Below are 72,089 nucleotides of genomic sequence, written 5' to 3' on the forward strand. Positions count from 1 at the left end.
TGGGTCTGTCCTGCTGACATACCCAGGGATGGTGATGGACGAGTCGGGGACATTGGCTGAAAGGTATGATTCTGAGAGTATGGCTGTGTCAGGTTGTTGCTTGACTAGTCTGTGGGACAGCTCTCCCAATTTTGGCACAAGTTCCCAGATATTAGTGAGGAGGACTTTGCAGGGTTGATTGAGCCTTTGTCGTGTCTGATGCCGGGTGGTCTGTCAGGTTTTAGTTTTTTTTAGCGAGATTTTACAATTGAGTGGCTTGCTCGGCCATTTCAGAGGGCAATTCTGAATCAACCACATTGCTGTGTCTGGAGTCACACATAGGCCAGACCGGGTAAGGACGGTAGGTTTCGTTCCCTTAAGGACATTAGTGAACCAGATGGGTTTTTACGACAGTCCAGTAGTTTCATGGCCACCATTACTGATACTAGTTTTTTTTAAATTCCAGATTTTAATTAATTGAATTGAAATTCCCCAGCTGCCGTGGCGGGATTTGAACTCATGACTCCGGATTATTAGTCCAGGCCTCTGGATTACTAGTCCAGTAACATAACCACTATGCTACCATACCCATGTAACCTGTAACCATCCGATACCTGACCCAAGTTGAAGTTCTTCATGTGAGCCTAGGCTGGCTAGTTTACTGTGGGGTGCATCGCAGCCTGATCATACCCTCATCTGATGTCCCTACATACATGTGCAACTTCCAGCAGCAGCCACTCGATAGTAATTAGGGAGTAACTGATTTCCCCCCTTCCTGCTTCAAGAGCATGGAGGCCAGTTGCAGTTCACCACCCCCCATGTCACCCCAACTGAGATCAGTTAACATCAGCATAGTCTGGGGATTGAACCTGGGCCAATTTTGATCTGTACGAATTAGTCCCACACTAAGCCATTGGGGAGCACTGTATTAACATTTATTGCAAAATGCTCAGGCTTCATAGTTAGCCTCATTTTGGGTCCCAGTATTCCTAAAGATCCAAGCTTACCAAGTCACAGTTGGATGACACTAGCCTCTGACATTCCACATATCTCTAATATCTTTCTAATGCTGGGTCCTGCAGCTTCAATGTGCAATAATCAGCTAGGCTGCTGGGAGAATAGGTGCGGGCACAGTGATGATGCCCTTCATGGTCAAATAGCTTGCTAACATGCCACAATTTTGGCTTGCACATGAGGAATGGCCATTTGTGCCAGTTATCATAGAACTGCTGGTACCTATTAACCATGAGCTACCACATTCTGGGGAGAAGTGAGAACATTCAAAGGGGAAAGTTGGAAAGAAAATTGTTGAATTTAAGTCATGCAAAAGCAAACAGTGACAGGTGCCATGTGACTGCCATTGGTCGACAGAGACCAGGTGTATTTGCACAATCCCATTTAAAAATAAATTATCCAACAGTCTCAAAATATTTGTACAAGACTATCCCTTTTAAACATTCCCAGTTAAGAATGGATTCTTCTGGATTTTTATTACCTGTGACAAATTTCCCCTGCAGCCTTTAGTTTGGATAAAATCAGCAAGAAACCAGTGTTATTTCTATTTAGAGGTTAGTAATATAAGGACCCACATTAACCCAAAAGGTGCACTTCAGTGGGGAATGGAATGGGTATTGATTTCATAAATTGTTAAATAAAGTTAGTCCTGAATTCCATTAAATAAAGCGGTGGAATGGCACAATTACTCTTGCCAAGTTATTAACCAAAAATAAAATGTTTCACATGAAGCTGGTAATGGAACTAGCAGGTGGCCAGAAAGAGTCTCTTTAACTAAAGTTCTAGCTTCCTCCCCTTCTTTTGATTAAATTGCTCAGCTGTATGCTAATCGGTTAAAACACGTTTTTAGTTTCCTTGCTGGTGGACTTAATTCAAGCCCGGAATCCTCGCTATTGTGAGGGGAGTTTAGTGCGGGTGGGTAGCAGCATGCCTTGAATACACAGGGACTTGTGCAGCAGTGGAGCAGAAGTTATGCTGTTTTTTTTTCCGTGTCAGTTCTGTGCCCTGAACTCGACAGCTGGTTCTGCAGTGCGTGCGTTCTTTCCCCCTTAAGTATTTGTTTTTTTGGGAGCTGAATCCTTAGCCATCCTACCTTGTCTCCTCTTCTACCCTCCCCCATAAGTGCAAACACAATGGCAGCTGCCTTGAGCTCCTCGGCAGCTGCCTGAAATTAGCTGTTCAAACAGGCAAGTAAGTGGCTCATGACCAGGTGGGCGAGAATGCACCTTGGCTGCAGCTCAAATCCACGTAAAAGTTACTCAATTACCTGCAGTTGAGCCTAAGTGGTTCCAGCGGCCATGTCATTGTATAAACAGGCCTGGTGTTAACTGTGTAAACATGCCTGGTCTGACGGGTAAAGTGAGCAGCTGAGTGGTTCAAAGCCCATGCCAGTGTGGAGATGCCTGAGGTGTTGTACTGCCAGGTGTCACCCCACCCACAGCTAAAGTAAACAGCTTTCTTTTTTTTTAAAAAAGAAAAGTAGCCGAGGAGGGAAAAAAAATAACTGACATCAAAGTCGAATTATCGCAGTGCTCGAGTCGCACACACTTTATCTTATAATATCTCAGCCTTTTATGTTCTTGAAGCTTGTTCGGTTTCTTCTTGAATAAACAAAACTGTTGGGCTTTTTAAAAAAAAAAATCTTGAATGGACTGCTCGTTTATGACTTGCAGTTTGTTCGATGGTTAACGTGCTGGCACTTTTAAGCACTGGCTGTAAGGATATTCCTTGCTGAATGGCTGTGCTTCTTGGTGACAGGCTATGTTACAATGGCCCTTATGTTAAAGGAGCCCAAGGGTCACCTCTCCTCTTTGTCTTCCGTTAGTTGTGGGGCTGGGATGCTGCGGAGCTCTGAACAGGTTGCTATGGAGAGACTGGCAAAACACAGAAAGCAACACAACAGATCTTTGTGGGGAGGTTTGCGTCTCATTGCCCCCCCCACCCCACCCCTTTCACATTTTGAGCTTGTTTGGCTTGTTTAAGCAGCAGTTTGGAATAAACTTTGCATTAATCAGAGCTTTGCTGGTGCTGGATGGTCTGAGAATAAAAGTGAAGGCTGGCAGAGGGGAGGGACAACAGAGCAGGTGGACTTAGTATATTCTTGTCTTCGGGGGAAGGGGGAGTCAGATAGCAAAACTTTGAATCCCTTTGCACAGGTATTCCTTGGGAAAAAGAGTCCACTCTGAACAATGGCGTTTGGATTTCTATACTTTTGTGTAAGTAAGATGTTACTGATGCTCATTTTTATAGAATCCCCTAATGAACATGCAATCCTAACCACTAAATAGGCAAGGGATAAAGAAAATACCCAGACAAATCCTCAATTATCCATTTCCTCATCTCTTCCAATAACACTGAGCCATGGCAATAAAGGCACCTAGAAATAGCCAGGCTCTTGGTAAATAGGTTTGACGTTTACTATTCCTTTTGTTTTACAGACGTACATCTTCACTGATGGAGAAGATGAGGAGCTAAAGAAAAAGACAGGTAAGCCATGGGAACTGATTATGGGGTCGCACAAGATCCTTGTTGTACACCTGTCCCTACATCTGGCAGTAACCCTTGTCTCTCAACCTAATGGGTCCAGTAATGATTAAACCCACATCATTATAGAGTGCCATCTGTTAACTGAGATCAATTAGCAAAGAAGGCCTGGGTGACTGTTTATAAATCTTTCTGCTGTTGGGAGTAATCTTTAATTTTCTGAGACTACAAAGCGAAAGAGGGTGTGGGGTAGGTGATTTTACCTATGTAAATGAACCCACCCTTCAAGTACTGTGCATACTCTTGTAGAGTGTTGTTAAATTGTAGGAAATATATTGATGGTTAGTTCCAGAAATAAGACTGTGGTCATGTAGAGCAGCCTGGATTCTTGTATGATCTCTTGTTTGATAGGATGCTACTATTACAGCCGAAGTGCATGAGTTGATTTGAGTAAGATGAGCGACTTTCAGTAAACAAGCCACTATCTGAGCTCCACCAACTCTTGAAGTCCCTGCAATTTGAGGTTCGAAATGTGACCGTAATTGATAGTTGTCAATGTTTCATAACCACTAGTGCTTGGTCCCTATTCAACTAAATCGTTCCCACTATCCGCCACCTGTTGCATGGGATGCCCTTGAATAAAATCGATTGAGAAGAAAAAGGCTTGTTGCCATGGCGATAATGGCTAACCTGACTCTAGACTGAGAAGGAGCATTTAAGTGATTCAGTGGAAGGAGCCAGTGAGTCCTGACCCACTCCCTTACTGCACGGCTGCAGCTGTCTGCAAATTCAATTGTGTAGTTACCAAAAGCTACAGCTTAAATACTTTTAAGCCCGCTAACCCCGGGTCAGTTTGTGCAGATCTGGGAAATCCTTTAAATGGGGGTGGGGAGAGGGGAGAAAGAACTTAATTGGTGACTGGAGTTTTCACCCTATTATGAGTGAGACAATCCCAAAATATCACTACATTTTCCAATGCTGTTTGATGAGCCAAATTCTCATTGTTTCCAGTGGGATTATTGATTCTGAATGCTGATTCCTGAATTTGTCATTGACTATGAACTTAATGCAGATTTATGGTGTTGGTTTGCATTGTCCTGTAGTTTTTGCCTGTGTTTGCTGAGTATATTGATGCTAATGTGTTCTCTTTCCCAATAGCAGGCCACATGGTCAACACTAACTGCTCAGCTGCTCACAGTCGACAAGCTCTTTCCTGCAAGATGGCAGTGGAATACGACAAGTTTATTGAATCAGGAAAAAAGTAAGTAGCAAGGGGGAGAAAGTCACTTGTAAAACTGAGCAATAGCTCCTCCGCTGGTTTAGTGAATTAAGGCATTATCTACATGTACTAAGCCATACAGATCAGATGGCCCTAGTTTAATCCCCTAAGCTGATCTCAAGTTGGAGGAACAGTTGGAATGCTAAAGTGGCTTCAGCACAGCTGTGCAAAGGGAAGGTGGAAAATAGTCAGCCAGGGTTTTCACTTCTGATTATTGTACACAGACTCCATTATGCAAATATATGGCACTCAAGTGAGAACCAGTTTGGACTGTGATATAGGGCCCTCTGCTGTCTAGAGTTATGTGAAGAATGGCCACTGGCTAGGTACCTTCAGCAAAGGAGTTGGGGGGGGGGGGGGAAGGAAAGGAAAGAAATCAAGAAAAACAACTACAGACAAAATTTGACTGTTAAATGCTGGTTACATTCGAGACAGTTTTGTGATGTAGAATGGAATGAATCTGAGCCCAATCGAACCAAGCTCAGCCATCGTAAAACCTCATAACTCTGGAAATAACTTGATGTTTCGGAACTAAGACATCACTGACTTGTGGGGAGCCACAAGACAGCGCCTGTAGTCTGGTGGAAATGTGCTTTATGTAAATGTTTTCTTTTAATGTTAACGTTGCTCCTCTCCCCCTTCAGTAGAATGTGGTGACGTGCTGGAATATATTTCTATGAATGTGGTCAACCTGTGTGCCCATTCATCTTATGTAAGCCTAGGCAGTGTGTCAGCAGGATATTCAACTGTGAGGGCATCACAGCTCAGATGGATCCTGCCCTCACTTCACTTACTTTCTAGCAGGAATCAACAATCAGGAGCAGGAGCCCTGACTTTTTTTTTTCCCTGTCAACATCTGGGATCCTGATGCCAGTTGTACCTCTATTAAGCCAGCACTGACTAAGCATTGAGCTTGGGATCATCCTGTTCAGTACAGCTCAGTATTACACCAAAAGACTCATTTACCCACTGAGCAATTTGAGGAAGCCAGTTGAGTTTATTGAGGTCGCTTTCTAGAAAATCATGAGGTGTAACATTGATTAGAACAATTTCATCTAACTTCTGCAAATTTAATCCTTTCTGAACAAAAATTGTGGTCTCATGGCAGGACAGTTTGGTTCTAGTTCTATTGCCAGTTCACAGGACGAGGGATGAGAACACGTGCAGACCACAGGGCTTGTCTGACGAGTCAGTGCTTTTTCATCTTCATCTTTAATCTTTTGTGCCATGAACTGATGTTATGGTTTCACATTTCAGATGGTTTTGCCACGTTGATGATGATAATTATGTGAACACCCGCACCCTGGTGAAGCTGCTGGCACAGTACCCGCACACTCAGGACATCTACATTGGGAAACCAAGCCTGGATCGACCCATCGAGGCCACTGAAAGGATCAGTGATAATAAAGTGGTAGGTGTGCGGACATTAATAAAATAAACAACGGAGGAGGTCGATTGTCAGCTGCTTTAATATTTCAAATGCACAGTGAAGCTTTATTGTGGCACAAATGGTGATTTAACTTATTTGCTGGGGTTTCCGAGCAGAGCAAGGATATAAATTTAACTTTTTAAAAGAAGCACTTTTTTCTATAGCACCTTTCACAACCTGAGGATGTCCCAAAGCACTTTACAGCCAATGATGTACTTTTGAAGTGTAGTCACTTTTGTAATGTAGGAAATGTGGCAGCCATCTTTTGCACATGGTCCCACAAACAGCAATAAGATAATGACCATATAATCTGTTTTTTAATTTTGTTGATTGATTGATAAATATGGACCAGGGTATTGGGCAGAACTCCCATGCTCTTCTTCAAAATAGTGCCATGGGATCTTTTACTTTCACCTGTGAGGGCAGAGGGGGCCTTGGTTTAATGTCTCATCTGAAACACAGCACTTCCTCAGTACTACAGTTGAATATCAGCCTAGATTTTGTGCTCAAGTCTCGAGTGGGACTTGAACCCATGACCGCCTAACTCAGAGGCAGGAATACTACCACTGAGCCACAGCTAACACGTAAACATAAGTCTTTGGGGAAGGGGGTTGGCATACTGGGTCATTTCCTACTTTCTGTACTGTGTGCCAGTTGCCACTGTGCTTCCTGCAGGTGACTGGGCAGAGAGGGAACTGAAGAGGATGGCGCTTTTTTTAATGCAGTGAGTGATGTTTCCTTGTTACTTTTCTTGCAGCGTCCAGTGCATTTCTGGTTTGCAACTGGTGGAGCTGGATTCTGCATCAGCCGAGGACTAGCACTGAAGATGAGTCCATGGGCCAGGTAGGTGTAGTGATACCAGCTAGCTAGGTGGCTACAGCTTGCAGATATTTGAGATTTGGGAATTCACATGACATTGTAGTTAAGATTGACCTTTTTTTGACTGGGAGCATTTTGCATATTAAATAAGTTTCCCTTTTTTTTAAAACAAATTGAATACACAACCTGGCAAATGAGAAATCGGCTTCATGCTTGGTGTAATACAGCTTGTATATATTTTGAAAGTTCAAAAGAAAGATTTTAACTGTAGCTATTACACATTTTGGTTTTCAGTCTGGTCAGAAAAAGCTGTAAGGCCTAATCTAATTTTAGTGGCTTTGTTAGATATTATTTAAATTCAAAACCCTTTTCTTTGAACCTGCTGCTTGGGCATGCTGCCTTAACAGAGCGCAGTGTCCAATTTCTGCTTTCTTCCTTTTTCCACAGTGGCGGTCACTTCATGAACACTGCAGAGAAAATCCGTCTGCCTGACGATTGCACCATTGGTTACATCATCGAGGCCGTTCTGGGGGTGAAGTTGATTCGGAGTAACCTGTTCCATTCACACTTGGAGAACCTGCAGCAAGTAATGAGAACTGATATTCCCAACCAGGTAAGCAGCCCGCTCCAGAACTAGCCTAACAGTATGTAATGGAACATGCCCATTCCTCAAGGAGAAATAACAGGTACTTTAATTGTACCGGTCTGTATTCCAGGTTACGTTGAGCTATGGCACATTTGAAAATAAAAGGAATGCCATTAATCTGAAGGGAGGCTTCTCCATTGAGGAGGATCCATCTCGGTAAGTGTGAAATTCTTTCACAATACATTAATCCAGCAGAGCAAAGTTGAGAGTCTGAGTGAGCCTGTTTGTTCAAATTTGTACAGTCTACTCCTGTCACCTCTTCACAGCTTGTTTCTGCTTCATAGAAATATAGAATGTGCTGCATGCAGAAACCAATTCTGAAAAATGTTGTTTTCTATTTACAATTACCCCACTGTAGCACTACTGAATAATAGTATTAAATTGCCCTGTAATCTTATATATAAAGAGATATGTCTACTTTTATCTAATTATTTTAGTGTCCCAATCATCTTTTCTTGCTATGTTTTGTGCTTTGATAATGCTGGTCAGTGGCAGTGCAGGAAGTGATGGGGGAAGTTTTATGCGTCAGTATTCCTGGTGGAAAGGCTCGCTAGCCAGAAGCACATATTGAAAACTTTGTGCACTGCCCATGATTTTCCAGCTTTTAAAATAAATGATCAGAATATTGTGGGCAGTACACACCCAATCTCTGATTTCAGTGTTCCCAATGGGTGAGGTTCCTAGCCATGAAGTGGACTTGTCAGAACTCCCCTGATGTGGGGTCATGTAAAGGTAATTCGCCCCCAAGTAACAACACCTAGCAATTATGAGGTGACTTAGTTGAATGTAGTTCCCTTTGAAACAGCTTGGAGTCGGCAGGGCATCCGTGTGCTGCAACACAACTTATGTAACTCACTTAGAGATTGATGAAGAGGAAACGTGGAGCATCCAGCTCAAGAACAGGAATGATTGGTTGCCTGGCTTCCATTTAGAAAATGATCTGAATACCTAAAGAAGGGGATCCTTTAAACACGTATACTATAATTTTTTAAAAAGTTATTTTCACTGGACAGTCTATAATAAATGGAAAATTAGTGGATTGTCATCTGCTATTCTGTACAATTGAAATTTATACCGTGTAATGTTAATTTGATATGACTGAGATTTCAAAATTTATCTTTTTAAATAGTTTATTTCCAAAACATAATATCTAGTGGACAATACCTGCGATTAACATGATACAACTGCACATTTTTAAAAGCCTTGTTTACAATTAGGAGAGGCGATAGAACGGAAAGTGATGTATTTAACAGAACAGACTTCCATTGAAGTTGGTTGGGGGCAGGGGTGAATCTGGCCAGACATTGACACTGGAGTAACCCTTTAGTGGAGTGGGCTGCACATAGTGAGTTCAACAAAATTATTCCAGGATACAATTAATCTACAATTATTTTGCAACACAAGTCACAACTGTACCAGAATTTTGGGAAACGCCCTGCCCAGTGGTCACGAGCCAAAAAAATAAGTAAGAGAAGAAACCAAATACTAGTGCTGTGATAAGAACTTTGGCTAGTTTTGCTGAGTGTGCAATTGATCGTGATAACTCTGGTGCGACAGTAAATTGTGTCCACAACTCATTCTTTAAAATCAGTGATAGGTTCTTACAGCAGCACAAGGGGATAAATGAACAAGAGTCAACTACAAACCTTACTCCACATCTTACAAAACTCAGCATTGTACTAGATCTTCAGTAAATACCAGTGACTAACGTAAAGTGGAAATAATTCTAATACATTGGCTACAATTGGCTAAGTAACGAAGCAGAGAATAGTGGTGAATGGTTGTTTTTCGGACTGGAGGGAGGTGTACAGTGGTGTTTCCCAGAGGTCAGTACCAGGACCACTGCTTTTCTTGATATATATTAATGACTTGGACTTGGGAGTACAGGGCACAATTTCAAAATTTGCAGATGACACAAAACTTGAAAGTGTAATGAACAGTGAGGAGGATAGTGATAGACTTCAAGAGGCGGTGAAATGGACGGACACGTGGCAGATGAAATTTAACACCGAAAAATACAAAGTGATACATTTCGGTAGGAAGAATGAGGAGAGACAACATTAACTAGAGGGCACAGTTCTAAAAGGGGTACAGGAACAGGGAGATCTGGGGGTATATGTGCACAAATTGTTGAAAGTGGCAGGGCAGGTTGAGAAAGTGGTTAAAAAAGCATACAGGATCCTGGGCTTTATAAATAGAGGCATAGAGTACAAAAACAAGGAAATCATGATGAACCTTTATAAAACACTGGTTCAACCACAGCTGGAATATTGTATCCAGTTCTGGGCACCTCACTTTAGGAAAGATGTGAAGGCTTTAGAGAGGGTGCAGAAAAGATTTACTAGAATGATTCCAGGGATGAGGGACTTCAGTTATGTGGATAGACTGGAGAAGCAGGGTTTGTTCTCCTTGGAACAGAGAAGGTTGAGAGGAGATTTGAGAGGTATTCAAAATCAGAGAAACTGTTCCCATTGGCGGAAGGGTCAAGAACCAGAGGACATAAATTTAAGGTGATTGGCAAAAGAACCAAAGGCGACATGAGGAAAGACTTTTTTATGCAGCGAGTGGTTATGATCTGGAATGCACTGCCCGAGGGGGTGGTGGAGGCAGATTCAATCGTGGCTTTCAAAAGGGAACTGGATAAGTACTTGAAAGGAAAAAATTTGCAGGGATAGGGCGGGGGAGTGGGACTAGCTGGACTGTCCTTGCAGGCACGGACTCGATGGGCTGAATAGCTTCCTTCCGTGATGTAACCTTTCTATGAATCTATACAGGTAATTTTACTTTGAGCTACAGGAAGTTTTTATCTTCTATACAACTAATCTCTTTTTTGTTCTCTCTAGGTTTCGCTCAATTCATTGTCTCCTGTATCCTGATACCCCATGGTGTCCCCGCAATGTTACTTATTAACCTCTAACCTCGTCCCATGTAACCCCCGGTATCTGAAGGGGATGTGGGGACCACTGTATGTCTGGCTGTGAAGCTCTTGTGTAGCTGCATTAATGCACATTGCTGGGTCGTAAGGCTGCTGTGCGGCCTGGATGTAATGATAGTCTCCCTCCTGTTCGCAGTCTTGTATGGAACAGAGCCATGCTTTGAATCCGAGCAGAACAGGAAGTGGCAGAAGGCAAACAGACATCACAAAGGATGAGTGATTGTGTGTGTCGTGTAATTATTTTTCCCCAAGTGTGAAATTGAAAATGTTGCTGATGTATCGGCGAATCTTTTAGAATGTAAATGACTCCTCGAGCCAGCTTTAAACACTCACTGCTTTTCTTTTTGACATTTAGATCATGCATTAGGAGAAAGTCAGTAGACGAAAGCTGCTCTGTGTTGAACCATAAATACAGATGCTATGTAATGTTTCAAAGGTTCAATTTCAACTAAAAAAAAAATAGGACTGAACATGTTTGAAGAATGTAGAATAATTTCCAACTTCTTAAGTTTGGAAAATTATTAGTGCCTCAACACCATTCGAGACGCCAAATGGGATTAAAGGTAATTGAGATTTCCTGAAAGGATTCCTTTCCTTTTACATCTGTGCTCAACGTATTGTGAATATCACTAGAAAAGCTTGTGTTCAAGGCTGGCTGCTGGAGGCTCTTAGACACAGCCTCATTATTACTGAGGCCTGTCTGTATGCGAAAGCACTTTTCCTCCAGTTAAAATCCTATGGTTATTAATGGCACAGAAAGAAGCTGGCTACTCTTGAGACACTTCTGGGATTAATTTGGAAAATGTGCTGCACTAATAGTTAATGGAAGACCAGCTGATGAAAAATACTGTTTGATTCATTCTATTGATTGTAATTTTTGGTATTTCAAACTGACATTTGAAAATCTCACTTCATTTCCAAACAGTGTTACAAACCGAAGTCCACTTCTATACCTTTTGACTTATTTGAATGTTTTTAAAAAAGTTTTGTAATAAGGCCACTTATTTACAAATTCCCAAGGAGTATTTTGCCTCGATTGACAGTTCAGGAAGATTTCAAAAGCCTAGTTTAAGAAAAGATATTTTTGAGACATTTCTTGTAAAATATGTTGACATCATTTTAACATTTTTAAATAAAAAAAACTCAATGTTTTCCTTTTTAACCCCCCCCCCCCACCTGAAATCTGAAAGGCTGCTGATGTGAGGATCAGGTGGACTTCATGTATCCACTGGGCTGCATTATATGTACCACCGGCTAAATTGACTGGGCTATTTGACCTTGGGGAGGTATCACAGCTGATCTCCATCCTATCTTCATTTTATGTCCATGTACTTATACTACTTGGTCACTGGCTAGAGATCAGAATTGGAAACCCTGACTACCTTTCTCCACCTTAATCTGAGGTCATTGAGATTACTTGTAGCATGCCTCCTCCTGGCTGAGATCAGCTCACTCAGCACAGATTAGAGATCAAACCTGGGAGTTTCCTGGTCTGGATGGCTCAGTTCCACAATGGATGATGTGTCTACCACTGAGTCATGGAAGAGCTTCTTAACATTTTCTTAACGTCTTCTTTTAACATAAAAGGCATCGTCTTTCTAACCCTTTTATTCGTCCTCTAACAACTTATAGTTGTGTGAATCCGTCTTCCTTCCTGATTTCAGAGTAAAGGAGGGAATGAAAGGCCTAAAAATTATCCCGTCAAGTGTGTAGCACTTAGAGCAGCAGGTGTCAGTCATGTTATGCTCTAACGGTGACCCATACTGGGTTATTTGTATTGTATATATTTATCTGGACAGTATTTACTGTTCTTTTGTATTGCTGTATATTTGGAATGGTTGCTTGATATTCAGAAATCTTTCTGATCTGTAAAAACGTGATGTTTGAATTCTTAGATTTAATTGCTTCTCTTATTTATATTCCAGTATCTGGAAACAAAATACTGTAAAGCACTGTAAATATAATCACTGATACTCAGGGATGGAACCTGAATCGTTAGTGAAAGCCGATGGGTACCCATCCTTTCCTTTCTAATAAAGGATTTATTGCTTGAAAAATAAAACCCTGTTGACTAATTTCTTATACTCATGGGGAGGGTCTCTGGAGGACATAGAGGCCTTGACCACTAGTGCATTTGGATCTGCTCCGAGGTTATGTTGAGGGCTGTAAAGTATAATTCTAGAGCACCTGCAGAGTCTGTCCTCTGTGTGCACCTGGCAAGTTCAAGCAGCAAGATCCCATGTCCAGAAATGGAGTAAGTAGTAATGTCCTTAAAGCCTTGCTGAATAGAACTGTGATATTATTCAAGGTCCAAGATCTGCAGTTTGCAGTGTCACTGCTCATACCTGGAGCGGATTATTAAATGTCAAATCATAGGTTACAACATGGAAAGAGGCCATTCGGCCCATCGAGTCCTCACTGGCTCTATGCAAAGCAATCCAGCTAATCCCACTCCCCTGCCCTTTCCCTGTAGCCCTGCAAATTTTTTCCTTTCAAGTACTTATCCAATTCCCTTTTGAAGGCCATGATTGAATCTGCCTCCACCACCCCCTTGGGCATGCATCCAGATCCTAACCACTGTGTAAAAAAAAATGTTTTTCCTCATGTCACCTTTGGTTTGGTTCTTCTGCCAATCACCTTAAATCTATGTCCTCTGGTTCTTGACCCTTCCACCAATGGGAACAGTTTCTCTCTATCTACTCTGTCTCGACCCTTCATGATTTTGAATACCTCTATCAAATCTCCTCGCAACCGTCTCTGTTCCAAGGAGAACAATCCCAGCTTCAGTCTATCCACGTAACTAAAGTCCCTCATCCTTGGAATCGTATGTGACTGGACTTGTGTCAGTAGAACTGGACATTCCATACCATTGCTGTGATTATATTGAAAAATCATTTTGCTTAGCAGCAAAGGAATTTGAGTTTTTGGTCAATGCAATTATATTGATGCAGATGTTAGTCATCAGATAGAGGTAGAAGTACCAGAACACTTTCCTGACCAGACAGTCTCAAGTTTGGAGGGTTTTTAAACTAGACTTTTATTGAGCTGAGGCATAATAAATTTCAGTAATGCTCTTTGGGCAGATCTTAAATACTACACCTCAAGCTGGCAAATCATAATTGAAGAGAATTGCATAGAGCTCCTCCTACTGGTTCCACAATAGTTCAGTATTTCAACCTATATCAATATTAAACACCTATGCTCAAACTCGCACCACTTTCTATGATCTATTGGGGAGGGAAAGATAACTGCGTCAATCAACATATTGCATTCCATGGTGGTAGAGTGGAGCCTGCTGCTCAGAGCAGTGCTACCAGCAATTGTCAATTCCTGGCGATACACAGTGCATTCCTGTTTTTTAAATTCTATTTTGCACTTGCATTTTAAAAAAATATATATACTTGCTGCATTTTAGTTCCTTATTGTTTTTCTTCAAGTAACTCCTTCCCCCATCCAATGCATTATTCCCTGGTTCAAAATCAGCAAGCGATCGGTTCCTGTTCTGTGACTAGTTGTTTAGAAGTGTGCTGGAGTGGCCCAGTTTATTTAGCCTCTGCTTTGTCCTCTGGGGAAGTAGCAACCTTATGATCTGGCTAGAATCAGGAATTGACTGAGTTGTCTGCAGGTTTACATCCTTATCCTCAATTGAAAATAATATTTGAATAGTGGAGTGTACTTGCCATTTAGCTCCAATTGTGTGATGTTCCATGTATAGTCTTTTGTCTACCTGTTTTTAAACAATCATAAGGATAGCCAACTGCACCTGGTATTCCCAGGTGGTCTCCCATCCAAGTACTAACTGAGCCTAACTCTGCTTAGAGTCCCAGATCAAACTGGATCAGGTGCTTTCAGAGCAGTGTGGAAGTCAGTGGTCTTTTGTCTGCAGGCTGTGAAGTTATATGTATTTAAACATTTTGTTACTCAAATATTTATTCGAACAAACTTGAGTTTTGAATTGAATGACCACCTTGTGAAGCTTGCAAAAGGGGAAGGAAATGCAGATTAAATCAGCCATCTGTTGAAAACTGCCACAAATTTGGGCCTTTACTTATAATATTCACTTTGCAACTAAGTCCAATTGAAATGATTTCTCCAAATAAAACCTTGCTCTGGAAATTTTACACATACCACTTAATGACTTGATAACTAATTAAGAACCAGCTGGTTGGATGAAAAACGTTAAGTGGCGGGTGACACGCTATGTTGGACACCCAGCCCTTTCCATTGAGTAACAGGATGTGGGCTTGCTCTTGCAATCTCTGTGGTAAGTTCCTGAGCTCAGGCACAATGCTGAGCAAAAATCAGATGCTTCAGCCACAGGCAAGGAGGAGAAAAATAGTCAGAGATCTAGTCAGTCACGTCCCAAAAACTGGTTTCAGAGTGACAGACCAAGAACCTGAGGGTGAAGTAGAAAGACAAAGGAGAAAAATATATACTTTTTTTAAAGTTTGAATCTCTGCCAGAAGTGTGCACTGAATATTGGGTTTGCCCTTAACACTGCAGATAGTTAGTTGACCCTCGTTGATGTCCACTTGGATGAGTTGCTGGAAGTTCTCGGCCCCTGTGAAGTCATATCCCAGCAGAGAATCAACAACTTCAGGAAGGAATGGAGAAAAAGATAAATCTTTTTAAAAAGGGGTGGGTGGTCTTCTATTAAATTCCATGCCCGTAATGGATAGTGATGCTGCTATTGTCATTTAATAAGACTAGTCTATGGGCTAATTGCTGTACAGTTCAACTTTATTTCCTTTCTCCCATGTAAAATGTGTATGGAAGATCAAAGAAGTGGATATCCTACAGAACATAGATTAGAAGATAACCTCCATGTTTCACTCTTCCCTGAGGGAAATCCTCTATTTGTTTAAGAATAGTTTAAACTGATTTAAGTGTGCACTGAACCCAAACTACTGTGTATTTTTGGCTGGGGTCTGTACATTCCTATTAATAGTTCTAGAAATGATTGCAAGTAGGTAGGGAACAGCTGCTCACAGTAACTGATATCACTGCGCTGTTTAGGGCTTGGTTTTAAATTGAAATGATGTGTCCAGCTGTTCATCTCTTAATATATAATTTATAGAAGCAAACAAGAGCTCAATCAATAAAACATAAGAATCCTGCCTTTCCAGGTGCAAAAATGAAAACAAAAACATTTACTTCAATAAATCCACTTTTTTTTTGACAGTGTTGAAAAGTCAAACAGAAACAATTAGATTGGCTTTGCTTGCCCACTGTTATCCATTGGCAGGAGCAATGGTGAAGTCCATGATGGCAAAAAACGATGGGCATCAGTCCAACTGTGTCATGCTGAAACAGTCTTTACCGGGCTTATCTGCATTATGGACCCTCATTGTTTTTTTTGGAGAATTATATCATGTAAAAACCTGTATGTCCACAGCACATGCTGCGCATGTATAGGCTTTTAAAAAAAACTTTTAGCAATTTTACAGACAACTAATGAGGGGATATGTGACTGAACTCTGAAGTGTATGTTATGAGCACTGAGGTACAAAGGACTCTAAGCAATAGTTCCTCTTTTTTTTCTTATTTTCCATCATTGCAACACTTCAAAAATACTTTATTGGTTGTGAAACGCTTTGTGACGTCATAAGGTTCATAGAATCTTACAGTAGAGAAGGAGGCCATTCGGCCAATTGTGCTTGTGCTAACTCTTTGAAAGAGCTATCCAGTTAGTCCCACTCCCCTGCTCTTTCCTCATAGCCCTGCACTTTTTCACTTTTCAAGTATATATCTTGTTTTCAGACTGGAGGGAAGTATACAGTGGTGTTCCCCAGGGGTCAGTATTAGGACCACTGCTCTTTTTGATATATATTAATGACCTGGACTTGGGTATAGAGGGTATAATTTCAAAATTTGCAGATGAAACAAAACTTGGAAATGTAGTAAACAATGAGGAGGATAGTAACAGACTTCAGGAGGACATAGACAGACTGGTGAAATGGGCAGACACGTGGCAGATGAAATATAACGCAGAAAAGTGTGAAGTGATACGTTTTGGTAGGAAGGATGAGGAGAGGCAATATAAATTAAATGGTACAATTTTAAAGGGGGTGCAGGAACAGAGACCTGTGGATGCACATACACAAATCTTTGAAGGTGGCAGGACAAGTTGAGACGGCTGGTAGATTGCTAACCATTTATTACTGGGCTGGCAGTGTAGTGGCAGCCATAGGTTAATGTGCTGTGGAAAATGACCCAGTCAGAGAGAATCATGCTTTTGGGGGTCGAATAATGGCAATGAAGGCCAGAAAATTAGGGATAAAAATACTATGGGCTCTTTCTGACCTCACTCTCAGCCTTCTCCGCCCTAAGTGGATGCTGCCATTTCCAAATGAGCGAGCTCAGCTACAATCCTAATAAACTAACGAGTAGGGAGTTAGAATTCTGCATAAAATGGAACATTCTAGATGACTTACATTGTAGGCTTGGTGTGCTGTGGATTTCTGCTGAAGTATTCTCAGGAACTTTACAAGATTTTAGTATATTCTGGCATGAAGCATAAATATGCCATTAAAAGGAAACCTCTCTTTAACACGGGTGCGGAAATGTTAAAACAGACCCAGCAAAGTTAAACAATCAGAGCCCTGTTAATGTATTCAACTGCAGCAAAGTAAAGCAGAATTGATGCTGGTGACTTTTGAGCGTAAATAATTTCCATTCAATTTCTTGTTGAAGCACACTGTAAATTGGTAAAAGAAAATTCCGGCATCTGTGTATCTGTGAGGTGATAAATTTAGGCTCTGGACACCGGAGTTTACTTTTTGTACAATGCAGTCCAGTGTGTGTGCATAGTGAATCCAGGATTTTTTTTTATTTGGAGATTTACGTTTCAATACAGAATAAAATATCTTAACGGATTCAGACTCCCAGTAGTTCTATTGAGTAGAAGCAGTTACCAAGGTGATGGAGAAAGAAAGTTGAAAAAAAGGGGATGAATGGTTCTTTTTTCCCCCCTTGTTTTGTATTCTTCACAGTTAGATTTGTCTGAAAAAGAATTATCCGTGTGTAAGTAAGCAGGACACGGTGGCAGAATACGTCTGTGACGTCCATAACTATTAGGATCCCTCCCCAGGAAAGGCTGTACTCAGACGTTCCATCCCACCCTGGCTCCAGTGGTCACTCAGTGTTCAAAGGAAGTGTTCCACCCTGACCCCATAGGGGATCACACTGAGGACATGGATATTAGCACAGGAGGAGTATGCTATCAGAAGTTGGAACAAAAATCTATGACTAGAAGGAAAAGACATCTCTTTATATAAGCTTGAATTCGCACAACATGTAAAATGAAGGCAATATTAAAGAGAAAGGCTTGTATTCTGATGCCAGTGTCTTCATCAAGAAAACTAAATGGGCAACCTAATGTCACCAAAGCAGAATGCCACAGAATTGTGGGATATGGCTTTGTGCTGTGCACAGTTCCACAGAGAGCGGATTAAGACTCTTGGCTGGGTTATGGGAAGGACATGCTGAGGGAAGCCAAGGCACATCTCCACAGGGAGGCAGAAAAATAAAGCAGGCTGCTGAGTCTTGGGCGTCTCAGTTGTGGAGTGGCGGAAATCTCAAAGTCTGCCTTTCCTTTTGGCCAGGTAATGATGAATCTAAAAGGAATCTTTTTTTTTAAATGTACAGGAGGATGTACATTGAGTGCTTCCTTTATTTTTATTATGCAGCCATTGAAATATCTTTTTTGTGTTGCGTTCTGGGAACAAAGAGCACATCAAAGTTCAATAAGAACTTCAACACAGTGACTCTAAATAATTTATCATGTGACAAGCAAAAGTGAACTTCAGACTGAATTCCACAACAGCTAGGAACAACAGCTGTACTCAGAGCTTCTTAATAGCACATTGACGTGCTGGAGGAAATAATGTGGCTCATAGATACTTAGAAAAGGATATTATCTATAATATATAATTGTTTCTCAAATTATATAGCCTTCTAACAAAAAGCCTAGAAATTACATTTGGAGACAATAGTGGATGGACAGTTAATATGTTTATATAACATTCCATTGTCCACTATTTTGGCAGAATAAGAACAATAAACGGATTAACACCTACATTAAAATAGTGAACAGAAGAAAGTCATATGAACAAATTAAGCATTGTCTGATAATATACCCAATAGTAATTTCTAGGCTACAACTCCGTGAACAAAGTACTTAGAATGAACCTTCTACAATCTGAAAATGAAACCTATTAACAGTGGATTACTTGTGAATATGATCCAAACCAGTCATTAAAAGTTCTTAACTAGATTATACAGTATCAACCTGCAGAATACTATATAACCAGCAGCTTTAAAGAAAACTGTCTGGAATCTTTAACCAGTTTCCTTTGTGTTTGTGTTTCATGACTTTAAGTACTGTTTATTGAGAATGTATGTTTGAGTTTTGCTTTTATTGTCCAACTGATAAGAGAGAAGGGATTAGAGAAGGAACGAAAGTGACTGATTCACTTTACATGGCGTTGAACCTAATGTGAAATCAAAGTTACAACAGATTGTACTTCTTTTCTGCGCTGCTAATTTTCAATGGTAGGAGAGCGCAGACAGGAGCATTGGTTCTCTCATATATAACGTGAAAAATATTCCACAAAACTTAAAACTTCCCAGGTTGTCAAATGGATTGGCTGTTATACAGCACTTGGTGTTAGAGGGCCTCCTGGTGACAGTCTCATAACTCTTGGCTTTAGCTTTCTTCCCACATTCACATCAATGTAAACGTAGCAGTATAACAGTACCCCAAGTTGCATAGTGCTCACTGATAGCTAAAGTTACCAGGGATGAATTTCTTTACCATTTCTTAACTTTCTTAACCAGTACATTTCTGGCCCAACGAGGAAGGAGGCATTGCTGAAATTGGTTCTGGGGAATGAGGCGGGCCAAGTGAAACAAGTGTCAGTGTCACATTTAGGAAGCAGCGATCATAATATCATAAGATTTAGAATAGCTATGGAAAAAGACAAGGACCACTCTAAAGTAAAAATACTCAATTGGAGGAGGGCGAATTTAAATGGAATGAGAACAGATCTGGCCCGGGTAAATTGGAATCGTAGATTGGCAGGCAGAGCTATAATTGAACAGTGGGCGGCCTTTAAAGAGGAGATTGTTCGGGTACAATCTAGGCACATTCCCACAAGGCAGAAAGGTAGGGCAACTAAAGCCAGAGCTCCCTGGATGACAAAAGAGAGTAAGTGAGTAAGATGAAACCAAAAAGGGCATATGACAGATGTCAGGTGACAGAAGTGAGAACCAGTCAGAGGGGAAGTGAAAAAGGAAATAAGAGGGGCAAAGAGAGAGTATGAGAATAGACTGGCGGCCAACATAAAAGGGAATCCAAAAGTCTTCTACAGGCATGTAAACAGTAAACGGATAGTAAGAGAAGGAGTGGGGCCGATTAGCGACCATATAGGAGATCTACTCATGGAGGCAGAGGGGATGGCCGAGGTACTAAATGAGTACTTTGCATCTGTCTATACCAAGGAAAGAGGTGCTGCCAGAGTCTCAGTAAAGAAAGATATAGTTGAGATAGTGGATAGGCTAAAAATTGATAAAGAGGAGGTACTTGAAAGGCTGGCTGTTTTTAAAGTAGATAAGTCACCCGGTCCAGATGGGGTGCATCCTAGGTTGCTGAGGGAAGTAAGGATGGAAATTGCGGAAATACTGGCCATAATCTTCCAAACATCCGTTGATACGGGGGTAGTGCCAGAGTGCTGGAGAATTGCCAATGTTGCACCCTTGTTCAAAAAAGGGTGTAAGGATAAACCCAGCAACTACAGGCCAGTCAGTTTAACCTCAGTTGTGGGGAAACTTTTAGAAACGATAATCCGGGACAGAATTAACAGTCACTTGGACGAGTGTGGATTGATTAAGGAAAGCCAGCATGGATTTGTTAAAGGCAAATCACGTTTAACTAACCTGATAGAGTTTTTTGATGAGGTAACAGAGAGGGTCGATGAGGACAATGCAGTTGATGTTGTGTATATGGACTTTCAAAAGACGTTTGCTAAAGTGCCACATGGTAGGCTTATCATCAAGATTGCGGCCCATGGAATAAAGGGGGCAGTAGCAACATGGATACAGAATTGGCTAAGGGACAGGAAACAGTGTAGTGGTGAACGGTTGTTCTTCAGACTGGAGAGAGGTGTACAGTGGTGTTCCCGAGGGGTCAGTGCTGGGACCAGTACTTTTCTTGATATATATTAATGACTTGAACTTGGGTGTACAGGACACAATTTCAAAATTTGCAGATGACACAAAACTTGAAAGGGGGGAGGAGGATAGTGATAGACTTTAAGAGGGTACAGACAGGCTGGTGGCATGGGCGGACACGTGGCAGATGAAATTTAACGTAGAAAAATGCGAAGTGATACATTTCGGTAGGAAGAATGAGGAGAGGCAATGTAAACTAGAGGGCACAACTCTAAAAAGGGTACAGGAACAGAGAAATCTGGGGGTATATGTGCACAAATCGTTGAAGGTGGCAGGGCAGCTTGAGAAAGTAGTTAAAAAAAACGGGATTCTGGGCTTTATAAATAGAAGCATTGAGTATAAAAGTATGGAAGTCATGATGAACCTTTATAAAAACTGGTTCGGAAACCACTGGAGCATTATGTCCAGTTCTGGGCACTGCACTTTAGGAAAGATGTGAAGGCTTTAGAGACGGTGCAGAAGAGATTTACTAGAATGATTTCAGGGATGAGGGGCTTTAGTTATGTGGATAGACTGGAGAAGCTGGGGCTGTTCTCCTTGGAACAGAGATGGTTGCGAGGAGATTTGATAGAAGTGTTCAAAATCATGAAGGGTCTGGACAGTGTAGATGGAGAGAAACTGTTCCCATTGGCAGAAGGGTCAAGAACCAGAGGACATAGATTTAAGGTGATTGGCAAAAGAACCAAAGGTGACATGAGGAGAAACTTTTTTACACAGCGAGTGGTTAGGATCTGGAATGCACTGCCCGAGGGGGTGGTGGAGGCAGATTCAATCATGGCCTTCAAAAGGGAATTGGATAAGTACTTGAAAGGAAACAATTTGCAGGGCTACGGGGATAGGGCGGGGGTGTGGGATAGAGCCAGCATGGACTCAATGGGCCGAATGACCTCCTTCTGTGCTGTAACCTTTCTATGATTTTATGATTCTATGATTTTACCATGGTATACTAACCATTCAGGAATGGGATAAGAAATATTTTTGGTGAGGAATTTCGGATGGAACCCACTTCCGCCTAATTTCCACCTTTGAAACGTTTCTACTGAGTTTCCTTTGTCCTTCTGGAGCCCTTCCGCGATTAGCCTGCTGAGTCGCTACCGGCCTAATTTGCATATTTGAAAGTGCGAGTCAGTGGTGAAGCAGTTCCGAGTTTCCTTCACTGAAGTTATAAAGAGCCTCAAAATGTTAAGTCAAATTTCCTCAATGTGAAATCAAGTAATAGATTTCACCCTCACTATGAAGCCAACTCAAAGGATGCCCTCCAATATGAGGTCAAGTTAAATAGTGCCCCTTAATGCAAAATCCAGTTATTGAATGCCCTTTCAATGTGAAGTCAATTTACACTGTGCCCCCTCTATGTGAAGTCCAGTTATAGATTGCCCCCCTCAATGTGAACTCAAATTACACAACAACAACAACTTGCATTTATATAGCACCGTAAACATAGAAAAACATCCCAAGATGCTTCACAGGGGCATAATCAGTCAGTGTGCCTTCAATATGAAGTCAAGTAACACAAAGAAGTTACAACACGGAAACAGGACATTCGGCCCATCCAGTCCGTGTCGGTATTTACCAATCATGCGAGCAAATAGTTCTAATCACATTTACCCACCCTGTACCTACATCCCTTCAACATTCACTTTTCCAATCTAATCTTGGATGTTGATATAGTTTCCACCTCAACCATTAGCCCTGGAAGTGAATTCCACAACTCTTTGTGAAGAAGTTTCTCCTGCCCTCTGTTCTAAATCTTTTACAATTAATCTTGTATCAATGGCCCTTTATTCTTGACCCCTCAACTACTGGAAACAGTCTGCCCCATCCTTTCATAATTTACAAACTTTCATTGTATCACCCCATAATCTGCGTCGTTCTAACGAAAAAAGACTCACTTCTTCAAGTCTTTCTTTGTATTTGTATTTCCATTATAGTTTTCCCCCTTCAATGTAACTTCAAGTTACACAGTGCCTCCTTAATGTGAAGTCAAGCTACACAGTGTTTATCCAATACAAAGTCAAGTTGCATGATGTCCATTTAATATAAAGTTCACACCCCAGTATGAAACTCCAGCGTGAAACTGCACAGCTCGATTTTCTTTCCTCTGGCCAGTTTCCTTCCCCTTTCTCCTGAAGGCAATGATTGACTCATGTTGGATACAGTTCTGCATGTGTGGAAGACTTGAGATACCTTGCCCACATGAATCTATACAGAAAGAGGTATCACAGTGAACCTGATCACCCAGCATTGGCACATTCCAGCAGGGGCCACTTGGCAGTGATTAAGAGCAGGAGCCCTAACCAATTTTCCCCTGCTTCCTGCCAACTTAGTTGACATCAGCTGACTCAGTACAGGCCAGGAATCAAACCAGGTATCTTATGGTATTTACGTCTCTGTTACACACTGCTTTTACTAACTTAACCATTAGGGGTGATGTGGAGATGCCGGTGATGGACTGGGGTTGACAAATGTAAAGAATCTTACAACACCAGGTTATAGTCCAACAATTTTATTTGAAAATCACAAGCTTTCGGAGATTATCTCCTTCGTCAGGTGAGTGTGGGACTCCTTGAACGTTTCGCATTTATAGTCAGAGAACAATACCTGGTGATTACAGATAATCTTTCCAACTGCCCGTTGTCAAGGCAATCAAAGCGTTCAGACAGAGAGGTGTTACCCACAGGACCACCGAATATACAAACGGCCAGAACACAAGACAGAGAGAGAGAGGGAGAAACATCCGAAAGGAAGAGAAAGACAGAGAATGACCCGTTGTATTAAAAACAGATCACCTTTATTCGCTGGTGGGGTTACGTGTAGCGTGACATGAACCCAAGATCCTGGTTGAGGCCGTCCTCATGGGTGCGGAACTTGGCTATCAATTTCTGCTCAACGATTTTGCGTTGTCGTGTGTCTCGAAGGCCGCCTTGGAGAACGCTTACCCGAAGATCGGTGGCTGAATGTCCTTGACTGCTGAAGTGTTCCCCGACTGGGAGGGAACCCTCCTGTTTGGCGATTGTTGCGCGGTGTCCATTCATCTATTGTCGCAGTGTCTGCATGGTCTCGCCAATGTACCATGCTCCGGGGCATCCTTTCCTGCAACGGATGAGGTAGACAACGTTGGCCGAGTCACAGGAGTATGAACCATGTACCTGGTGGGTGGTGTCCTCTCGTGTGATGGTGGTATCCGTGTCGATGATCTGGCATGTCTTACAGAGGTTGCCGTGGCAGGGTTGTGTGGTGTCGTGGATGCTGTTCTCCTGAAAGCTGAGTAATTTGCTGCGAACGATGGTCTGTTTGAGGTTGGGTGGCTGTTTGAAGGCGAGTAGTGGAGGTGTGGGGATGGCCGTAGCGAGGTGTTCGTCGTCATTGATGACATGTTGAAGGCTGCGGAGAACATGGTGTAGTTTCTCCGCTCCGGGGAAGTACTGGACGACGAAGGGTACTCTGTTGGTTGCGTTCCGTGTTAGCCTTCTGAGGAGGTCTATGCGATTTTTCGCTGTGGCCCGTCGGAACTGTCGATCGACGAGTCGAGCGTCATATCCCGTTCTTACGAGGGCGTCTTTCAGCGTCTGTAGGTGTCCATCGCATTCCTCCTCATCTGAGCAGACCCTGTGTATTCGCAGGGCCTGTCCATAGGGGATGGCCTCTTTGACGTGGTTAGGGTGGGAGCTGGAAAAGTGGAGCATCGTGAGGTTGTCCGTGGGCTTGCGGTAGAGTGAGGTGCTGAGGTGCCCGTCTTTGATGGAGATTCGTGTGTCCAAGAAAGAAACCGATTCTGAGGAGTAGTCCATGGTGAGCTTGATGGTGGGATGGAACTTGTTGATGTTATCGTGTAGTCTCTTCAGTGACTCCTCGCTGTGGGTCCATAGAAAGAAAATGTCGTCGATGTATCTGGTTTATAGCATTGGTTGGAGGTCCTGTGCAGTGAAGAAGTCGTGCTCGAACTTGTGCATGAAAATGTTGGCGTATTGGGGTGCGAATTTGGTCCCCATGGCTGTTCCGTGTGTTTGGGTAAAGAACTGGTTATCGAAGGTGAAGACATTGTGATCCAGGATGAAGCGGATGAGTTGTAGGATGGCGTCTGGAGATTGGCTGTTGTTGGTGTTGAGTATTGATGCTGTCGCAGCAATGCCGTCATCGTGGGGGATACTGGTGTAGAGTGCCGAGACGTCCATCGTGGTGAGAAGTGTTCCTGGTTCAACTGATCCGTGGGTACTGAGTTTTTGTAGGAAGTCTGTAGTGTCGCGACAGAAGCTGGGGGTTCCCTGTACAATGGGTTTCAGGATGCCCTCGACGTACCCAAACACACGGAACAGCCATGGGGACCAAATTCGCACCCCAATACGCCAACATTTTCATGCACAAGTTCGAGCACGACTTCTTCACTGCACAGGACCTCCAACCAACGCTATACACCAGATACATCGACAACATTTTCTTTCTATGGACCCACGGCGAAGAATCACTGAAGACACTACACGATAACATCAACAAGTTCCATCCCACCATCATGCTCACCATGGACTACTCCTCAGAATCGGTTTCTTTCTTGGACACACGAATCTCCATCAAAGACGGGCACCTCAGCACCTCACTCTACCGCAAGCCCACGGACAACCTCACGATGCTCCACTTTTCCAGCTTCCACCCTAACCACGTCAAAGAGGCCATCCCCTATGGACAGGCCCTGCGAATACACAGGATCTGCTCAGATGAGGAGGAACGCGATGGACACCTACAGACGCTGAAAGTCGCCCTCGTAAGAACGGGATATGACGCTCGACTCGTCGATCGACAGTTCCGACGGGCCACAGTGAAAAATCACATAGACCTCCTCAGAAGACTAACACGGGACGCAACCAACAGAGTACCCTTCGTCGTCCAGTACTTCCCCGGAGCGGAGAAACTATGCCATGTTCTCCGCAGCCTTCAACATGTCATCGATGACGACGAACACCTCGCTAAGGCCATCCCCACACCTCCACTACTCGCCTTCAAACAGCCACCCAACCTCAAACAGACCATCGTTCGCAGCAAATTACCCAGCTTTCAGGAGAACAGCATCCACGACACCACACAACCCTGCCACGGCAACCTCTGTAAGACATGCCAGATCATCGACACGGATACCACCATCACACGAGAGGACACCACCCACCAGGTACATGGTTCATACTCCTGTGACTCGGCCAACGTTGTCTACCTCATACGTTGCAGGAAAGGATGCCCCGGAGCATGGTACATTGGCGAGACCATGCAGACACTGCGACAACAGATGAGCGGACACCTGCAACAATCGCCAGACAGGAGGGTTCCCTCCCAGTCGGGGAACACTTCAGCAGTCAAGGACATTCAGCCACCGATCTTCGGGTAAGCGTTCTCCAAGGCGGCCTTCGAGACACACGACAACACAAAATCGTCGAGCAGAAATTGATAGCCAAGTTCCGCACCCATGAGGACGGCCTCAACTGGGATCTTGGGTTCATGTCACGCAACACGTAACCCCACCAGCAAATAAAGGTTATCTGTTTTTAATACAACGGGTCATTCTCTGTCTTTCTCTTCCTTTCGGATGTTTCTCCCTCTCTCTCTGTCTTGTGTTCTGGCCGTTTGTATATTCGGTGGTCCTGTAGGTAACACCTCTCTGTCTGAACACTTTGATTGCCTTGACAACGGGCAGTTGGAAAGATTATCTGTAATCACCAGGTGTTGTTCTCTGACTATAAATGCGAAACGTTCAAGGAGTCCCACACTCACCTGACGAAAGGGATAATCTCCGAAAGCTTGTGATTTTCAAATAAAATTGTTGGACTATAACCTGGTGTTGTAAGATTCTTTACATTAACCATTAGGGGGACCAGACAGCTGCCATTTTGATATGAAATAGTAGTGAAGATTTTGATAAGAAGCTGCACAGTGTACACATCGATAGGCAGTTACACAATGTACACACTGATATCAATTTGCACAGGATGCACTACAGTAGAAAGTTACACAGTACTTTCTATTGTCTCACAGTACTTGGAAATGACTGCAATTGGGAGTCACATTATGCACCCTCTGATATAAAGTCACACCAGTACAATGTACACAATCTTACTCTAAGATGAAACCGATTGTCACTGAGAACTTACACAATGCTATTCCTGTGCACAGTCCAAATTATAAAGTTGTGTTAGGAGGCCCCTTGTTCTCTAGTAGCATTGTAAACTATCATGTAATACATTACACAGCACTGTGTGGTCGAAGACTGTGATTACTCTTCACACTGCCACCATCTAGTGGTCCATGTAGGTCAAAAACATATCACAACAATACTACAAAGTCAGAATTTGTATTATGTCCCACAAAAGCTTAAATATACAGGAGCTGAAATACTGCAGCTCTTCTATAACACTGCCGGGATAACAATCCCATGTTCGACACCAGATATTTTTATGGCCTCTCTGAGTGAAATTACCAAGCTAATACATAATTGTGGGCAGTTTTCTGCTGTGGGTTCATATCCACTGGGGACTGGGATGTAACTGGCCAAGCTATTTTTTTAGTCATCAGGGTCTAGACTTTCATTTACATCTGTTTGGGCTGGAACCAGCTCCAGGTCCCAGAGGTGAAAGGGGTACATTCCAATAATCCAGTCCCACATCAATAAACATTGAAAAAATCTCTGAAATTCTGCCACATTTCTCCAACTCATAAGACTTTGATCAGTCCGCTGCAGCATTTATATTGAGTATTAGTCCCTGTTGTGCAAACTAAACAGAGGTAGGACAAGGAATAGCAACTTAAGTGTCACCCTAAAACAATAAAAATCAACAAGACATCCCAACTCCTGCATTCAATGTTCTGACCAATGAAACCAAGCATGCTGAATGCCTTCTTCACCAACCTATCCACCTGTGACTCCACTTTCAAGGAGCTATGAATCTGTACTCCTAGATCTCTTTGTTCTATAACTCTCCCCAACGCCCTACCATTAACGGAGTAGGTCCTGGCCCGATTCGATCTACCAAAATGCATCACCTCACATTTATCTAAATTAAACTCCATCTGCCATTCATCGGCCCACTGGCCCAATTTATCATGATAAGTATTATCCTAATCTACAGAATGTGACGTTTTGCTCGATACTAAACTAAAGTTGTTAGAGGGTATTCTGAGGGACAGGATCTACAGGCATTTGGAGAGGCAGGGACTGATTAGGAACAGTCAGCATGGTTTTGTGAGAGGAAAATCATGTCTCACGAATTTGATTGAGTTTTTTGAAGGGGTAACCAAGAAGATAGATGAGGGCTGTGCAGTAGACGTGGTCTACATGGACTTCAGCAAAGCATTTGACAAGGTACCGCATGGTAGGTTGTTACATAAGGTTAAATCTCATGGGATCCAAGGTGAGGTAGCCAATTGGATACAAAATTGGCTTGACGACAGAAGACAGAGGGTGGTTGTAGAGGGTTGTTTTTCAAACTGGATGCCTGTGTCCAGCGGTGTGCCTCAGGGATCGGTGCTGGGTCCGCTGTTATTTGTTATTTATATTAATGATTTGGATGAGAATTTAGGAGGCATGGTTAGTAAGTTTGCAGATGACACCAAGATTGGTGGCATTGTGGACAGTGAAGAAGGTTATCTAGGATTGCAACGGGATCTTGATAAATTGGGCCAGTGGGCCGATGAATGGCAGATGGAGTTTAATTTAGATAAATGTGAGGTGATGCATTTTGGTAGATCGAATCGGGCCAGGACCTACTCTGTTAATGGTAGGGCGTTGGGGAGAGTTATAGAACAAAGAGATCTAGGAGTACAGATTCATAGCTCCTTGAAAGTGGAGTCACAGGTGGATAGGGTGGTGAAGAAGGCATTCAGCATGCTTGGTTTCATTGGTCAGAACATTGAATGCAGGAGTTGGGATGTCTTGTTGAAGTTGTACAGGGCATTGGTGAGGCCACACTTGGAATACTGTGTACAGTTCTGGTCACCCTATTATAGAAAGGATATTATTAAACTAGAAAGAGTGCAGAAAAGATTTACTAGGATGCTACCGGGACTTGATGGTTTGACTTACAGGGAGAGGTTAGACAGACTGGGACTTTTTTCCCTGGAGAGTAGGAGGTTAAGGGGTGATCTTATAGAAGTCTATAAAATAATGAGGGGCATAGATAAGGTAGATAGTCAAAATCTTTTCCCAAAGGTAGGGGAGTCTATAACGAGGGGGCATAGATTTAAGGTGAGAGGGGAGAGATACAAAAGGGTCCAGAGGGGCAATTTTTTCACTCAAAGGGTGGTGAGTGTCTGGAACGAGCTGCCAGAGGCAGTAGTAGAGGCGGGTACAATTTTGTCTTTTAAAAAGCATTTGGACAGTTACATGGGTAAGATGGGTATCGAGGGATATGAGCCAAGTGCAGGCAATTGGGACTAGCTTAGTGGTATAAACTGGGCGACATGGACATGTTGGGCCGAAGGGCCTGTTTCCATGTTGTAACTTCTATGATTCTATGATTCTATGATTTATATTGCAGCATTGCCACCGATGGTAATCTCAACATCAGTGGAGCCACTGCGCCATGAAAGGATTAGCATTACCACTGCCAGAGGAGAGGACAAGTGGCGTTCGGCTGCTCCTAGAAGAGGAGCATAGGGTACGGTAGCATAGTGGTTATGTTACTGGACTAGTAATCCAGAGGCCTGGACTAATAATCCAGAATCATGAGTTCAAATCTCTGCCATGGCAGCTGGGGAATTTCAATTAATTAAATAAAATCTGGAATTAAAATACTAGTATCAGTAATGGTGGCCATGAAACTACTGGATTGTTGTAAAAACCCATCTGATTCACTAATGCCCTTTAGGGAAGGAAACCTGCCGTCCTTACCCGGTCTGGCCTATATGTGACTCCAGACCCACAGCAATGTGGTTGATTCTTAATTGCCCTCTGAAATGGCCGAGCAAGCCACTCAGTTGTAAAATCTCGCTTAAAAAAGTCATAATAAGAATAAAACTGGACGGACCACTAGGCACCAGACATGACAAAGGCAAACCAAACCCAATCGAACCTGCAAAGTCCTCCTCACTAACAGCTGGAGATTTGTGCCAAAATTGGGAGAGCTGTCCCACAGACTAGTCAAGCAACAGCCTGACATAGCCATACTCACAGAATCATACCTTTCAGCCAATGTCCCAGACTCTTCCATCACCATCCCTGGGTATGTCCTGTCCCACCGGCAGGACAGACCCACCAGAGGTGGCGGTACAGTGATATACAGTCAGGAGGGAGTGGCCCTGGGAGTCCTCAACATTGACTCTGGACCCCATGAAATCTCATGGCATCAGGTCAAACATGGGCAAGGAAACCTCCTGCTGATTACAACTACTGCCCTCCCTCAGCTGCTGAATCAGTCCTCCTCCATGTTGAACATCATTTGGAGGAAGCACTGAGGGTAGCAAGGGCACAGAATGTACTCTGGGTGGGGGACTTCAATGTCCATCACCAGGAGGGGCTCGGTAGCACCACTACTGGCCGAATCCTGAAGGACATAACTGCCAGACTGGGCCTGCGGCAGGTGGTGAGCGAACCAACACGAGGGAAAAACTTACTTGACCTCGTCCTCACCAATCTACCTGTCGCAAATGCATCTGTCCATGACCACCGCACAGTCCTCGTGGAGACGAAGTCTCGTCTTCGCACTGAGGACACCATCCAATGTGTTGTGTGGCACTACCACCGTGCTAAATGGGATAGATTCAGAACAGACTAGCAGCTCAAAACTGGGCATCCATGAGGCACTGTGGGCCATCAGCAGCAGCAGAATTGTATTCGAAGCACAATCTGTAACCTCATGGCCCGGCATATTCCTCACTCTACCATTACCAACAAGCCAGGGGATCAACCCTGGTTCAATGAGGAGTGCGGAAAAGCATGCCAGGAGCAGCACCAGGCGTACCTAAAAATGAGGTGCCAAACTGGTGAAGCTGCAACTCAGGACTACATGCATGTTAACAGTGGAAGCAACATGCTATAGACAGAGCTAAGCGATTCCACAACCAACGGATCAGATCAAAGCTCTGCAGTCCTGCCACATCCAGTCGTGAATGGTGGTGGACAATTAAACAACTAACGGGAGGAGGAGGCTCTGCAAACATCCCCATCCTCAATGATGGTGGAGTCCAGCATATGTGTGCAAAAGACAAGGCTGAAGCGTTTGCAACCATCTTCAGCCAGAAGTGCCGAGTGGATGATCCATCTCGGCCTCCTCCCGATATCCCCACCATCACAGAAGCCAGTCTTCGGCCAATTCGATTCACTCCACGTGATATCAAGAAACGGCTGAGTGCACTGGATACAGCAAAGGCTATGGGCCCCGACAACATCCCGGCTGTAGTGCTGAAGACTTGTGCTCCAGAACTAGCTGCGCCTCTAGCCAAGCTGTTCCAGTACAGTTACAACACTGGCATCTACCCGACAATGTGGAAAATTGCCCAGGTATGTCCTGTCCACAAAAAGCAGGACAAATCCAATCCGGCCAATTACCACCCCATCAGTCCACTCTCAATCATCAGCAAAGTGATGGAAGGTGTCGTCGACAGTGCTATCAAGCGGCACTTACTCACCAATAACCTGCTCACCGATGCTCAGTTTGGATTCCGCCAGGACCACTCGGCTCCAGACCTCATTACAGCCTTGGTCCAAACATGGACAAAAGAGCTGAATTCCAGAGGTGAGGTGTGAGTGACTGCACTTGACATCAAGGCAGCATTTGACCGAGTGTGGCACCAAGGAGCCCCAGTAAAATTGAAGTCAATGAGAATCAGGGGGAAAGCTCTCCAGTGGCTGGAGTCATACCTAGCACAAAGGAAGATGGTCGTGGTTGTTGGAGGCCAATCATCTCAGCCCCAGGGCATTGCTGCAGGAGTTCCTCAGGGCAGTGTCCCAGGCCCAACCATCTTCAGCTGCTTCATCAATGACCTTCCCTCCATCATAAGGTCAGAAATGGGGATGTTCGCTGATGATTACACAGTGTTCAGTTCCATTCACAACCTCTCAGATAATGAAGCAGTCCGTGCCCACATGCAGCAAGACCTAGACAACATCCAGGCTTGGGCTCATAAGTGGCAAGTAACATTCGTGCCACACAAGTGCCAGGCAATGACCATCTCCAACAAGAGAAAGTCTAATCACCTCCCCTTGACATTCAACAGCATTACCATCGCCGAATCCCCCACCATCAACATCCTGGGGGGTCACCATTGACCAGAAACTGGACCAGCCATATAATTACTGTGGCTGCAAGAGCAGGTCAGAGGCTGGGTATTCTGCGGCGAGTGACTCACCTCCTGACTCCCCAAAGCCTTTCCACCATCTACAAGGCACAAGTCAGGAGTGTGATGGAATACTCCCCACTTGCCTGGATGAGTGCAGCTCCAACAACACTCAAGAAGCTCGACACTATCCAGGATAAAGCAGCCCGCTTGATTGGCACCTCATCCACCACCCTAAACATTCACTCCCTTCACCACCGGCGCACAGTGGCTGCAGTGTGTACCATCCACAGGATGCACTGCAGCAACTCGCCAAGGCTTCTTCGACAGCACCTCCCAAACCCACTACCTCTACCACCTGGAAGGACAAGAGCAGCAGGCACATGGGAACAACACCACCTGCATGTTCCCCTCCCAAGTCACACACCATCCCAATTTGGAAATATATCGCCGTTCCTTCATTGTCGCTGGGTCAAAATCCTGGAACTCCCTTCCTAACAGCACTGTGGGAGAACCTTCACCACACGGACTGCAGCGGTTCAAGAAGGCGGCTCACCACCACCTTCTCAAGGGCAATTAGGGATGGGCAATAAATGCCGGCCTCGCCAGCGACACCCACATCCCATGAACGAATAAAAAAAACAATGGCACCAACTGCCATTTTTTGTGTGGCGCCTAGCCAGCGGTGTAAGGCAAGGGGTTAAAACCTACTGGACCTTTGGACAATATACCTCGCTAAGGAAAGGGTTAACGTTGCCCCTTTGGAACAGTTGAACAGAACCAATTGAAAACAACATGCAGAGGTTTCTTTGGTTTGCAAGATTAGATTGATAAGAAAGGAAGGGAGTACCATGGGAAACCATGAAATCACATTCCACAGAACTGATATCAGAAAAAATAGCTAAAAATCTACTGAAGCAGACATTGTAAAGCCACGCAAAGCTATGAGAGACAGGTCATCATGGCAACACTGATAATGAGGGGCCTTTCACATTCCGTGGATTCTGGAAAACACAGGGAACCATTGCACCTAGTTTCAAGCGAGATAACTGTCAATCATTAAAGCCTAGTCATGGTCCGAGGCCTGGCAACATTGGGTGATTGGCCAAAATGACATTATCCCTAACTCATCGACGTCCCAAACGGCAAAAACAAATTAAAAGAAGACATCAGGGCGGAAATGGTACTGCAGTCAGGTGGCAGCCTAACGAAGCTGGCCTACGGGAGGGACGTCCAACAACAAGACTTCGAAAGCTCCGAAAGACTTGGTCAATCTTAGTGGGCCTAGAAGCAGAAATCCTTGGTATTAAGGTGATAGGTATTACTTGATTTGCTTGCTGCCTGTTTAAGTGTGGAGGACGGTTGTGTGCATTACTTGATTTGCTTGCTGCTGGTGTGAATTATCACATCATTAAGTAATCACTTTTGATTCACAAAACTACTGTGAGTGGAGACTTTCTTTGTCTGACTATTTGTCCAGGTTTAAGAACCACTGGAAAAGTAGGCAAATTTCCTACATAAATTGACTGTGCATGCCATTGATCCTGCAGAATTCCCTCCTGCATGTTATTTCCAAAGTAAAGGCTGCCCTAGCATATAGAATCATAGAATCATAGTAAGGTCACAGCATGGAAGGAGGCCATTCAGCCCATCAAGTCTGCGCTGACTCTATGCAAGAGCAATCCAGCTAGTCCCACTCCCCCGTCCTATCCCCATAGCCTTGCAAATTTTTTCCTTGCAAGTACTTGTCCAGTTCCCTTTTGAAAGGCCATGATTGAATCTGCCTCCACCACCCCCTCGGGCAGTGCATTCCAGATCATAACCACTTACTGTGTAAAAAAGTTTTTTCTCATGTCACCTTTGGTTCATTTGCCAATCACCTTAAATCTATGTCCTCTGGTTCATAACCCTTCCACCAATGGGAACAGTTTCTCTCTCTCTACTCTGTCTGGACCTTTCATGATTTTGAATACCTCTATCAAATCTCCTCGCAACCATCTCTGTTCCAAGGAGAACAACCCCAGCTTCTCCTGTCTATCCACTTAACTAAATAACCTACTTTAAAATGTAGATATCCTACAATCTAAATGGGACCTTTGACTGTCTGTTTAAACCTTGATCCAAGTTAAGTGAGGATGGATTTTCATCGGAACAGGAGTAGGCCATTGACCCCCTCCAGCCAATTTATTAGATCATGGCTGATCTGCACCTCAACTCCATTTTATCCGCCTTATCACTTGATACCCTGATAAAAATATGATAAAAATCTATTGATCTCAGTCTTAAAATCTCAGTTGACCCCCAGCATCCACAGCCTTTTAGGGGAGAGAGTTCCAGATTTCCACTAAACTTTGTGTGAGAAAATGCCTCCTAACTGACCTAGCTCTAATTTTCAGATTATTGCCCCTTGTTCTAGATTCCCCCACCAGAGGAAATAGTTTCTCTGTATCTGCCCTATTTTCGATAGAATATTTCCATTGGAAATGCAAAGTGTTATTTTCCAAATAAATTTCTCAAAAACCAGAGACTAAGGCCCCAATATTAGCGGGGAGATGGAATGGCAGCAGGGGACGATTGGGCGTGTGAGTAACCCGCCCAATAAAATCTGTCCGTTTCCCACGTGATCGCGGGTAAATTGGAGCCACTTAACGTGGCTTCCGGGTTTGCCGTCCGAAAGCTGCGCAGCGGGCGGACTGCGCACCCGCATCACAGGCTGTCAGCTGGAGGAGCTCTATTTAAAGGGGCAGTCCTCCAATGGCTGCTCCTGGAGTAAACACCCACAGACCACAATGGAGCAGACCAGGGGCAAGGCTGCTCCCAGATTTAACGATGCCTCACTCCAGGTCCTACTGGATGGGGTGAGGAGGAGGAGGGATGTGTTCTTCCCGGCGGGCGGGAGGAAGTGGCCTGCCTCTGCTACCAAGAAGGCCTGGCTTGAGGTGGCAGAGGAGGTCAGCAGCAGCAGCAACATCTCCCACACCTGGGTCCAGTGCAGGAAGCGCTTCAATGACCTAACTAGGTCAGTCAAAGTGAGTACACTTACTCATTCTCCTACACTCCGCCTTCCACATCACCGCCCCCACCCCACAACTCATTCTGCACTGCCAACACTCCTCTATCACATCACTCCTCACACCCACTTAACGCTCATCCTCAGTTTACCTGCACTTCCTCAGCACTTCCTCACCCCCCCAGTACTCACCCCACCACTATCACTCAACCCAATCTTCATACAATCTCATGGCTCTGTCTCATACTCACCCTCTGATGCATCTCTTTCACGATCAGCCTCTCCCAAACCAATGCATTCATCGGTTGGCCACGTCACCATCCCTCACTCACGCGTCTGTACCTCCTCCCCTTATAGGAGAAGAGAGCCCAGAATGCACGGGAGAGGGCGAGGACCGGAGGGGGCCGCAACATCTGGACGTGCTCACAGACGGGGAGCAGGAGGCGCTGGAGCTGAGCCGCACCCTCGAGTGCCTGTCCGTCGGGGACACCGAGACTGCCACCCGACAAACGTCTGGTGACAGAACTTTAACATTCAGCACTCACAATAGCAAATGATGTTAACATGCCTTGCCATCTTCAGCACCTCAACATCTGTCATCATGCTTAACATTGCCTTCTGTTCTCTTACAGGGCCTTCAGCGACTGCCGTGACGGCGGAGGGCAATTCCTCCGAGGACCTGCCGGCCTCTGAGGGGGCACCGTCACATCTGAGCGAGCCTTCCACCAGCGCAGATACTCACACCTCGGTGGGTCCCCGTCCTCAGTTAGTTGGGGTCGCACATGGTGAGTTACCACACACAAGTGAGCACGGGCAGACACTGGTGGCAGGGGCAGCTGTGGAGAGTCTGCCACGGTGGGGGCACTTCTCTCCAGGCTCTGCTCAGCTGGACACAGATGCTGAACCCTGGGGGCCATCCATGAAAAGGAGAATGATTGAGGGGCAGCAGCATATTTGCGAGGTGCTGGAACAGGTGTCAGGCGCACTCTCCACAATCGCGCAGAGGATGGAGGAGTCCAACTCCTGCATGAGTGGAATGGTCGCACAGGTATGGGAGGGAATCTCTGAGATACTGTCACAGGGACATGAGGGCATCTCTGAGACAGTGTCATGGGTAAGTGCAGGAATGCCTGCAATAGAGGGAAGGCTAGCCTCTATGGAGCTTCATGGGCAGTGTCCTAGGCCCAACCATCTTCAGCTGCTTCATCAATGGCCTTCCCTCCATCATAAGGTCAGAAATGGGGATGTTCACTGATGATTGCACAGTGTTCAGTTCCATTCGCAACCCCTCAAATAATGAAGCAGTCTGTGCCCGCATGCAACAAGACCTGGACAACATCCAGGCTTGGGCTCATAAGTGGCAAGTAATATTCGCGCCAGACAAATGCCAGGCAATGACCATCTCTAACAAGAGAGAATCTAACCACCTCCCCTTGACATTCAACGGCATTACCATCGCCGAATCCCCCACAATCAACATGCTGGGGGTCACCATTGACCAGAAATGGGGATGTTCACTGATGATTGCACAGTGTTCAGTTCCATTCACAACCCCTCAGATAATGGGAACCTGAGCGGGGAGTCAGAAGGGAGTAAAGTTGAAAGCAGCAAGAGAGGGGAAGACCCAGGGGAAATCTACAATTCAAATAGTACAAACAGTTGTTCAAGAACAAGTGAAAGGGAAAAGCATAGAGCAGCGGAAAGAAAGTGTACTTTAGGCACGACAGATAAAATAAAAACTAGAAGGCTTAAGGCGATTAACCCAGCATCAAAGCTGTGGCAGGGGGTTGGGAACCTGAGCAGGGAGACAGAGGAAAGCGTGTCAGGAAGGGACAGAAGGTATGGAGTAAAAGGTAAAGTGTTAAAAAAGGAAAAAGCAGGAACGAAGTGTCACAAAACATATTTGAAAGTTCTTTATCTGAATGCACGTAGCATTCGTAACAAAATGGACGAGTTAACAGCACAAATAACTACGTATGGGTATGATCTTGTGGCCATTACAGAAACATGGCTGCAGGGTGACAACAACTGGGAATTAAATATGCCAGGGTATTTAACAATCAGGAAGTACAGGCAGGAAGGAAGGGGAGGTGGGGTGGCTATGTTAATAAAGGAAGGAATCACTGTAATACAGAGAAATGATATTGGGACAAAGGATCAGGATAATGAAATAGTTTGGATAGAGATAAGGAATAATAAGGGGAAAAAAACACTAGTGGGCGTAGTATATAGGCCTCCTAATAGTTGCAACTCTGCTGGAAGAAGTATTGATCAGGAAATAGTCGGGGCATGTAATAAGGGAACAGCTATAATTATGGGGGATTTTAATTATCATATTAACTGGACAAATCAAATTGGGCAGGGCAGCCTTGAGGAAGAGTTTATTGAGTGTATTAGGGATGGATTTCTTGAGCAGTATGTAACTGATCCTACAAGGGGGCAAGCAACCTTGGACCTGGTCCTGTGTAATGAGCCAGGATTAATTAATAATGTCTTAGTTAAGGATCCCCTTGGAATCAGTGACCATAACATGGTTACATTCCATATCCAATTAGAGGGTGAGAAGGTTGGTTCTCAAACAAGCGTACTGAGCTTGAATAAAGGAGACTATGATGGTATGAGAGCGGAATTGATTAAAGTAGACTGGGAAAATAGGTTAAAGGGTAAGACGGTACATGAGCAGTGGTGTTCATTCAAGGAGTTACTTTACAACTTTCAAAAAATATATATTCCACTGAGGAAAAAAGGGTGTAAAAGAAATGACAGCCATCCGTGGCTAAGTAAAGAAATTAAGGATAGTATCCGACTAAAAACAAGGACATATAAGGTAGCCAAACTTAATGGGAGGATAGAAGATTGGTAAGTCTTCAAAAGACAGCAAAAAGTAACTCAAGAATTGATTAAGAAAGGGAAGATAGATTATGAAAATAAATTAGCAAAAAATATAAAAACAGATAGCAAGAGTTTCTACAGTTATGTAAAAAGAAAAAGGGTGGCTAAGGCAAACGTAGGTCCCTTAGAGGATGAGACCGGGAAATTAATGGTGGGAAACTTGGAGATGGCAAAAATGCTGAACAAATATTTTGTTTCAGTCTTTACGGTAGAGGACACTAAGAATATCCCAACACTGGACAAACGGGGGGCTCTAGGTGGGGAGGAGCTAAATATGATTAAAATCACTAAGGAATTGGTACTCAGTAAATTAATGGGACACAAGGCGGATAAATCCCCTGGACCTGGTGGCTTACATCCTAGGGTCTTGAGGGAAGTGGCAGTAGGGATTGTGGATGCTTTGGTAATAATTTTCCAAAATTCTCTGGACTCAACAAAGGTCCCGGCAGATTGAAAAACTGCTAATGTAACACCCTTATTTAAAAAGGGTAGTAGGCAGAAGGCTGGAAATTATAGACCAGTTAGCCTAACATCTGTGGTGGGTAAAATTTTGGAGTCTATTATTAAGGAGACAGTAGCAGAACATTTGGATAAACATAATTTAATAGGACAAAGTCAGCATGGCTTTACGAAGGGGAAGTCATGACTGACAAATTTGCTTGAGTTCTTTGAGGATATAACGTACAGGGTGGATAAAGGGGAACCAGTGGACATAGTGTATTTAGACTTCCAGAAGGCATTCGACAAGGTGCCACATAAAAGATTATTGCTCAAGATAAAGAATCACTGGATTGGGGGTAATATTCTAGCATGGGTGGAGGATTGGTTATCGAACAGGAAGCAGAGAGTTGGGATAAATGGTTCATTCTCGGACTGGCAACCTGTAGCCAGTGGTGTTCCGCAGGGGTCGGTGCTGGGTCCCCAACTCTTTACAATCTATATTAACGATTTGGAGGAAGGGACCGAGTGTAACATATCAAAGTTTGCAGATGATACAAAGATGGGAGGGAAAGTAGAGAGTGAGGAGGACATAAAAAACCTACAAGGGGATATAGACAGGCCGGGTGAGTGGGCGGAGATTTGGCAGATGCAATACAATGTTGGAAAATGTGAGGTTATGCACTTTGGCAGGAAAAATCAGAGAGCAAGTTATTATCTTAATGGCGAGAAACTGGAAAGTACTGCAGTACAAAGGGATCTGGGGGTCCTAGTGCAAGAAAATCAAAAAGTTAGTATGCAGGTGCAGCAGGTGATCAAGAAGGCCAACGGAATGTTGGCTTTTATTGCTAGGGGCATAGAATATAAAAACAGGGAGGTATTGCTGCAGTTATATAAGGTATTGGTGAGACCGCACCTGGAATACTGCATACAGTTTTGGTGTCCATACTTAAGAAAAGACATATGGCTCTCGAGGCAGTACAAAGAAGGTTCACTCGGTTAATCCCGGGGATGAGGGGGCGGACATATGAGGAGAGGTTGAGTAGATTGGGACTCTACTCACTGGAGTTCAGAAGAATGAGAGGTGATCTTATTGAAACATATAAGATTGTGAAGGGGCTTGATCGGGTGGATGCGGTAAGGATGTTCCCAATGATGGGTGAAGCTAGAGCTAGGGGGCATAATCTTAGAAAAAGGGGCTGCTCTTTCAAAACTCTGGAACTCCCTACCTAACAGCACTGTGGGAGAACCTTCACCACACGGACTGCAGCGGTTCAAGAAGGCGGCTCACCACCACCTTCTCAAGGGCAATTAGGGATGGGCAATAAATGCCGGCCTTGCCAGCGACGCCCACATCCCATGAATTAATTTTAAAAAAGCACGGCTCACAAATGAGTCCATTCAGGCCTTGACAACAGCCGTTTGGACTTAGGGTGAACAACATTCTGCTGCCGCAAACAGGCGGGCAGATGCACTAGCACTGGCCTTACAAGGCTTCCCACAATTCCTCCAAACTGTAGTCCAGCAGAGTGGTATGAGTGGTGTGGGCCTGGCCCGGGGAGGGATGATGGTGAAAGGGGACATGGAAGTGGGGACGCCACTCAAAGTACCCCCCACGTCTCACCCGTTGCCCCCCTCTCAACCAGTACCCGCAATGCTGCCTCCCCTCCGGGTGGCTGAGTCTGCCCCTGCACAGGTGCAGGTGGAACAGTCCTTGGGGGGGCCCTCATTGGCACCAAAACCAAGAGGGCGTAGTCCCAATGCATCTAATCTGTCAGGGCATGAACAAGAGCAACCTGCCACGACCTCTGCTGCAGCCACAGGGGAAGCACCACGTAGAAGTAGTCGGAAGCGAAAGGCGAAGGTTTTGTAAACATAAAGGGAATGCACAAGGGTGTTTGACGGTTGGTCATGTTTTTTATTTATATTTGCTTTTTGTTAAACTCGCATTAAATATTATTATTGTCACCACGACTGCCACGTCTTGGCCATTCTTGACTGTGTTGTTACAAGGCCCTTTCATGAGGTTCACCGTGAACACCCACATTTGATGCCACCCATTGGGTCACCCTACAGTGGGTGTAGGTGTAGTGGCAGAACTGTTTTATACAGGGCATATGTTGGGGGAGGTTTGGTGCTGGTGTGGGTGCTGCTCTATCCAGATGATGAGGACTGGACTCTTCACATTATCTGATGTTAGGAGAAGCGTTCACATATCAGTGACTCCCTGACCTCACGAGCAGCCAGGTGCACCACTGTTCTGCCCTTGGGTTGCTCCTGCTCCCCCTCCTCCTCCGCCTCCTCCGCCTCCTTCTCCTCAATGCAGGTGGCAGATGTGGATGGGGCCTCCTCAAGCATCATCTCTCTCTGTTGTGCCTTGTTGTGCAGGGCACAACACAGGACTAAAATGTGTCCCACTCTGTCTGGTGAGTATTGAATCTCTCCTCCAGAACGATCAAGGCACCTGAAGCTCATCTTGAGCAGCCCCATAACATGCTCAATTGTCGACCTGGTAGCGATGTGGCTCGGTGGTGGGGTTCCCTCAGAGCCACGTGTGCAGGGGGTATCCCTTGTCCCCGAGGAGCCAGCCCTTAAGGGTGTTCAGTGTGTGGAAGAGGGGCGGGATGTTGGATTCCCGGAGGATGAAGGAATTGTGGCAGTTGCCAGGGAATCTGGCGCACACGTGAAGGAATCTCTTGCGGTGGTCACAGATGAGCTGAGTGTTGATGGAGTGATAGCTTTTCCTGTTGATGAACAGTCCTGGCTCGTGTGGAGGTGCTCAGATTGCTATATGGTTACAATCGATTACACCCTGCACCCGTGGGAAGCCAGCCACAGCGTGGAATCCCACTGCCCTCTCCGCCTGGCTGAGGTCGTCCATGGGGAAATTGACGTAGTGCGAGGCCCTGTGAAACAAGCCGTCGGTGACCTGCCTTATGCACTTGTGTGCAGACGACTGAGAGACCCCAGCGATGTCCCCGGTGGCACCCTGGAATAATCCGGAGGTGAAGAAGTTGAGGGCAGTGTTGACTTTGACAGCAACAGGTAAGAAGATGCTACTCGGCCCAGCCGGGAGCAGCTCTGCATGAAGGAGGCTGCAGATATCCGCGACTACCTGGCAACTGACTGAGCCTCCGTATGCACTGCTCCTCAGAGAGGTCCAGGAAGCTGAGCCTCGGTCTGTAGACCCTGTCATGAGGGTAGTGCCTCCTGCAGTGTCGCTGTCTCTGTTGTTGCCCTCCTTGCTCTTGTACAGGTCCCTGTGGCGCAGCACTGTGTTGTGGAGCTCCACGTGGCGAGGCTGGTGATGTTGCTCGTCCTCGGATGAAGTGATGAATGCAGCCATGGCACCCCCCCCATCCTGACTGTGTGAGTTTGAGGGGGTCCGCAAAGTAGTTTGCACAGCAGAGTTCTGGGTGGAAAGTAAGAATTTCGGGTGAAAAGACAAAGGTGTTGCAGTCAAAACTTTTTCTGAAGTGACAGAGTGCCCTGCTGCAATAAATGAGGTTTTCCCCCCACCTGTCAAATAATCCTTTGCATCTCCCACTGGCTGCTGGCTGAAACACGTCTGCTCCAACAGGGAGTGTTTCCCACAGATCCGGATTTTTGCAATTTTCGGAGCCCCCCCCCGCCCTCAATGCACCCATTCAGTCATCCGAAAATCGGCCCCTAAAGATTTAAATCATGCTTACTGAGGCTCATTAGATCTGAGTGTGTCAGAATGTATTGAAATACTACAGATACGAGAAACAAGAATCAAAAGGGAATATTTCATTCTATATAAAAGAAATAGTTATTTTTGATTCATTGGATTTTTTTTTCAACGAATACAATTAAAGTTCCAGTACTTTCCAATACAGATTCTCAGGGTGCTCCAATGTGTGATGGACCACAGGGCATTATTCTTGCATTGACTGTGGAGCCACATCTGTTGCTCTTGTTATAATTAGATGTGCCTGGTCAGTGAGGTTATGAAGGAATTGAATGTTAGATATTACTGGCAATGAAATGGGAACATTTGGAGGAAAATATTATACTTGGATAAGGGTTATGATGAAGGTTATCCAGTGAAATTCTATATAATGGGAAAAATATGGAGTGATCGGGGATGCTTGGGTCAGAATGATGTTTGAATCTTATTTTTATTTGTGCAGTGATTTCTCAATCCTCCTCACCCTTCCAAATTGGCTCCTGACATTCACCGTTCCTTTGTGGATTCTGAAATTGGGAGTCCCGCAATCCACTACCATAAGGGACTTTCACCCGTCCAATGCTGACCACATCAGAAATTCCCGGGTCAGCTGATTTCAATATTGCTGGGTGGGACAAAGATACAAATCCCACAAAAACTACAAGGCCTAGAATATGTGGGAGGCACTGAGGAAGCATTTAAGGGCACAACATGCTTCGTTTAAAGCTGGACTGCTCTTAAAGCAGAACCAATATGAACCCAATCTGAAGAAAGGATCATAAAGGAACTAGGAAGAAGAGAGCCTCAAACTTCTCGGAGAGTGATGTAAACATTATTCTAACTGCAATTAGGCATGGAGGGCTGGGATGGAATGGTGGCAGTGGGTGGCAAACAAACTAACAATATAGCAGCCAGGGCAACATGGAAGAAGGTGGAAAAGTAAGTGAGTGACATTTCCCTAATCGCCAGGACCCCTCTCCAATGCACAGCAGAAGTGTTTTAGCTGCAAGCTGTTGTTAATGTATATTTTGGACATTTCAGACAGTAGACCTATATTTACCCGAAAAGTTCATTCACAAATCCAAGGGAATTGCCCTGGGCAATAAATGATCAGGAGTGACACCTGCACATGGAGGGATTCAATTCTATTAATATAGGTTCCTGCAATGCAGGCATGGCCATTGAAGCCTCACTATTTCGGTAGGAATTCCTTAAGTGAAATGATGAGAATTCTTAAATAATTGTCAAATTAAGCAGTGTGTGGCTTGCAATAACATGCATTCTATTGTCATGCAGGAAAAACGTTGTGCACAATTCCTGAGGACAGGCTACAGCAAGTGGGATAGTAGGAGGAGAAGGTGAAACAAATCCTGGGCACTCACTCAACTAATGATACAGGGGATGGAGACATGGGAGAGTCTGCACCCACAGATGATTTGTGCTGACCAAGTACAAATGGTCAAAGACCAGAAATGGTTTCTCTTTTTTGAGGCTAATCCTCTGAAGAGACCCTAACATGAGCCAAACAGGAAGGAAAAAGTGGACAGCAGGAAACTCATTACATTTCTCATTCTTATCTCCACAGAAGCTAGAAGCAAGAAAGATTCTGCAGAGAGATTGAAGAAACAAGTAACAGACCCTTCAACATTTGGTACTGCCAGCAGAAATTGGCCGACTCCATCATGAACCCTAATACTTGCACTCACCAGCCCAGACATGTTAACTCGGGATGAAATAGAGAGTCAAGATGAGAAGGTGACATTAGGTGATTAATAAATCACAAGGTAGCCAAGTACATTTGATGACTCAGGGACATTTGATGAAAACCATCAAAAAGTGACAAGAACCACAAATATTTACTCGATTTGAAGATAAAATCTTAAGCCATTAAAGAAAGAAGGTTTATCTCACTGATAAAAGTACATTGAATGAAATCAAGCAAAAAGTGACAAAAGCAAAAAATTTTACTGAATTTGAAGATAAAATTTAAGCCATTTAAGAAAAAAGCTTCATCGCATTGAAATAAGTGCATTTGAAGAAAACCTTCAAAAAGAGACAAGAAAGACGAAAATTTACTGGATTTCACGATAAAATCTTAAGCCATTAAAGAAAAAAGCTTTATCTCCCTGAAATAAGAACATTTCTTGAAAACAAGCAAAAAGTGACAAGAACCATGAAAATTTACTGGATTTGAAGATAAAAACTTATGCCATTCAACAAATAAGCATTATCGCATTGAAATAAGTACATTGGATGAAAACAAGCAAAAAGTGACATGAACCACGAAAGTTTACTGGATTTGAAGATAAAAAGTTAAGCCATGAAAGAAAAAAGCTTCACCGCACTGAAATAAGTCCATTTGTTGAAAACAAGCAGAAAGTGATAAGGACCACGAAAATTTACTCGATTTGAAGATAAAATCTTAAGCCATTAAAGAAAAAACTTTATCTTACTGAAATAAGTAAATTAATTGAAAACAAAGAAAAAGTGACAAGAACTACAAAAATTTCCTGGATTTGAAGATAAAAAGTGAAGCCATTAAACAGAAAAGCTTTATCTCATTGAAATAAATACATTGGATGAAAACAAGGAAAAAGTGACAAAAGCAAACAAATTTACTGGATTTCAAGATAAAATTTAAGCCATTTAAGGAAAAAGCTTTATCTCACTCAAATAAGTGCATTTGATGAAAACCATGAAAAAGACACAAGAGGATGAAAATTTACTGGATTTAGCGATAAAATCTTAAGCCATTCAACAAAAAAGCTTTATCTCACTGCAATAAAAACATTTGATGAAAACCATCCAAAAGTGACAAGAATCACGAAAATTTACTGGATTTGAAGATAAAAAGTTAAGCCATTAAAGAAAAAAGCTTTATCTCAATGAAATAAGTACAGTTGTTGCTAGCAAGCAAAAAGTGACACGAACCACGAAAATTTACTCGATTTGAAGATAAAATATTAACTCATTTAAGAAAAAAGCTTTATCTCACTGAAATAAGTACAGTTGTTGAAATCAAGCTAAAAGTGACACGAACCTCAAAAATTTATTGGTTTGACAATAAAATCTTAAGCCGTTATACAAAAAAGCTTTATCTCACTGAAATAAGAACATTTGTTAAGAACCATCAAAAAGTGTCAAGAACCAAGAAAATTTCCTAGATTTGAAGATAAAATCTTAAACCATTAAACAAAAAACCTCTATCTCACTGAAATAATTACATTGGATGAAAACAAGCAAAAAGTGACAAGAACCATGAAAATTTGATTCATTTGCAACTAAAATCTTAAGCCATTCAACAAAAAAGCTTTATCTCACTGAAATAAGAACATTTGGTGAAAACCATCAAAAAGTGACAAGAACCATGAAAATGAAGAGAAAATCTTAAGCAATTTAATATAAAAGCATTATCTCACTGAAATAATTACATTGGATGAAAATAAGCAAAAAGTGACAAGAACCACAAAAATTTATTGGTTTTGACGATAAAATCTTAGGCCCTTAAAAAAAAACTTTCTCTAACTGAAATAAGTAGATTTGATGAAAACCATCAAACAGTGATATGAACCACGAAAGTTAATTGGATTTGAAGAGAAAAAGTTAAGAAATTAAAGAAAAAAGCTTTATATCACAGAGATAAGTAGATTTGTTGTAAATCAGCTCAAAATGATAAGAGCCACGAAAATTTACTTGATTTGAAGATAAAATCATTACTTTACATCACTACAAAAGTACATTTGATGAAAACAAGCAAAAAGTGACAAAACGAAGACAATTTACTGGATTTGAACAAAAAAATCTTAAGCCATTAAAGAAAAAAGCTTTATCTCACTGAAATAAGTACATTTGTTGAAAACAAGCAAAAAGTGATAAGAACCACGAACATTTACTTGATTTGAAGATAAAATCTTAAGAATTAAAGATAAAAGGTTTATCTCACTGAAATAAGTACATTGAATGAAAGCAAGGAAAAGGAGACTAAAGCAAAATTTTACTGGATTTGAAGATAAAATTTAAGCCATTTAAGAAAATAATTTCATCTCACTGAAATAAGTGCATTTGATGAAAACCATCAAAAAGTGACAAGAACCACGAAAATTGACTGGATTTGAAGATAAATAGTTAAGCCATGAAAGAAAAAAGCTTTATCTGGTAAGTGGGAGGCTTTCAAAAGTGTGTTAACCAGGGTTCAGGGTAAGCACATTCCTTATAAAGTGAAGGGCAAGGCTGGTAGAAGTAGGGAACCTTGGATGACTCGGGAGATTGAGGCCCTAGTCAAAAAGAAGAAGGAGGCATATGACATGCATAGGCAGCTGGGATCAAGTGGATCCCTTGAAGAGTATAGTGATTGCCGGAGTAGAGTTAAGAGAGAAATCAGGAGGGCAAAAAGGGGACATGAGATTGCTTTGGCAGATAAGGCAAAGGAGAATCCAAAGAGCTTCTACAAATACATAAAGGGCAAAAGAGTAACTAAGGAGAGAGTAGGGTCTCTTAAGGATCAACAAGGTCATCTATGTGCGGAACCACAAGAGATGGGTGAGATCCTAAATGAATATTTCACATCAGTATTTACGGTTGAGAAAGGCATGGATATTAGGGAACTTGGGGAAATAAATAGTGATGTCTTGAGGAGTGTACATATTACAGAGAGGGAGGTGCTGGAAGTTTTAACGCGCATCAAGGTAGATAAATCTCCGGGACCTGATGAAATGTATCCCAGGACATTATGGGAGGTTAGGGAGGAAATTGCGGGTCCCCCAGCAGAGATATTTGAATCATCAACAGCTACAGGTGAGGTGCCTGAAGATTGGAGGGTAGCAAATGTTGTGCCTTTGTTTAAGAAGGGCGGCAGGGAAAGGCCTGGGAACTACAGACCGGTGAGCCTGACATCTGTAGTGGGTACGTTGTTAGAGGGTATTCTGAGAGACAGGATCTACAGGCATTTGGAGAGGCAGGGACTGATTAGGAACAGTCAGCATGGTTTTGTGAGAGGAAAATCATGTCTCACGAATTTGATTGAGTTTTTTGAAGGGGTAACCAAGAAGATAGATGAGGGCTGTGCAGTAGACGTGGTCTAAATGGACTTTAGCAAAGCCTTTGACAAGGTGCCGCGTGGTAGCTTGTTACATAAGGTTAAATCTCACGGGATCCAAGGTGAGGTAGCCAATTGGATACAAAATTGGATTGACGACAGAAGACAGAGGGTGGTTGTGGAGGGTTGTTTTTCAAACTGGAGGCCTGTGACCAGTGGTGTGCCTCAGGGATCGGTGCTGGGTCCGCTGTTATTTGTTATTTATATTAATGATTTGGATGCGAATTTAGGAGGCATGGTTAGTAAGTTTGCAGATGACACCAAGATTGGTGGCATTGTGGACAGTGAAGAAGGTTATCTAGGATTGCAAAGGGATCTTGATAAATTGGGCCAGTGGGCCGATGAATGGCAGATGGAGTTTAATTTAGATAAATGTGAGGTGATGCATTTTGGTAGATCGAATCGGGCCAGGACCTACTCCGTTAATGGTAGGGCAGTGGGGAGAGTTATAGAACAAAGAGATCTAGGAGTACAGGTTCATAGCTCCTTGAAAGTGGAGTCACAGGTGGATAGGGTGGTGAAGAAGGCATTCAGCACGCTTGGTTTCATTGGTCAGAACATTGAATACAGGAGTTGGGATGTCTTGTTGAAGTTGTACAAGACATTAGTAAGGCCACACTTGGAATACTGTGTACAGTTTTGGTCACCCTATTATAGAAAGGATATTATTAAACTAGAAAGAGTGCAGAAAAGATTTACTAGGATGCTACCGGGACTTGATGGTTTGACTTATAGGGAGAGGTTGGATAGACTGAGACTTTTTTCCCTGGAGAGTAGGAGGTTAAGGGGTGATCTTATAGAAGTCTATAAAATAATGAGGGGCATAGATAAGGTCGAGAGTCAAAATCTTTTCCCAAAGGTGGGGGAGTCTATAACGAGGGGCATAGATTTAAGGTGAGAGGGGAGAGATACAAAAGGGTCCAGAAGGGCAATTTTTTCACTCAAAGGGTGGTGAGTGTCTGGAACGAGCTGCCAGAGGCAGTAGTAGAGGCGGGGACAATTTTGTCTTTTAAAAAGCATTTGGACAGTTACATGGGTAAGATGGATATAGAGGGATATGGGCCAAGTGCAGGCAATTGGGACTAGCTTAATGGTATAAACTGGGCGACATGGACATGTTGGGCCGAAGGGCCTGTTTCCATGTTGTAAACTTCTATGATTCTATGATTCTAAATAAGTACATTTGTTGCTAACAAGCAAAAGTGACAAGAACCACAAAAATTCATTCATTTAAGAAAAAAGCTTTATCTCACTGAAATAAGTGCATTTGATGAAAACCATCAACAAGTGAAAAGAATCACGAAAATTTACTGGATGGACGAAAAAAGTTAAGCCATTAAAGAAAATAGCATTATCTCACTGAAACAAGTACATGTGTTGAAAACAAGTAAAAAGTGACAAGAACCAGGAAAATTTACTCGATTTGAAGATAAAATCTTAAGCCATTAAACCAAAAACTTTACAAGTAGATTTGATGAAAACAAGCAAAAATGCCATTCAACAAAAAAGCTTTATCGCATTGAAATAAGTACATTGGATGAAAACTATCAAAAAGTGACAAGAACCTTGAAAATGTATTCTATTTGAAGATAAAATCTTAAGCAATTTAATATAAAATCATTATCTTACTGAAATAATTATGTTGGATGAAAACAAGCAAAAAGTGACGAGAACCACGTAAATTTAATTCATTTTCAGCTAAAATCTTAAGGCATTTAAGAAAAAAGCTTTATCTCACTGAAATAAGTATATTGGATAAAAACCATCAAAAAGTGACAAGAACCACAAAAATTAACTCGATATGAAGATAAAATCTTAAGGCATTAAACAAAAAAGCTTGATCTCACTGAAGTAAGTACATTGGATCAAAACAAGCAAAAAGTGACAAGAACAATGGATATGTCTCGTATTTGAAGATAAAATATTGAGCCATTTTAGAAAAAAGCTTTATCTCACTGAAATAAGTGCATTTGATGAAAACCATCAAGTAGTGAAAAGAAAAACAAAAATTTACTCGATTTGACGAAAAAAATTAAGCCATTTAAGAAAAAAGCTTCATCTCACTGAAATAAGTACGTGTTGAAAACATGCAAAAAATGAGAATAACCACAAAAATTTACTCGATTTGTAGATAAAACCTTAAGCCATTAAACCAAAAACGTTATCTCACTTAGGTAAGTACATTTGATGAAAACAAGTAAAATGTGTCAAGAACCACGAAAATTTACTGAATTTGAAGATAATAAGTTAAGCCATTAAGCAAAAAACCTCTATCTCACTAAAATAAGTACGTGTTGAAAACAAGCAAAAAGTGACAAGAACCATGAAAATTTACTCAATTTGAAGATAATATCTGAAGCCATTAAAGAAAAAAAGCTTTATCTCACTGCAATAAGTACATTTGATGAAAACAAGCAAAAAATGACAAGAACCACGGAAATGTATTGTATCTGAAGATAAAATCTTAAGCCATTTAAGAAAAAAAGCTTAACCTCCATGAAATAAGCATTTTCCTTGAAAACAAGCAAAAAGTGACAAGAAGCACAAACATTTGCTCTCTTTGAAGATAAAATCTTAAGCCATTAAACAAAAAAGCTTTATCTCATTGAAATAAGTACATTGGACGAAAAAACAAGAAGGGACAAGAATCACAGCAATTTACTGGATTTGAAGAGAAAAAGTTAAGCCATTAAAGAAAAAAGCGTTATCTCACTGAAATATGTACATTGAATGAAAAAAAGCTAAAAGTGACAAAACCAAGAAAATTTACTCGACTTGATGATAAAACCTGAAGCCATTTAAGAAAAAAACTTTATCTCCCTGAAATAAGTAGGTTTGTTGAAAACCAGCAAGAACCACGAAAATCTGCTCGATTTGAAGATAAAACCTTAAGCCATTAAAGAAAAAAGTTTTAGCTCACTGCAATAAGTACATTTAATGAAAACCATCAAAAAGTGACAAGAACCATGAAAATTTACTGGATTTGAAGATAAAAAGATAAGCCATTAAACAAAAAAGCTTTATCGCATCGAAATAGGTACATTTGATGCAAACAAGCAAAAAGTGACAAGAACCACGAAAATGTATTGTTTTGGTAGATAATCTCTTAAGCCATTTAAGAAAAAAGCTTTATCTCACTGAAATAAGTACATTTGATGAAAACAAGCAAAAAGTGACAAGAACCACGAAAATTTACTGGATTTGAGAGTAAAAAGTTAAGCCATTAAAAAAATTATCTCACTGAAATAAGTACATTGGATGAAAACAAGCAAAAAGGGACAACAATCAAAAACAATTATTGGATTTAAAGAGAAAAAGTTAAGCCATTAAAGATGGCTTTGAAATAAGTACATTTGTTGAAAACAAGCAAAATGTGACAGAGAACCACGAAAATGTGCTCGATTTGAAGGTAAAATCTTAAGCAATAAAAAAACCCTTTATCTCACTACAATGAATACAATTGATGAAAACCATCAAAAAGTGACAAGAACCAAGAAAATTTATTGGATTTGAAGATAAAAAGTTAAGCCATGATTTTCACCAAGTGCACTTATTTCAGTCTAATAAAGCTTTTTTCATAAACAGCTCAATGTTGTATCTTTAAAACCAATACATTTTCATGGTTCTTGTCACTTCTTGCTTGTTTTCATCAAATATACTTATTGCAGTGAGATAAAGCTTTTCTCTTTAATGGCTTAAGATTTTATGTTCAAATCTAGTAAATTTCATGGTTCTTGATACTTTTTGCTTGTTTTCATCCAATGTACCTATTTCAATGAGATAAAGCTTTTTTGTTTAATGGCTTAACTTTTTATTTTCAAATCCAATAAATTTTCTTGGTTCTTGTCACTTTTTGATGGTTTTCATCAAATGTATTTATTGCAGTGAGATGAAAACCATCAAAAAGTGACAAGAACCACAAAAATTTACCGGATTTAAAGATAAAAAGTTAAGCCATTGTTTTCACCAAATTTCAGTCTGATAAAGCTTTTTCCATAAACACCGTAAGCTTGTATCTTTAAAACCAATAAATTTTCATGGTTCTTGTCACTTCTTGCTTGTTTTCATCAAATATACTTATTGCAGTGAGATAAAGCTTTTCGCTTTAATGGCTTAAGATTTTATGTTCAAATCTAGTAAATTTCATGGTTCTTGATACTTTTTGATGGTTTTCATCAAATTTACTTATTGCAATGAGATAAAGCTTTTTTCTTTAATGGCTTAAGATTTTTATCTTCAAATCGAGGAAATTTACATGACTCTTTTCCCTTTTTGATGGTTTTCATCAAATGCACTTGAGATGAAGCTTTTTTCTTAAATGGCTTAAGATTTTTCTTCAAATCCAGTAAATTTTCTTGGTTCTTCTCACTTTTTGCTTGTTTTCAACAAATGTACATATTTCAGTGAGATAAAGCTTTTTTCTTTAATGTCTCAACGTTTTATCTTCAAATCCAGTCAATTTACATGGTTAGTCATAGAGTCATAGAGTCATAGAGTTATACAGCACGGATAGAGGCCCTTCGGCCCATCGTGTCCGCGCCGGCCATCAGCCCTGTCTACTCTAATCCCATATTCCAGCATTTGGTCCGTAGCCTTGTATGCTATGGCATTTCAAGTGCTCATCCAAATGCTTCTTGAATGTTGTGAGGGTTCCTGCCTCCACAACCCTTTCAGACAGTGAGTTCCAGACTCCAACCACCCTCTGGGTGAAAAAGTTCTTTCTCAAATCCCCTCTAAACCTCCCGCCTTTTACCTTGAATCTATGTCCCCTTGTTATAGAACCCTCAACGAAGGGAAAGAGCTCCTTAGTATCCACCCTATCTGTGCCCCTCATAATTTTGTACACCTCAATCATGTCCCCCCTCAGCCTCCTCTGCTCCAAGGAAAACAAACCCAATCTTCCCAGTCTCTCTTCATAGCTGAAGCGCTCCAGCCCTGGTAACATCCTGGTGAATCTCCTCTGCACCCTCTCCAATGCGATCACATCCTTCCTGTAGTGTGGCGACCAGAACTGCACACAGTACTCCAGCTGTGGCCTAACCAGTGTTTTATACAGCTCCATCATAACCTCCTTGCTCTTATATTCGATGCCTCGGCTAATAAAGGCAAGTATCCCATATGCCTTCTTTACCACCTTATCTACCTGTTCCGCCGCCTTCAGGGATCTGTGAACTTGCACACCAAGATCCCTCTGACCCTCTGTCTTGCCTAGGGTCCTCCCATTTTGTCACATTTTGCTTGTTTTCATCAAATGTACTCATTTCAGTGAGATATAGCTTTTTTGTTGAATGGCTTAAGAATTTTTCACTTATTTCAAATACTTCAAATACTATACATTTTCATGGTTCTTGTCACTTTTTGCTTGTCTTCATTCAATTTACTTATTTCACTGAGATAAACCTTTTTCGTTGAATTGCTTCAGATTTTATCTTCAAATCGAATAAATTTTTGTGGTTATTGTCATTTTTTGCTTGTTTTCAACAAATGTACTTATTTCAGTGAGATAAAGCTTTTTTCTTTAATGGCTTAACTTTTTATCTTCAAATCCAGTAAATTTTCCTCATTTTGTCACTTTTTGCTTGTTTTCATCAAATATACTTGTTTCAGTGAGATAAAGATTTTTTTCTTTAATGGCTTAACTTTTTACTTTCAAATCCAGTCAATTTTCGTGGTTCTTGTCTCTTTTTGATAGTTTTAATCAAATGCACTTATTTCAGTGAGATAAAGCTTTTTACTTAAATGGCTCAAGATTTTATCTTCAAATCTAGTAAATTTTCGTGGTTCTTGTCACTTTTTGCTTGTTTTCATCAAATCTACTTATTTCAGTGAGATAAAGCATTTTTCTTAAATGGTTTAAGAGATTATCTACCAATACAATACATTTTTGTGGTTCTTGTCACTTTTTGCTTGTTTGCATCAAATGTACCTATTTCGATGCGATAAAGCTTTTTTGTTTAATGGCTTATCTTTTTATCTTCAAATCCAGTAAATTTTCATGGTTCTTGTCACTTTTTGATGGTTTTCATTAAATGTACTTATTGCAGTGATCTAAAACTTTTTTCTTTCATGGCTTAAGATTTTATCTTCAAATCGAGCAGATTTTCGTGGTTCTTGTCGCTTTTTACTTGTTTTCATCAAATATACTTAAAGCTGTTTTGGTTAATGGCATAACTTTGAGTCGTCAAATCCAGTAATTTTTCCTGTTTGTTGTCATTTTTGCTTGTTTTTAACAAATGTACTTATTTCAATGAGATAAAGCTTTTTACTTTAACGATTTAACTTTTTATCTTCAAATCCAGTAAATTTTTGTGGTTCTTGTCACTTTTTGCTTGTTTTCATCCAATGTACTTATTTCAGGACGATAAAGCTTTTTTGTTGCATGGCTTAAGAATTTTTCACCAAATCCAGTAAATTTTCATTTTTCTTGTCTCTTTTTGATTGTCTTCATCAAATGCGCTTATTTCAGTGTGATAAAGCTATTTTCTTAAATGGCTTAATAATTTATCTTCAAATACAATACATTTTCGTGGTTGTTGTAACTTTTTGCTTGTTTTCTTCCAATGTACTTTTTTTTCAATGAGATAAAGCTTTTTTTGTTTCATCTCATAACTTTTTGTCTTCAAATCCAGTAAATTTTCAGGGTTCTTGTCACTTTTTGCTTGTTTTCATCAAATTTACTTATTTCTGGAAGATAAAGCTTTTTTGTTGAATGGCTTAAGATTTTTTCACCAAATCCAGTAAATTTTCAATTTCTTGTCCATTTTTGATGGTCTTCATCAAATGTGCTTATTTCATTGAGATAAAGCTTTTTTCTTCAATGGCTTAAGATTTTATCCTCAAAGCAAGTAAATTTTCGTCTTTCTTGTCATTTTTTGCTTGTTTTCATCCAATGTACTTATTTCAGTGAGATCAGTGAGATTCAGTGTTTTTTTTTGTGGCATAACATTTTATCTTCAAATTCAGTAAATTTTCATGGTTCTTGTCAGTCCTTGCTTGTTTTCATCAAATGTACTTCTTTCAGTGAGGCAAAGCTTTTTTTAAAATGGCTTAATATTTTATCTTCAAATCGAGTAGATTTTCGTGGTTCTTGTCATTTTTGATTGTTTTCAACAAATGTGCTTATTTCAGTGAGATAAATCTTTTCTCTTTAATGGCTTAACTTGTTATCTTCAAATCCAGTAAATCTTCGTGGTTCTTGTCAATTTTTGCTGGTTTTCATCAAATTTACTTAGTTCAGTGAGAGAAAGTTTTTCTCTTGAATGGCTTAAGATTTTATCTTCAAATGCAGTACATTTTCGTGGTTCTTGTCACTTTTTGCTTGTTTTCATCCAATGTCCTTATTTCAATGAGATAAAGCTTTTTTGTTTAATGACATCACTTTTTATCTTCAAATCCAGTAAATTTTCGTGGGTTCTTGTAAGTGTTGTTAATCCTTTGCAGTGCTGAACTCCAGCTGAAATCGGTCTTATAAGTTTGTATGGATTGGTCCCCCTGCGGTGTCCGTGTAGTTAATCCCGAGTAGTGCCGAACTGGAGAGGACATCGTTCAGAGATGTCTGTAAGGACTGGGCCCTAACTAGCATCACTGTAGCTAATCCTGAGCAGTGCTCTCCTCTAGCTGGTATCGTTGGAGATGATTGTATGGCCTGGGCCCTCTCCTATAACAGTATACTTCATCCGGAGCACTGACGAACTCTAGCTGACATTGGTCGGAGATTACTGTATGGACTGGAACCTCTCCAGTGTCGGTGTAGTTAATCCCGAGCAGCACCAAATTCGAGCTGACATTGGCAGAGATGACTCTAAGGACAAGGGCAGCAGGCACATGTGAACAATTCCAGCTGCACGTTCCCCTCCAAGTCACACCCCATCCTGACTTGGAAATATATCGCCGTTCCTTCATCATCGCTGGGTCAAAATCCTGGAACTCCCTTCCTAACAGCACTGTGGGAGAACCTTCACCACACGGACTGCAGCGGTTCAAGAAGGCGGCTCACCACCACCTTCTCGAGGGCAATTAGGGATGGGCAATAAATGCTGGCCTTGCCAGTGACGCCCACATCCCATGTTATTTATATGGACTTCCAGAAGGCATTTGATAAGGTCCCACATAAGAGACTGTTAGCTAAGATAGAAGCCCATGGAATCGAGGGAAAAGTACGGACTTGGTTGGGAAGTTGGCTGAGCGAAAGGCGACAGAGAGTAGGGATAATGGGAAGGTACTCACATTGGCAGGATGTGACTAGTGGAGTCCCAAAGGGATCTGTCTTGGGGCCTCAATTATTCACAATATTTATTAACGACTTAGATGAAGGCATAGAAAGTCTCATATCTAAGTTTACCGATGACACAAAGATTGGTGGCATTGTAAGCAGTGTAGATGAAAACATAAAATTACAAAGCGATATTGATAGATTAGGTGAATGGGCAAAACTGTGACAAATGGAATTCAATGTAGACAAAAAAGGATAGAACAGGGTACTTTCCAAATGGTAAAAAGTTAAAAACAGTGGATGTCCAAAGGGACTTATGCGGTTCAGGTACATAGATCATTGAAGTGTCATGAACAGGTGCAGAAAATAATCAATAAGGCTAATGGAATGCTGGCCTTTATATCTAGAGGACTAGAGTACAAGGGGGCAGAAGTTATGCTGCAGCTATACAAAACCCTGGTTAGACTGCACCTGGAGTACTGTGAGCAGTTCTGGGCACCACACCTTCAGAAGGACATATTGGGCATCATTTTAGCAACCGCTATCGGGTGCGTTCCTGGCGGGGGGGGGGGGGGCCCCGAAAATCGTGAAATCCCGGAGTGGGACCAGAGCCCGCCTCGAACCCGCGCACTTCTGGCTTCCCTGCTGACGCGCCGGCCCCGCTGGTGGGAATCCCGCAGGCAATTAAAGCCAGCGGGGTTCCACTTGAAGGTATTTATTTTGCTTGTTCAGGTCATTAACTGACCTGATTAAGGGATTATGTGAGGAGGGGTGGGATTTTAGAGCAAACTGGGACTGTTTCCCACACTGGGGGAAACACTCCCAGTTCAAATGATCCTGTTGCAGCCGTCAGCCTGTGGCAGCTGCAAAGGTCCATTTGACAGGTGGGGGGGTGGGGGGTGGGGGAGACCCTCACTCATTGCAGGAGGCCACTCTGTCACTTGGGACAAAGTTTGGCCTCCACCACCCTCCTCCTGACAGTCAAAGTCACCAACTTGCACACTTACCCCGGTGTCCAGAGACATGAACCTACCTTGCGGACCCCCTCAGATGTACATCTTCCGGATGGGGGCCGCCGTAGCTGCAGTCATGACCTCCTCAGAGGACGAACAGCATCACCAGCCTCGCCATCCACGCCGTCCACCTCTGACACGTGGAGCTCCACAACACAGTGCTGTGACACATCCACCTGTACAGCAGGAGGGAGGGCAACCGCAGAGAGAGATGCGTCGCAGAGGGCACTACCCTCGCCACACGTTCCACAGACCGAGGCTCAGCCTCCTGGACCTCTCTGAGCAGCAGTGCACACGGAGGCTCAGAGTCACTCGACATGTAGTCGTGGACATCTGCAGCCTCCTTCATGCCAAGCTGCTCCTGGCTGGCCCGAACACCATCTTCTTACCTGTCGCTGTCAAAGTCACCACTGCCCTCAACAACTTCTCCTCCGCATCCTTCCAGGGTGCCACCGGGGACATCGCCGACGTCTCTCAGTCATCTGCACAAAAGAGCCCTGAAAATACACCTACACCCACTCTGCAGTGACACAATGGGTGGCATCAGTTGTGGGTCTTCATTGTGATCCTCAGGAAAGGACATTATTGCACAAACCAGACAAGATTCGCGAAGACGTGGCAATAGTGGTGCCAATATAATATGTTATAGAATCATAGAATCATAGAAGTTACAACATGGAAACAGGCCCTTCGGCCCAACATGTCCATGTCGCCCAGTTTATACCACAATTGCCTGCACTTGGCCCATATCCCTCTATACCCATCTTACCCATGTAACTGTCCAAATGCTTTTTAAAAGACAAAATTGTACCCGCCTCTACTACTGCCTCTGGCAGCTCGTTCCAGACACTCACCACCCTTTGAGTGAAAAAATTGCCCTTCTGGACCCTTTTGTATCTCTCCCCTCTCACCTTAAATCTATGCCCCCTCGTTATAGACTCCCCTACCTTTGGGAAAAGATTTTGACTATCGACCTTATCTATGCCCCTCATTATTTTATAGACTTCTATAAGATCACCCCTTAACCTCCTACTCTCCAGGGAAAAAAGTCCCAGTCTGTCTAACCTCTCCCTGTAAGTCAAACCATCAAGTCCCGGTAGCATCCTAGTAAATCTTTTCTGCACTCTTTCTAGTTTAATAATATCCTTTCTATAATAGGGTGACCAGAACTGTACACAGTATTCCAAGTGTGGCCTCACCAATGCCCTGTACAACTTCAACAAGACATCCCAACTCCTGCATTCAATGTTCTGACCAATGAAACCAAGCATGCCGAATGCCTTCTTCACCACCCTATCCACCTGTGACTCCACTTTCAAGGAGCTATGAATCTGTACTCCCAGATCTCTTTGTTCTATAACTCTCCCCAACGCCCTACCATTAACGGAGTAGGTCCTGGCCCGATTCGATCTACCAAAATGCATCACCTCACATTTATCTAAATTAAACTCCATCTGCCATTCATCGGCCCACTGGCCCAATTTATCAAGATCCCGTTGCAATCCTAGATAACCTTCTTCACTGTCCACAATGCCACCAATCTTGGTGTCATCTGCAAACTTACTAACCATGCCTCCTAAATTCTCATCCAAATCATTAATATAAATAACAAATAACAGCGGACCCAGCACCGATCCCTGAGGCACACCGCTGGACACAGGCATCCAGTTTGAAAAACAACCCTCCACAACCACCCTCTGTCTTCTGTCGTCAAGCCAATTTTGTATCCAATTGGCTACCTCACCTTGGATCCCATGAGATTTAACCTTATGTAACAACCTACCATGCGGTACCTTGTCAAATGCTTTGCTGAAGTCCATGTAGACCACGTCTACTGCACAGCCCTCATCTATCTTCTTGGTTACCCCTTCAAAAAACTCAATCAAATTCGTGAGACATGATTTTCCTCTCACAAAACCATGCTGACTGTTCCTAATTAGTCCCTGCCTCTCCAAATGCCTGTAGATCCTGTCCCTCAGAATACCCTCTAACAACTTACCCACTACAGATGTCAGGCTCACTGGTCTGTAGTTCCCAGGCTTTTCCCTGCAGCCCTTCTTAAACAAAGGCACAACATTTGCTACCCTCCAATCTTCAGGCACCTCACCTGTAGCGGTGGATGATTCAAATATCTCTGCTAGGGGACCCGCAATTTCCTCCCTAACCTCCCATAACGTCCTGGGATACATTTCATCAGGTCCCGGAGATTTATCTACCTTGATGCGCGTTAAGACTTCCAGCACCTCCCTCTCTGTAATATGTACACTCCTCAAGACATCACTATTTATTTCCCCAAGTTCCCTAACATCCATGCCTTTCTCAACCGTAAATACCGATGTGAAATATTCATTCAGGATCTCACCCATCTCTTGTGGTTCCGCACATAGATGACCTTGTTGATCCTTAAGAGGCCCTACTCTCTCCCTAGTTACCCTTTTGCCCTTTATGTATTTGTAGAAGCTCTTTGGATTCACCTTTGCCTGATCTGCCAAAGCAATCTCATATCCCCTTTTTGCCCTCCTGATTTCTCTCTTAACTCTACTCCAGCAATCTCTATACTCTTCAAGGGATCCACTTGATCCCAGCTGCCTATGCATGTCATATGCCTCCTTCTTCTTTTTGACTAGTGCCTCAATCTCCCGAGTCATCCAAGGTTCCCTACTTCTACCAGCCTTGCCCTTCACTTTATAAGGAATGTGCTTACCCTGAACCCTGGTTAACACACTTTTGAAAGCCTCCCACTTACCAGACGTCCCTTTGCCTGCCAACAGACTCTCCCAATCAACTTCTGAAAGTTCCTGTCTAATACCATCAAAATTGGCCTTTCCCCAATTTAGAATTTTAACTTTTGGGCCAGACCTATCCTTCTCCATAGCTATCTTAAAACTAATGGAATTATGATCACTGGTCCCAAAGTGATCCCTCACTAACACTTCTGTCACCTGCCCTTCCTTATTTCCCAAGAGGAGGTCAAGTTTTGCCCCCTCTCTAGTCGGGCCATCCACATACTGAATGAGAAATTCCTCCTGAATACACTCAACAAATTTCTCTCCATCCAAGCCCCTAATGCTATGGCTGTCCCAGTCAATGTTGGGAAAGTTAAAGTCCCCTACTATTACCACCCTATTTTTCTTGCAGCTGTCTGTAATCTCCTTACATATTTGCTCCTCAATTTCCCGTTGACTATTTGGGGGTCTGTAGTACAATCCTATCAAAGTGATCTCTCCCTTCTTATTTTTCAGTTCTACCCATATAGACTCAGTGGGCGAACCCTCGGATATATCCCCTCTCACTACTGCCGTGATGTTCTCCCTAATCAAGAACGCAACTCCCCCTCCTCTCTTACCTCCTGCTCTATCTTTCCTATAGCATCTGTACCCTGGAACATTGAGCTGCCAGTCCTGCCCCTCCCTTAGCCATGTTTCAGTAATAGCTATAACATCCCAGTCCCATGTACCCATCCATGCCCTGAGTTCATCTGCCTTGCCCATCAGACTTCTTGCATTGAAGTTGGTCAGGAATTCAATATAAGTAAAAACCATGACAAACCCTCAAACACCCTTGTGCATCCCCTTCATGCTCACGACACGTTTGCCTTACGCTGCCTACTGCACATATATGATGCATGCCCTGTGGCTGCAGCACAGGTGGTGGCAGTTTGAGTGAGGCTGACCGTGAAAGAGATGCACGAGAGGGTGAGTATGTGAGAGAGCCGTGAGATTGTATGAGGATTGGGTTGAGTGGGAGTGGCGGGATGAGTACTGGCGAGGTGAGTAAGTGCAGGTAAGATGAGGATGAGGTTTGAGTGGGTGTGAGGAGTGATGTGATAGAGTAGTGATAGAGTAGTGTTAGCAGTGCAGAAGGAGATGTGAGGTGGGGGCGGTGATGTGGCAGACGGAGTGTAGGGGAATGAGTAAGTGTACTCACTTTGGCTGACCTACTGAGGTCATTGAAGCGCCTCCTGCACTGTATACAGGTGTGCGATATGTTGGTGGTGCTGGTGACCTCCTCTGCCACCTCGAGCCAGGCCTTCCTGGTGGCAGAGGCAGGCCGCTTCCTCCCGCCCGCCGGGGGGAAGATCTCTGTCCTCTCCCCCCTCCTCACCCCATCTAATGATACCTGGAGTGAGGCATCATTAAACTGGGAGCAGCCTTCCCCCTGGGCTGCTCCATGTTGTGATTTGTTCTGTTTGTTGCAGCATCTGTCAGTGGAGGACTGCCCCTTTAAATAGAGCTCCTCCAGCTGACAGATCTTACTGCGCATGCGCAGCCCGCCCGACGCGCAGATCAGCATCGGGGAACCCAGAGGAGCAGGTAAGTGGATCTAATTGGGCTGCGATCGCGCGGGTGGCTGACTCATTTCACCGGGCTCATTACCTACGCCCCGATAGCCCCCCCCCCGCCCAGAACCCACAGCCTGGTAACATTGGGCCCATTGGCCTTGGAGGGAGTTCAGCGTAGGTTTACTAGAATTATACCTGGATTTCAAGGGTTAAGTTACAAGGAGAGATTACACAAATTCTCTAGAGTTTCGAAGGTTAAGGGGTGATCTGATCGAAGTTTATAAGATATTAAGGGGAACAGATAGGGTGGATAGAGAGAAACTATTTCCGCTGGTTGGGGATTCTAGGAGTAGGGGGCACAGTCTAAAAATTAGAGCCAGACTTTTCAGGAGCGACATTAGAAAACATTTCTACACACAAAGGGTGGTAGAAGTTTGGAACTCTCTTCCGCAAATGGCAATTGATACTAGTTCAATTGCTAAATTTAAATCTGAGATAGATAGCTTTTTGGCAACCAAAGGTATTAAGGGATATGGGCCAAAGGCAGGTATATGGAGTTAGATCACAGATCAGCCATGATCTTATCAAATGGCGGAGCAGGCTCGAGGGGCTGAATGGCCTCCTCCTGTTCCTATGTTCCTATGTTCCATGAACGAATTTTTAAAAAGTGTCAGTGTAGTTAATCCCGTGCAGGGCTGAACTCTAGCTGACATCGTTCGGAGAAAACAACATGGACTGGGCACTCTCCAGTGTCATTGTAGTTAATCCCGAATAATGCTGAACACTAGCTGACATCGTTTGGAGATGATTGTTTGGACTGGGCCTCTCCAGTGTCACTGTAGTTAATTGTGAGCATTGTTGAAGTCGAGCTGACATTGGTCAGAGATGACTGTATAGACTGGGACCCAACCAGTGTCAGTGTAGTTAATCCCGAGTCGTGCCAAACTCTGGACGAAATCGGTCAGAGATGACTGTATGGGGTGTGCCCTAACAGTGTCAGTGTAATTAATCCCGAGCAATGCTGAACTCTAGCTGACATGGGTCGGAGAACATAGCATGGACTGGGCCCCAACCTTCTTCAGTGTAGTTAATCCCGACCAGTGCCAAACTCGAGCTGACATCGGTCGGAGGGAACAGCATGGATTGGGCACTCTCCAATGTCAGTGTAGTTAATCCCGAGCAGTGCCGGCCTCTAGCTAACATCAGTTGGAGATGAGTGTGTGGATTGGCCCCTAACCAGCATCGATGTAGTTAATCAGAAGCAATGCTGAACTCTAGCTGACATCAGTCGGAGAAGACTGTATGGACTTGGGCCTAACCAGTGTCAGTGTAGTTAATCAGAAGCATTGCCGAACTCTAGCTGACATCAGTCGGAGAGGACTGCATGGACTGGGCCCTGTCCAGTGTCAGTGTAGTTAATCCCGAGCATTGCCGAACTCTAGCTGACATTGGTCAGAGATTACTGTACGGACTTTGCCCTAACCAGTGTCAGTATAGTTAATCCCGAGCAATGCTGACCTCTATTTGACATTGGTTGGAGATGACTGTATGAACTGGGCCCTAACCAGTCTAGGTGTAGTTAATCCTGAGCAGCGCTGAACTCTAGCTGACATCAATTGGAGATCTCTGTATAGATTGGGTCTGAACCAGTGTCGGTATAATTAATCCCGAGCAATGCTGACCTCTAGCCGACATCGGCATAGATGACTGTACGAATTAGGATCCAACCAGTGTCAGAGTACTTCATCCCGAGTAGTGCTGAACTCTAGCTGACATCGGTTGGTGATGAATGTGTGGAGTGAGCAGTAACCAGTGTCAGTGTAGTTAATCCTGAGCAGTGCCAAACTACAGGTGATGTCGGCTGGAAATGTCAGTATGGATTGGGAACTAACCAGCGTCATTGTAGTAAATGCCCTGCAGTGCTGAACTTTGGCTGACATCAGTCAGATGACTGTATGGATTCGGCCCCCTGCAGTGTCAGTGTAGCTAATTCCGAGCAGTGCCGAACTCTAGCTGATATTGGTCTGAGATGATCATATGGATTGGTCCCGCAGCAGTGTCAGTGCAGTTAATCCTGAGCAGTGCAGAACTTGAGCTGCCTTCGGTCTGTATGGACTGGGCCCTCTCCAGTGTCACTGTAGTTAATCCCAAGCAATGCTGAACTCTAGCTGACATCCATTGGAGAGGATAACATGGACTGGGCCCTAACCAGTGTCAGTGTAGTTAATCCTGAGCAGTGCCGAACTCTAGCTGACAACGGTCGGGGATCATTGTTTGGAATGTGCCCTCTCCAGTGTCAGTGTAGTTAATCCCAAGCAATGCCGAACTCTAGCTGACAACGGTTGAGATGACTGTATGGACTGGGCCCTAACCAATGTCAGTACAGTTAATCCCCTGTAGAGCTAAAATCTAGCTGACAGCAGTCGGAGGTGACTGTATGGACTGGGACCCCTGCAGTGTCAATGTAATTAATCCCAAGCATGCCGAACTCTAGCTGACATCGGTCAGAGATGACTGTATGATCTGGGCCCTAACCAATGTCAGTGTAGTTAATCAAGAGCAGTGCCGAACACTAGTTGACAATGGTTGGAATTAACTGCATGGACAGGGCCTGAACCATTGTCAGTGTAGTGAATCCTGAACAGTGCTGTACTCTAGCTGACAACGGTCGGGGATCATTGTTTGGAATGTGCCCTCTCCAGTGTCAGTGTAGTTAATCCCAAGCAATGCCGAACTCTAGCTGACATCGGTCAGAGATGACTGTATGATCTGGGCCCTCTCCAGTGTCAGTGTAGTGAATCCTGAACAGTGCTGTACTCTAGCTGAAATCGGTTGGAATTGGTTGCATGGACTGGGACCTAACCAGTGTCAGTACAGTTATGCCTGCTGAAATTTTGCGCTAGATGGTGGCCATGCCTACGGCCATTTTATCCAAGATAGGGGGCGTGCCTGCCGCCACTTTGTACAATATGGTCGCCGCTCCTGCCACCATTTTGTCCTCGATGGCGGCCGTGCCTGCTGCCATTTTGTCCAATATGGTCGCCGCACTTGCCGCCATTTTGTCCAACTGGCCGTAGTACTTGCTGCCATGCTGTCCGTGTGCAGGTACACACACGTATACACACATATATAATATATATATAATGTATTATAAATACACATTGTTGTTGTTGTTGTGGTGGTCTAAATATAAAGACTGCCACTCTGGGACCACTCTGGGGTTATTGGATGCACTCTGGTATCCCTGACTGCACTCTGAGATCACTCTGGAGTGATTGGTTACACTCTGGGGTCCCTGGCTGCACTCTGGGATCACTCTGGGGTGACTGGGTGCACTCTGGATCACTCTGGAGTCCCTGGGACATTATGGGGTCACTGTGGGATAATTGGGGACAGTCTGCAGGGTACCTGCCACCATTATGTCCAAGATGGCAGCCGCAATTGCTGCCATTTTGTCCAAAATATCCGTCGCGCCTGTGGCTATTTTGTGTGGGATTACTGGTGACATTCTGGGCTCACTGTGGGATCACTGGTGACATTTTGTCAAAGATGGCGGCCACGCTTGCCGCCAATTTGTCCAAGATGGCCGCCACGCCTGGGGCCATTTTGTCTAAGATCGCCGCCTCGCTTGCGGCCATTTTGTCCAACTGGCCGTAGTACCTGCCGCCATGCTGTCCGTGTGCAGATACACATCTCGATATACACATATTATATATATTATAAATACAAGTTGTTGTCGTAGTAGTTGTTGCGGTGGTGGTCGAAACTGCCGCTCTGGGCTCACTGGGGTATCATTGGGTGCACCCTGGGAACACTGTGGGCTCACTGGGACATTCAGGCGGCACTGGGGGAGGTCACTGGGACATTGTTCTAGTAGTAGTAATTGTGGTGGTGGTCTAAATATAAAGATTGCCACTCTGAAATCACACTGTGGTGACTGGGTGCACTCTGGGATCCCGAGCTGCATTCTGGGATCACTCTGGAGTGAATGGGTGCCCTCTGGGATCACTCTGGGATCACTGGTGACATTCTGGGCTCACTCTGGGGTCACTGGGACATTCTGGGCTCACTCTGGGGTCACTGGGACATTCTGGGCTCACTCTGGGGTCACTGGGACATTCTGGGCTCACTCTGGGGTCACTGGGACATTCTGGGCTCACTCTGGGGTCACTGGGACATTCTGGGCTCACTCTGGGGTCACTGGGACATTCTGCCGGGTACCTGCCGCCACTTTGTCCAAGCAGGCCACCGCGCTTGACACCATTTTTTGCTACTGGCCGCCGTTACACACACATATAAATAAATATAAATATAACATATATTTCAAATACAAGTTGTTGTTGTTGTTGTTGTTGTTGTGGTGGTGGTGGTGGTGGTGGTGGTCTAAATATAGAGATTGCCACTCTTGATCACTCTGGGGTGATTGGGTTCACTCTGGGGATCACTGTGGGATCACTGGGGACACTCTGTGGGGTACCTGCTGCCATTTTGTCCAAGATGGGCACTGCATCTGCCACCAAATAAAGAGCGAGGAGTGCAGCAGGTAAATAAAGAGGGAGGAGCAGAGCAGGTAAATGAAGAGGGAGGAGCAGAGCAGGTAAATGAAGAACGAGGAGTGGAGCAGGTAAATAAAGAATGAGGAGAGGAGCAGGTAAATAAAGAACGAGGAGTGGAGCAGGTAAATAAAGAATGAGGAGCGGAGCAGGTAAATAAAGAGCGAGGAGTGGAGCAGGTAAATAAAGAATGAGGAGAGGAGCAGGTAAATAAAGAGTGAGGAGCGGAGCAGGTAAATAAAGAATGAGGAGAGGAGCAGGTAAATAAAGAATGAGGAGAGGAGCAGGTAAATAAAGAATGAGGAGAGGAGCAGGTAAATAAAGAGTGAGGAGAGGAGCAGGTAAATAAAGAATGAGGAGAGGAGCAGGTAAATAAAGAATGAGGAGAGGAGCAGGTAAATAAAGAGTGAGGAGCGGAGCAGGTAAATAAAGAGTGAGGAGCGGAGCAGGTAAATAAAGAGCGAGGAGTGGAGCAGGAAAATAAAGAACGAGGAGAGGAGCAGGTAAATAAAGAGTGAGGAGCGGAGCAGGTAAATAAAGAGTGAGGAGTGGAGCAGGTAAATAAAGAGCGAGGAGTGGAGCAGGTAAATAAAGAGTGAGGAGTGGAGCAGGTAAATAAAGAGTGAGGAGCGGAGCAGGTAAATAAAGAGCGAGGAGTGGAGCAGGTAAATAAAGAATGAGGAGAGGAGCAGGTAAATAAAGAGTGAGGAGCGGAGCAGGTAAATAAAGAGTGAGGAGCGGAGCAGGTAAATAAAGAATGAGGAGAGGAGCAGGTAAATAAAGAACGAGGAGTGGAGCAGGTAAATAAAGAATGAGGAGAGGAGCAGGTAAATAAAGAATGAGGAGAGGAGCAGGTAAATAAAGAGCGAGGAGCGGAGCAGGTAAATAAAGAGCGAGGAGTGGAGCAGGTAAATAAAGAATGAGGAGAGGAGCAGGTAAATAAAGAACGAGGAGTGGAGCAGGTAAATAAAGAATGAGGAGAGGAGCAGGTAAATAAAGAACGAGGAGTGGAGCAGGTAAATGAAGAGTGAGGAGCAGAGCAGGTAAATAAAGAGCGAGGAGTGGAGCAGGTAAATAAAGAGCGAGGAGAGGAGCAGGTAAATAAAGAGTGAGGAGTGGAGCAGGTAAATAAAGAGTGAGGAGAGGAGCAGGTAAATAAAGAGTGAGGAGCGGAGCAGGTAAATAAAGAATGAGGAGAGGAGCAGGTAAATAAAGAACGAGGAGTGGAGCAGGTAAATAAAGAATGAGGAGAGGAGCAGGTAAATAAAGAACGAGGAGTGGAGCAGGTAAATAAAGAATGAGGAGAGGAGCAGGTAAATAAAGAACGAGGAGTGGAGCAGGTAAATGAAGAGTGAGGAGCAGAGCAGGTAAATAAAGAGCGAGGAGTGGAGCAGGTAAATAAAGAGTGAGGAGCGGAGCAGGTAAATAAAGAATGAGGAGAGGAGCAGGTAAATAAAGAACGAGGAGTGGAGCAGGTAAATAAAGAACGAGGAGTGGAGCAGGTAAATGAAGAGTGAGGAGCAGAGCAGGTAAATAAAGAACGAGGAGTGGAGCAGGTAAATAAAGAATGAGGAGAGGAGCAGGTAAATAAAGAACGAGGAGTGGAGCAGGTAAATAAAGAGTGAGGAGCGGAGCAGGTAAATAAAGAGCGAGGAGTGGAGCAGGTAAATAAAGAGCGAGGAGCGGAGCAGGTAAATAAAGAGCGAGGAGTGGAGCAGGTAAATAAAGAACGAGGAGTGGAGCAGGTAAATAAAGAGTGAGGAGCGGAGCAGGTAAATAAAGAGCGAGGAGTGGAGCAGGTAAATAAAGAACGAGGAGTGGAGCAGGTAAATGAAGAGTGAGGAGCAGAGCAGGTAAATAAAGAATGAGGAGAGGAGCAGGTAAATAAAGAGTGAGGAGCGGAGCAGGTAAATAAAGAATGAGGAGAGGAGCAGGTAAATAAAGAACGAGGAGTGGAGCAGGTAAATGAAGAGTGAGGAGCAGAGCAGGTAAATAAAGAATGAGGAGAGGAGCAGGTAAATAAAGAGTGAGGAGCGGAGCAGGTAAATAAAGAGCGAGGAGTGGAGCAGGTAAATAAAGAGCGAGGAGTGGAGCAGGTAAATAAAGAGTGAGGAGCGGAGCAGGTAAATAAAGAGTGAGGAGTGGAGCAGGTAAATAAAGAACGAGGAGTGGAGCAGGTAAATAAAGAGTGAGGAGCGGAGCAGGTAAATAAAGAATGAGGAGAGGAGCAGGTAAATAAAGAGCGAGGAGCGGAGCAGGTAAATAAAGAACGAGGAGTGGAGCAGGTAAATAAAGAATGAGGAGAGGAGCAGGTAAATAAAGAGTGAGGAGTGGAGCAGGTAAATAAAGAGTGAGGAGTGGAGCAGGTAAATAAAGAGTGAGGAGCGGAGCAGGTAAATAAAGAGTGAGGAGAGGAGCAGGTAAATAAAGAGTGAGGAGCGGAGCAGGTAAATAAAGAATGAGGAGAGGAGCAGGTAAATAAAGAATGAGGAGAGGAGCAGGTAAATAAAGAATGAGGAGAGGAGCAGGTAAATAAAGAGTGAGGAGAGGAGCAGGTAAATAAAGAATGAGGAGAGGAGCAGGTAAATAAAGAATGAGGAGAGGAGCAGGTAAATAAAGAGTGAGGAGCGGAGCAGGTAAATAAAGAGTGAGGAGCGGAGCAGGTAAATAAAGAGCGAGGAGTGGAGCAGGAAAATAAAGAACGAGGAGAGGAGCAGGTAAATAAAGAGTGAGGAGCGGAGCAGGTAAATAAAGAGTGAGGAGTGGAGCAGGTAAATAAAGAGCGAGGAGTGGAGCAGGTAAATAAAGAGTGAGGAGTGGAGCAGGTAAATAAAGAGTGAGGAGCGGAGCAGGTAAATAAAGAGCGAGGAGTGGAGCAGGTAAATAAAGAATGAGGAGAGGAGCAGGTAAATAAAGAGTGAGGAGCGGAGCAGGTAAATAAAGAGTGAGGAGCGGAGCAGGTAAATAAAGAATGAGGAGAGGAGCAGGTAAATAAAGAACGAGGAGTGGAGCAGGTAAATAAAGAATGAGGAGAGGAGCAGGTAAATAAAGAATGAGGAGAGGAGCAGGTAAATAAAGAGCGAGGAGCGGAGCAGGTAAATAAAGAGCGAGGAGTGGAGCAGGTAAATAAAGAATGAGGAGAGGAGCAGGTAAATAAAGAACGAGGAGTGGAGCAGGTAAATAAAGAATGAGGAGAGGAGCAGGTAAATAAAGAACGAGGAGTGGAGCAGGTAAATGAAGAGTGAGGAGCAGAGCAGGTAAATAAAGAGCGAGGAGTGGAGCAGGTAAATAAAGAGCGAGGAGAGGAGCAGGTAAATAAAGAGTGAGGAGTGGAGCAGGTAAATAAAGAGTGAGGAGAGGAGCAGGTAAATAAAGAGTGAGGAGCGGAGCAGGTAAATAAAGAATGAGGAGAGGAGCAGGTAAATAAAGAACGAGGAGTGGAGCAGGTAAATAAAGAATGAGGAGAGGAGCAGGTAAATAAAGAACGAGGAGTGGAGCAGGTAAATAAAGAATGAGGAGAGGAGCAGGTAAATAAAGAACGAGGAGTGGAGCAGGTAAATGAAGAGTGAGGAGCAGAGCAGGTAAATAAAGAGCGAGGAGTGGAGCAGGTAAATAAAGAGTGAGGAGCGGAGCAGGTAAATAAAGAATGAGGAGAGGAGCAGGTAAATAAAGAACGAGGAGTGGAGCAGGTAAATAAAGAACGAGGAGTGGAGCAGGTAAATGAAGAGTGAGGAGCAGAGCAGGTAAATAAAGAACGAGGAGTGGAGCAGGTAAATAAAGAATGAGGAGAGGAGCAGGTAAATAAAGAACGAGGAGTGGAGCAGGTAAATAAAGAGTGAGGAGCGGAGCAGGTAAATAAAGAGCGAGGAGTGGAGCAGGTAAATAAAGAGCGAGGAGCGGAGCAGGTAAATAAAGAGCGAGGAGTGGAGCAGGTAAATAAAGAACGAGGAGTGGAGCAGGTAAATAAAGAGTGAGGAGCGGAGCAGGTAAATAAAGAGCGAGGAGTGGAGCAGGTAAATAAAGAACGAGGAGTGGAGCAGGTAAATGAAGAGTGAGGAGCAGAGCAGGTAAATAAAGAATGAGGAGAGGAGCAGGTAAATAAAGAGTGAGGAGCGGAGCAGGTAAATAAAGAATGAGGAGAGGAGCAGGTAAATAAAGAACGAGGAGTGGAGCAGGTAAATGAAGAGTGAGGAGCAGAGCAGGTAAATAAAGAATGAGGAGAGGAGCAGGTAAATAAAGAGTGAGGAGCGGAGCAGGTAAATAAAGAGCGAGGAGTGGAGCAGGTAAATAAAGAGCGAGGAGTGGAGCAGGTAAATAAAGAGTGAGGAGCGGAGCAGGTAAATAAAGAGTGAGGAGTGGAGCAGGTAAATAAAGAACGAGGAGTGGAGCAGGTAAATAAAGAGTGAGGAGCGGAGCAGGTAAATAAAGAATGAGGAGAGGAGCAGGTAAATAAAGAGCGAGGAGCGGAGCAGGTAAATAAAGAACGAGGAGTGGAGCAGGTAAATAAAGAATGAGGAGAGGAGCAGGTAAATAAAGAGTGAGGAGTGGAGCAGGTAAATAAAGAGTGAGGAGTGGAGCAGGTAAATAAAGAGTGAGGAGCGGAGCAGGTAAATAAAGAGTGAGGAGTGGAGCAGGTAAATAAAGAGCGAGGAGCGGAGCAGGTAAATAAAGAGTGAGGAGTGGAGCAGGTAAATAAAGAGTGAGGAGCGATTAGTGGAGCAGGTAAATAAAGAGCGAGGAGTGGAGCAGGTCATAAAGAGCGAGGAGTGGAGCAGGTAAATAAAGAGTGAGGAGTGGAGCAGGTAAATAAAGAGTGAGGAGTGGAGCAGGTAAATAAAGAGTGAGGAGTGGAGCAGGTAAATAAAGAGTGAGGAGTGGAGCAGGTAAATAAAGAGTGAGGAGTGGAGCAGATAAATAAAGAGTGAGGAGTGGAGCAGGTAAATAAAGAGCGAGGAGTGGAGCAGGTAAATAAAGAGTGAGGAGCGGAGCAGGTAAATAAAGAGTGAGGAGTGGAGCAGATAAATAAAGAGTGAGGAGTGGAGCAGGTAAATAAAGAGCGAGGAGTGGAGCAGGTAAATAAAGAGTGAGGAGCGGAGCAGGTAAATAAAGAGCGAAGAGTGGAGCAGGTAAATAAAGAGTGAGGAGTGGAGCAGGTAAATAAAGAGTGAGGAGTGGAGCAGGTAAATAAAGAGTGAGGAGTGGAGCAGATAAATAAAGAGTGAGGAGTGGAGCAGGTAAATAAAGAGCGAGGAGTGGAGCAGGTAAATAAAGAGTGAGGAGCGGAGCAGGTAAATAAAGAGTGAGGAGTGGAGCAGGTAAATAAAGAGTGAGGAGTGGAGCAGGTAAATAAAGAGTGAGGAGTGGAGCAGGTAAATAAAGAGCGAGGAGTGGAGCAGGTAAATAAAGAGTGAGGAGCGGAGCAGGTAAATAAAGAGCGAGGAGTGGAGCAGGTAAATAAAGAGTGAGGAGCGGAGCAGGTAAATAAAGAGCGAAGAGTGGAGCAGGTAAATAAAGAGTGAGGAGCGGAGCAGGTAAATGAAGAGTGAGGAGCAGAGCAGGTAAATAAAGAGTGAGGAGCGGAGCAGGTAAATAAAGAGCGAGGAGAGGAGCAGGTAAATAAAGAACGAGGAGTGGAGCAGGTAAATAAAGAGCGAGGAGCGGAGCAGGTAAATGAAGAGTGAGGAGCAGAGCAGGTAAATAAAGAGCGAGGAGTGGAGCAGGTAAATAAAGAGCGAGGAGCGGAGCAGGTAAATAAAGAGTGAGGAGCGGAGCAGGTAAATAAAGAGTGAGGAGTGGAGCAGGTAAATAAAGAACGAGGAGTGGAGCAGGTAAATGAAGAGTGAGGAGCAGAGCAGGTAAATAAAGAGTGAGGAGCGGAGCAGGTAAATAAAGAGTGAGGAGTGGAGCAGGTAAATAAAGAACGAGGAGTGGAGCAGGTAAATAAAGAGCGAGGAGCGGAGCAGGTAAATGAAGAGTGAGGAGCAGAGCAGGTAAATAAAGAGTGAGGAGCGGAGCAGGTAAATAAAGAGTGAGGAGTGGAGCAGGTAAATAAAGAACGAGGAGTGGAGCAGGTAAATGAAGAGTGAGGAGCAGAGCAGGTAAATAAAGAGCGAGGAGTGGAGCAGGTAAATAAAGAATGAGGAGAGGAGCAGGTAAATAAAGAACGAGGAGTGGAGCAGGTAAATAAAGAATGAGGAGAGGAGCAGGTAAATAAAGAACGAGGAGTGGAGCAGGTAAATAAAGAATGAGGAGAGGAGCAGGTAAATAAAGAACGAGGAGTGGAGCAGGTAAATAAAGAATGAGGAGAGGAGCAGGTAAATAAAGAACGAGGAGTGGAGCAGGTAAATAAAGAGTGAGGAGTGGAGCAGGTAAATAAAGAGTGAGGAGTGGAGCAGGTAAATAAAGAGTGAGGAGCAGAGCAGGTAAATAAAGAACGAGGAGTGGAGCAGGTAAATGAAGAGTGAGGAGCAGAGCAGGTAAATAAAGAACGAGGAGTGGAGCAGGTAAATAAAGAGCGAGGAGCGGAGCAGGTAAATGAAGAGTGAGGAGCAGAGCAGGTAAATAAAGAGCGAGGAGTGGAGCAGGTAAATAAAGAGCGAGGAGCGGAGCAGGTAAATAAAGAATTAGGAGAGGAGCAGGTAAATAAAGAACGAGGAGTGGAGCAGGTAAATAAAGAGTGAGGAGCAGAGCAGGTAAATAAAGAGCGAGGAGTGGAGCAGGTAAATAAAGAGTGAGGAGCAGAGCAGGTAAATAAAGAGCGAGGAGTGGAGCAGGTAAATAAAGAGCGAGGAGTGGAGCAGGTAAATAAAGAGTGAGGAGCAGAGCAGGTAAATAA

The 72,089-nt window shown here is 43.5% G+C and overlaps 1 protein-coding gene and 1 pseudogene across 1 annotated transcript; one reads left to right on the plus strand and one right to left on the minus strand.

Moving 5' to 3' along the window:
• Positions 1–2,671: 2,671 nt before the first annotated feature.
• LOC137310268 (beta-1,3-N-acetylglucosaminyltransferase lunatic fringe-like) lies at positions 2,672–12,647 on the plus strand. The gene is made up of 8 exons (XM_067978167.1): positions 2,672–3,209; positions 3,432–3,480; positions 4,636–4,738; positions 6,014–6,167; positions 6,943–7,028; positions 7,452–7,617; positions 7,721–7,806; positions 10,494–12,647. Exons 1-8 carry the CDS (start codon positions 3,183–3,185, stop codon positions 10,558–10,560), a joined length of 738 nt encoding a protein of 245 aa, XP_067834268.1. The 5' UTR covers positions 2,672–3,182; the 3' UTR covers positions 10,561–12,647.
• Positions 12,648–14,336: 1,689 nt separating this feature from the next.
• Positions 14,337–14,455, minus strand: LOC137310269 (5S ribosomal RNA; annotated as a pseudogene).
• Between the last annotated feature and the right edge of the window lie 57,634 nt (positions 14,456–72,089).

The sequence above is a fragment of the Heptranchias perlo genome, unplaced genomic scaffold, assembly GCF_035084215.1.
Source record: "Heptranchias perlo isolate sHepPer1 unplaced genomic scaffold, sHepPer1.hap1 HAP1_SCAFFOLD_239, whole genome shotgun sequence".
Classification (NCBI taxonomy): Eukaryota; Metazoa; Chordata; class Chondrichthyes; order Hexanchiformes; family Hexanchidae; genus Heptranchias; species Heptranchias perlo.

Excerpts from the sequence above, each read along its gene's own strand:
- LOC137310268 (XM_067978167.1), top strand. The coding sequence starts at position 3,183 with ATGGCGTTTGGATTTCTATACTTTTGT. Across the intron at positions 6,168-6,942 it reads GGATCAGTGATAATAAAGTG|CGTCCAGTGCATTTCTGGTT; the intron begins GTAGGTGTGCGG and ends CTTTTCTTGCAG. Across the intron at positions 7,618-7,720 it reads GAACTGATATTCCCAACCAG|GTTACGTTGAGCTATGGCAC; the intron begins GTAAGCAGCCCG and ends TCTGTATTCCAG.